Source organism: Rutidosis leptorrhynchoides, chromosome 4 (genome assembly GCF_046630445.1).
Source record: "Rutidosis leptorrhynchoides isolate AG116_Rl617_1_P2 chromosome 4, CSIRO_AGI_Rlap_v1, whole genome shotgun sequence".
NCBI lineage: Eukaryota > Viridiplantae > Streptophyta > Magnoliopsida > Asterales > Asteraceae > Rutidosis > Rutidosis leptorrhynchoides.
Genome location: NC_092336.1, coordinates 490,286,177 through 490,358,265, shown reverse-complemented (window position 1 = coordinate 490,358,265; position 72,089 = coordinate 490,286,177). Strand labels below are relative to the sequence as shown.

The 72,089-nt window shown below is 31.0% G+C and overlaps 2 protein-coding genes and 1 long non-coding RNA gene across 3 annotated transcripts in view; 2 read left to right on the top strand and 1 right to left on the bottom strand.

The window, feature by feature from the left end:
• The window catches only part of LOC139839516 (polygalacturonase At1g48100-like), a 4,313-nt gene extending 3,541 nt beyond the window's left edge, over positions 1–772 (top strand). The window contains exon 7 of the mRNA XM_071829597.1: positions 13–772. Within this exon, the coding sequence (XP_071685698.1) occupies positions 13–408 (396 nt within the window). The 3' untranslated portion in view covers positions 409–772. The remainder of the gene's footprint in view (positions 1–12) is intronic.
• The window catches only part of LOC139839517 (uncharacterized), a 3,498-nt gene extending 2,108 nt beyond the window's left edge, over positions 1–1,390 (bottom strand). Inside the window, exon 1 of the long non-coding RNA XR_011756975.1 lies at positions 1,192–1,390. This is a non-coding gene — a long non-coding RNA (uncharacterized lncRNA). The remainder of the gene's footprint in view (positions 1–1,191) is intronic.
• A 34,616-nt stretch (positions 1,391–36,006) lies between these two features.
• LOC139844659 (1,4-dihydroxy-2-naphthoyl-CoA synthase, peroxisomal) lies at positions 36,007–45,252 on the top strand. Its single transcript, XM_071834888.1, has 9 exons — positions 36,007–36,378; positions 43,019–43,141; positions 43,381–43,482; positions 43,965–44,003; positions 44,092–44,190; positions 44,319–44,366; positions 44,469–44,564; positions 44,728–44,850; positions 44,939–45,252. The coding sequence occupies exons 1-9, from the start codon at positions 36,112–36,114 to the stop codon at positions 45,053–45,055; spliced, it is 1,014 nt and encodes a 337-aa protein (XP_071690989.1). The 5' UTR covers positions 36,007–36,111; the 3' UTR covers positions 45,056–45,252.
• Positions 45,253–72,089: the final 26,837 nt, after the last annotated feature.

The following is a 72,089-nucleotide window of genomic DNA, read 5'->3' as shown; positions in this document are numbered from 1 at the left end:
GTTTTTGTGCAGGGAGGATCAGGGTCAGTACAAGGAGTATTATTCTCAAACATTCAAGTTTCTGAAGTGCAATTTCCAATCATGATTGATCAGTATTATTGTGACCACAGCAGCTGCACAAACCACACATCTGCTGTGGCGGTTTCTAATATAGCATACGAAAATATACGAGGAACATATTCAGTTAAACCAGTTCATGTCTCATGTAGCGACAGCACGCCTTGTATGGACGTAAGGTTGACTGACATCGAACTCAAACCAGTACCCAAAGGCTACCACATGTACGACCCGTTCTGCTGGCAAGCTTTTGGAGAACTGTACGCTCCCACAGTCCCAAATATCGATTGTCTACAACAGGGCACACCATCAAGCAGCTGGGACCCACATGAGACTGGATGTCCAGCATAAATGATAGATGATTTGGTGCATCAACTAGTGAGGTCGGTGTAATTGCTGGCCCCTTAGAGTTGCTTGAAGGTGATTATATGTATATAAATATAGGTAGTATTTTCTTATACTAAAAAGTTGGTTGTATTACAGGATTATTGATATTGATTTTTACTGTGGTGAGTCATACTCTAGAAGAAGTCGTGTCGTTGTAGTCTGTTTGTTTCCACTATGTATGCCGTATGGCAGTAGCATTTCATTGGGGTCTATGTAAGGATATGTGTGCTTATTTCTCTGCAATACAAAGTTATATTCCTCAATTGCGTTGTATATCGTTCTATTAGTCATTTTCTACCCTATTGGTGACAACATCACATTTCATATGAACTTTAACTAGTACAATTATAAATCCAAATCATCAATTATAACAGTGGCATCTAAACTGCTAGTATTTCCGTAGCACATTAATCGACGTGCACTAATAACTTAAGCTTGATTCGAACAAATTTTAGTAAGTTCAAATACTTTATTTTTGTAAATTTTTTATTTTTTGAAAGTAAAGTAAGTTCAAATAATGAACTAATTTTTCAAGCTCAAGTTTGTTCCTTTACGAACTCAAGCCCTAATAGTTCGATCTCTAGCTCACGTACGCTCATTTAATCATGTAACTTTAGGTAATGTTTAACCGATTGAACACAATGATAACATTAACAGCAATTTTATCATTGAAGATTGATTGATGGAATAAAGCATTATACTAGTAGTAGCAAACACTAAATAAAACACGAGTAAAGCTATCCGTACCTTTGAGCAAATACTCATCGCCATCAGATTCATGAATCGTAATAACCTTCGGTTTTGGTCTTTAAAGCATCCGGTATAAAAACTGGTGGTGTCGGTCTCGCCGTTGGAATCAGTTGACTAACCATTACGACGCTACCCGATCAGCTTCAGCCTCGGCGTCCCCCAATCCGGGTTGTGAAGCCAACGGTTGAAAAAGTCATATACTTTAATTTTTATTCTGATATACGCTATATATATATATATATATATATATATATATATATATATATATATATATATATTCAATGAAAATACTTGTATATACCGTAGATGAGATGAAAATATGAACATTTAATAAAGATAATTTGTGATAAATGTTTTTATTTTGGCGGGAAAACGCTCGAAGAAGTAATATATAACAATTATCGTATTTTTCGAACGTATGTTGAGGTTTTAGCTCTTAGGGTTTAGATATTAGGGTTTAGATATTAGGGTTTATAGGGTTTAGATATTAGGGTTTAGAAATTTAGGGTTTAGGGTTTAGATTTAGGATTTAGATTGAGTTTTTAACACGAACGGTTTAGAGTTTTGGGTTTAGGGTTTGGTGTTTTGGGTTTATGGAATAAACCCAAAACACCAAACCCTAAACCCTCCATAAACCCAAAACACTAAACCCTAAACTCTAAATCGGGCTAAATTTTACTTCACAAAACATGAAAAAAAAAAAAAAAAAAAAAAAAAAAAAAACCTTAACATTCTTCACGAACAATATTATCTTGAATGTTATTTTTGTCGATCATTTTCCCGCATAAATAATAACATTCATCACGAAGTGTCATTTCTAAATTATCATATTTTCGTGTGATCTTGATGCCAGAATTTTTTTTTCCAAAAAAACGAATTTTTTTTTTTTGCTTCCCCCGCTTCCCCCCGATTGGTTACTTCCCCATTGATCCTGATATATATATATATATATATATATATATATATATATATATATATATATATATATATATATATATATATATATATATATATATATATATACTTTCATGTTTGTTCTGATATAAGCAATGTACCTCAAAAAATTACTTATACGTCATAAACTTTCAAAATGTATGTTAATGTAAATAAAATATGACCGTTTATCTGTTGGATCGGTAAAACTTACCATTTTTTTAAGATTTTTTAAGGGTTAAAATTACAAATCAGTCATTTACTTTAATTTTTATTCTGATATACGCTATATATTCAATGAAAATACTTGTATATACTATAAACTTATTGTTTATTTGTCAAACTTATGTTACGATGACTTGGCACATATGTGATATTTTAGTGGAATTTTATTGTTGGAGAATGAGGTTAGTGACATTTTTTAAAATTAATTAAAAATAAGGTAAAAATAATTAAATAATATCAAAATTAATTAACAAAACAACCTCGCGTGTAACGACCCTACTTTTTCTGTTATCTTTTACCGTTAATTATTTAACGACCATTAACTGTTATTCGTGCCACATCATTTCTATGACCTATATTATTGTTTTTGTAATAATATATTAATTATTATGTGTTAAATGAATATTTGTATTCATATTTTAAATTGTACGTTTATACGAATCGTGGATTTCTATCCGGCGAATCTTTTCGGTTTTCAAACCAACGGTCGAGCTTTTGGGATTTTTAAATCCTAATTATTTTAAATGTGATATTTTAATGTCATATATTTATATATAGTGTTTATATATATTTTTCGTCGCGTAACTAATATCTCTCCGATTATTTATGTGACGATAGCTCTAAATCCACTTGGACGAACACGTCATTCATCGATTTCATTGCGAGGTATTTGACCTCTATATGATACGTTTTGTAAACATTGCATTCTTTTAAAAAGGCACACCATAAATGAATATTTAAATCAAAGGTTTTCGACATCTGATGATTTCTACATATAGACAATCACCGTAATATAATAATTTACAATAATACTTCCGTTGACAATGCAGTCAAAATAAGATACATGGTGATGATTTGGTGAATGCAACGTTTCCTTGAAAAATATGCCATGTATGACTCCATGCACATAGCTTGTCTAACATATAAGCAAACAGCGGAAGACTTCTAGGGAACCTGAGAATAAACATGCTAACAAGTGTCAACACAAAGGTTGTTGAGTTCATAGTTTTAATGTTGCGCATAATCTGTATATAAAGGTGGATCACAAGATTTCAGTTGTTCAATCCAGAAACGTTTATCAAAATATTCTACGAAATTGAGCACCCTAGTAACTAAACTTAACGTATATATAATTTGTACCCTTTGTATAATCATCTTAATAATACACGCAAACCAACGTGTACGCTTCTCAAATAGCATACGTCCGTTAAAAGGCTAGTACTCTAGCTCGGACGGGGATATCGAGCCCTATGGATCCATATATAACTACTCGCGCCCACCAGTTCTTATAACCAGCAGTTACTAGTTACCAAAGCTAAGGGATTTTCGGTTCAAACTCGGTGTAGAATTTAGTATGTACTTGTGTCCTTTGCGTTTAAAATAAAGTGCATGTATTCTCAGCCCAAAAATATATATTGCAAAAGCAATTAAAAAGGGAGCAAATGAAACTCACCTTAGCAGCATATAAAGTCATTCACCAAAATGTGATCGAAACTCGGATTACCAAATAACCGTAGATCTCAACATATCAATATTGAGATTCAATATTGTAGAAAAGTACGTAGACGTAACGGAGATGATAACACTAGGTTTGACTTGCAAATAATACTCATGAATATTACCCATAACCTCCATAGCTATAACCCATAATTTTCTTAGTTTTATCCCGCTCATAAAACCATTTTGAAAGTGATAGGCTCATGACCTCGTCGTAGTATTTTATGTATAATACTAATTAATAATATTACTACTAATAATATTAAGATTAATAATAATATTAATCTTAATAATAATAATAATAATAATAATAATAATAATAATAATAATAATAATAACAATAATAATAATAATAATAATAATAATAAATAATTACTTACGGAGTAATTTAAATCAAAACAGAGGCAGATATCTCGAGCTTTTATAGGTGTGGCCTGTCCAGGACTGTCATGCGATCGCATGGCTTCCTAGCCCATTTTCCATGCGATCGTATGGGGTGGGTTTCCAGCTCACATTGTTTTTGTAATCTAGCTTGTCGACATATTTATTTAATATATATATATATATAATATATTTAATTTATATAATTAATTATATATTATATTAAATTCACATGCATAGTTGACTTGTAATTTTCGTTCCGATGAGTCGTACGTCGTCACTCGACTTATGTCCTGGTTTCGGTTTTTCGAACGTCCTATCGTATACTGAGAAAACTTGTACTTTACGTTTCGTGAATCGTACCTTTGTCAAAATATAGTCTTAAATCATCCATAAACTCTACCACTCGAGGTATAACTTATACATTTGAGTGTTTTGGTCATTTACTTCTACAAATCATCGTCTCGCTATTTGTTAATATATATATATATATAATACATACATTTTCATTTTGAAATAGTATTTTACTGTAGCAATTCACTGTAGCAAAGTCAATTTCACTGTAGCAAATAGTGATTTTCGAAAACACTGTAGCATTTTGGGTACTGTAGCAATTTGAAAATACTGTAGCAAATTAGTGTTTTACTGGTTCATCTTAAACGCTTTAGTTAACTTATCTAAATATCAATCGAATCAATAAACGAATGTTACTATCGTTTACTAAATAACTTGAAATTATATATATGTATATATCTTTTTAATATACATAAATCAGTTTTTAAATACACATTGGAAGTTATTTATAAATAAATTTTAATAATAAATATTTCAACTTATCATATATATTCAAATAGATATTTAAACCAATAAGTTTAATGTACGGTATCAAACAATTAATACATTGTTACCTTTTCAAGTTATAGTATATATGTATCTATTTACATATAATTGTTCGCGAATCGTCGAAAACAACCGAAGGGTATTTAAATATATAAAAGTAGTTCAAAAATTTTGAGATTAAACTTCATAGACTTTGCTTATCGTGTCGGAAACGTTAAATCATTTAAAGATAAAGTTTAAATTTGGTCAAAAATTTCCGGGTTGTCACAATTTAATTGCGTAATCGTGTTTTCACGTTTCGGGTTTCGTTCGGGCATTCGGGCCACAAGGATTCTATCAAATTACAATTTGGGCCATGTGGGGCCCACCCCACTTCTAATTTCGGCCGAAGCCTCGTGGAGGAGGAGTATAGGCTCCTTGTTTTTCCATTTTGATTTTTTTCATCTTTAATTTATCTTTTATCACAAAACCTAATTTATTTTTTTTGCAAATCCTCTCTTCTCCTTCTTCCCTAGCCGTTTCCAACCACCATCAAAACCATCATCTTCTTCATTCAAACAAGCTTGAATCATCGAATCATTCACATAATCGTGTTGCTCTCGTTCTCCTCTACGCGCCTACACTCTTTGATTCTTGATTAGGGTATAAACCCTAACCCTAGCTTTTCAATTTTTCTTTAATTTTCTGTTTTTGTATGTTATTTTGATAGTATGATGCTTATATGTTATCGTATTGTTGATTGTATGCGTAGAAATGCTCTTTAATTCATGTTTTCGGTTTGATTAATTTGGGACAGCAGCTTGTTTGATATTTTCTGTAAACTTAACTGTTATAAAAGTGAAATTAAAGTGTTTAGATGAGTTCCTCTCATCAAGACATTAATTTTAGACTCCGAATTCATGTCATTTCGATTCCCGGAGCTCTAGATATGTTTAAAATGGTGTTTTGTTGAGATTAAAATGTAAAAACGAATTGAATCAGGTATGGTCTAACTTTGTGATCATTTTTAGGGTGTACTAGTTTGTTAGGATTGATGATGGGATAAACTTTCATGTTCGGGTCATCGAAATCCGAGCCACGGATCACCCGGTATGACTAGAACATGTTTTTGAACGGATTAAAGCTACAAGTTGTTTAATGGCTGATCATCACGACTTGTTTGTTGTTCTTGGGATGTTCTTGAGCACATTAATGTGTCGGGTGGGTTAGTTAGGCGAAGATATATATAAGACTCGCCGAAAACTGATTCCCGGGGCTCAAGTTATGACCCGATGAACTTTTAATTAAAACTTATGGTTATTATTTATGACTTATGATACAAATAATAAATTTCATTATTAATTAATTACTTATGATATAAAAAGTAATTATTTAATTTAAGACTTATGATATATATATTTATTATATCATTTATTAATTACTTATGATTTAATTAAACATTTAATTAAACTTATGATTAATAATACTTGTATTATTAATGAAAAATACTTATGGTAAATATTAAACTTATATTATGAGATTATTATAATAAGACTTATAATAAGGATTAATTAATCATTTAATTATTATAAGTCTTAGTTATTATTTAATTATAATTTAATTATTAAATACTTATAATTTAAAAATTATAATTAGAAACTTATGATATGATTAATAATTCATTATTACTTAATAATACTTATGATATGATTTAAAATCTATTATTAATTAATAATACTTATGTTATGACTAATATTTAATTAATTAATTAAATACTTATATTATATTAATTATATCATTTAAACTTATGTTAACTTTAATAATTCAATTTAATTTAATTAAAACTTATGTTATGACATAATTATACATATATGACTTTAATTAACGTTATAACCTATATTATTATTATAACTTATACTTTTAAAATTAACGTTGACTATGTTTGATCAAGGTTGACTTTTCAGTTAACTTTCGGTTGACTTTGACTTTCAGTTGACTTTTGTTGACTTTCTAATTAAGGAAACTTTCCTAATATAATAACTTTCTATAAATAGCAACTTTCTAAATATGAAAACTTTCTAAAAATAGAAACTTTCCAAAAATAGAAACATTCCTAAAATAGAAAGTTTCCTAAAATAGAAACTTTCCTAAAATAGAAACTTTCCAAAAATGGAAACCTGCTAAAAATATAAACTTTCTAAAAATAGAAAGTGTGTGTCCGTACGCTGTTCCGATCAAACCAATGCATGTTGAGTGTTGTTCTATGTCTACTTGCAACATGTACAATAGCTATCATACTAAGACTTGACCTAAGTTAGTTATTTATATCGACCTGCTTTATTTATAGGTCGGCGTTGTGATCATTTCTGATCACTTTACTTCATTTATTGTTCGCATTATTGTGTGGTTACTTCGTTTGCTATTAAGGTGAGTTATAGTCCCGTTTTTACATACTTTTCAAAGTATATTTTTGGGATGTGATTACATGCATTTTATTTTACGTTTAGACATAAGTGGTGTAGAGACCCGTCCTAATCCATCCGGACGAAGTCCATATCGATTATAAACGATTCACAACAGTTGATTACATCGCGAGGTACTTGACCTCTATATGATACATTTTACAAACATTGCATTCGTTTTTGAAAAGACAATCTTTCATTACATCGAAAGTTAACAGCATGCATACCATTTTATAATATATCTAACTATAATTAACTTAATTATAATAATCTTGATGAACTCAACGACTCGAATGCAACGTCTTTTGAAATATGTCATGAATGACTCCAAGCAATATCTGCATAGCGGAAGATTTCTTTCATACCTGAGAATAAACATGCTTTAAAGTGTTAACCAAAAGGTTGGTGAGTTCATTAGTTTATCATAAGCATTCATTTTCATCATTTTAATAGACCACAAGATTTTATATTTTCATAAACATCATTCTCATATCAGGCATTTCGCAAACTGCATAGAGATAAAAATCATTCATATGGATTGAACACCTGGTAACCGACGTTAACTTAATGCATAGAATATCCCCAAAACAGAACCTCTCATCTGTATAATAATCTCGAAGTACTAAAGCATTCGTACCCCGAATGGGACTTGTCAAGGTCCATAGATCTATCTTTAGGATTCGCGTCAATCAGGGGTCATTTCCCTAAATTCTTAGGTTACCAGACTTGAAGGGCGATATTCGGTTTAATAATCCAACCATATAATGTAGTTTTTGATCACTTGTGTCTATTTCGTAAAACATTTTTAAAAGCAGCGCATGTATTCTCAGTCCCAAAAATATATATAAAAAGGGAGTAATGAAACTCACCATAATGTATTTCGTAGTAAAAATACATATAACATCATTGAACAAGTGTAAGGTTGGCCTCGGATTCACGAACCTATATCATTGGTATATATATTAAAACACATTCTTGTGATCGAACACTTATATATATATTATTATTAGTGATATAATTTTTATATTAATAACTTATTTATCTACTTAAATATATTCATTTTATATATAACGATATTAATATAGATAAGTTATGTGTTTAAGTATATTTTTATATAATATCATTTGTTTGTTAAAATTAACGATAATACTAAAATAATGATAATAATATTATTAGTTAGATTTAATAATGAAGTTGAAAATAATTATGTGGATAATTTCGTTAGTCACTTTGTTAATAGTGATATTGATAATGATAATAGTAATAATAATAAAAATGTAAAATTTTATAACATGAAAATTTTTAGATTGATAGGTTTTTAATAAAACTGCTAATGATAATTTCTAATAAAATGTTACTTTTAATAACAATACTAATTATAATTAAAATTTTTATTAATAACAATAATCTTAATAATAATGATAATAATACAAAAATAATAATTTAATCATAATAGTATTATATTTTTAACCTTAATGGTAATACTAATAATAATAGTACTGATAATAATAATAATAATAATAATAATAATAATAATAATAATAATAATAATAATAATAATAATATTAATAATAATAATAATAATAATAATAAATTTACTACTAGTGATAGATATGATAATAGTATTAGTAATAACAATAATAATAATAATTATCACAATAATAATTATAATTATAATCATGATAATAATAATAACTAATAACTAAAACTTATCTTAGTAACAATAATAATAATTATAATACTAAATGATAATACTAATAACCACAATAATGATATTATTATTAATTAGATTAATGATAATAGTAATCATTTTATTATTGTTTGTACTAATAATAATTAAGATAATACAATAATTAATATCAATAATAATAATAATAATAATAATAATAATAATAATAATAATAATAATAATAATAATAATAATAATAACAAGATTACTACCTCACATGAAATAGGCTAAAAAAAATAGAACGCCATTGCCAAGGTTCAAACCCCGGACCTCTCGTTACCTCGAAACACCACCACACCATCCCTCAAATTCTGTTTATCTGATTATTTGTGAACTTCAATTTATATAACCCATTTATTTTCTGTTTCTATTTCTTCTTCCTCAAAACTATCGATCGAATATTCACTTAATCATAACATCTACTTAATGAATTGAATTTATATTATAGCTTGAAACAGAAACGACCCGAGATTAACAAAAGACAAAAATAAAAAAAAATAAAAAAAAAAAGACTGCAGCTGTTCGCGGTTTCAAAAAAAAAATGATTTTACAATTGAGGACGTTTTGGACAAAACTCATAACATGAATTGTGTTTCAAAACACTTATATAAACTTTATCAATCGTTAATTTAACTGAAAACATTGAAACAAATTCGAATTTTAATGAAGAACAATTGTTGACTTTTTCACTTTAAAACTTTGACTCAGAAATTGGAATTCGATATCAAAAATTGGAACTCGAAACTTTGCAGATAGTTTGAGCACGAGATTCCTAACATGACTGCATTTTTCATTTTTGAAATTGGATTCGAACTTGAGATTTGGCTATAAAGTTGAAGAACGGAGTTTATTCGAGCTATTTAAAAATTCTGTTTAATTTAATTGACCTGAATTGATAACTGTCGTTTATAATTGGTATTTGATAATAATGGTAGATTAATTGAATGGTACAACGATTGATTTATATCAAGAAAAGTGTCGACAGGATTATTCCTTCACGTACAGAAATATATTAAAAAAAGAAAAAAAAGATTGTGACAATAAACAGATTTTGTAATCATCTATAACTGGTCTCATTTTGCAACAGGTTATTAGACAGAAAACAAATTTAATCACAGTATTGACAGATATAGTTAACAACTAAGTACGATTTTATTGATTTTTATATATAATAATAATAATAATAATAATAATAATAATAAATAATAATAATACAGATCGTGATATATATTTGTATATATAGATATCTATTTATATTTATATATTTCCATATATGTAGACTCCTATATTTATATATTTATTTTTTTTATAGATTATAATTAATATTATTAATAAATATAACAATAATAATAATACTCTTAATATTATACATAATAATAATACAAATTTATAATAATATGATAGTAATAATAATGTCACTAATAATAATAATTTTAGTAATGTTTTTATATCTCTAAGTATGATAATGATAATAATAATAATTATAATGATATTCATAATACTAATTATAATAATACTGATTATAATAATATTATTATTATTAATGATAATAGTAATATTAATAATAATAATATAAAAATATACATATATATACATATATGTTAAATTTTATATTTATCCTAATGTTATTTATACCGATATTTATTTTAATAATAATAATGAAAGTAATAATATTATTATAACAACTATATTTAAATTTATTTTTATATATATATTATTACTTATGTAATATTTAATGATCATATAATACATTATATAATAACTTTTATTAAAGATTTATTATTTATACATTTTGTATAATATAAAATTATATAACCATACATATTTATATAAAGCTTCATTTTAAATTACACTTACTTATTTTATGCCTTATTTTACATTTTTAACTCAAATGTTTAAATTATAATTTATAATTTCAAATTAATATATACACTTGTATTTATATATATATTTATACATATTTATTTACAAACAATTGTTCGTGAATCCTCGGAAACAGTCAAAGGTAATTGAATCCATGTAAACAGTTCAAAAGTTTTTAAACTCAACGTTACAGACTTTGCTTATCGTGTCGGAATAATATAAAGATAAAGTTTAAATTTGTTCAGAAATTTCCGGGTTGTCACAGTACCTACCCGTTAAAGAAATTTCGTCCCCGAAATTTGATCGAGATCGTCATGGCTAACAGTAAGAATGTTTTCCTGACGAATATGAGCTGATAAATAGAACTTTATTACTGTTGAGTAATATGGATAAGATAATTCGATTATTCGAAGCGTACGAGTGAAGCTATCACAAAATAGTGAAACGAGTAAATGCAGGTTCGTCTTAACCGGTGACGTAGTCACGGTTGGTTTTAGAAAATAAGATGTGTCTTAACTTTTGACTAGTCATGGTTGAATTTAGAAAATAAGGTGCGTCTTAACTTTTGATGTTGTATTTGTTGAATTCCGGAATTCAAGGGATTTAAAGAAAATCTTCTAAATCTTAAAAGATTTGATTCTTCGGCGAATAAGAAAATTAAGATTCTCTAATTAAATGCGAAGATCTGCCTTGATTTTTCTATCAGATATTTCACTATAAATTAACTTCTTCCGTTCCATTATTCTCATCATTCCAATACTTTCTTTCTTAGTTCATACATCCAAAAGATTTTGAAAATACTTAATCCCGTTCTAATCCTTGATATTTTTTCTAATTATCATTTCTGTCATTCTTCTTTTCAATCTTCCATCAGAAAAATCTGTTTACTTCTACTATTACCTTGGGGTGATACTATTCTTAATTATACCGTGTCTTTATATTGCTATTCGTATTAATATCCACGGTTTGTAACCTCCGTGTTGTTATTGGGCTTTATATTTTCTCTTATATTTTGGAGCTCTTTGCCTTTTTATTTTCTTCTCGACCTCTAGTTAAGCGAGTATCGGTCCAGAATTCGTAAGTATGGAGTTTCGAATGAACTTAATGTTCTAAACAAGAAAGAACGTAATCGCACGATTTGAGTTGTCAAATTACCCGAATCACTGAGAATAGAACTATCAAGAATATACTTTCTTGATATGTTCAGAAGTTAAGCAGAATGACAGAGTTATGTAACATGGCACATGATGACGTTATGATCTGTGAATCATCATGTCCCATTAGAAACTCAGCATGACTTATTGTAATATAATCACGTTGATCAAGTGTCATTATATTATACTAACTCATGCATCAGTTCCCAACATTACTTCAATAACTTTCATATTTTAAGCTCGAAAGTTTACAGAATATAGAAACTAACAGTTTCTATATGATGTAACACTGATAGCACTAAGAGATTAATGATTTCAGATAAGAATAATTATGAAAATATCTTCAGAAATATGGAGGATATTTATAATGAAAGATACGATGATATCTTGGAATTTCTAATATCGAAGGATGGTGAAGAAAATTTATCCGCAAGAGTTTGGAGTCAGAAGCAAGGTATTTGCTAACGATTTCATCAGAAACAGAATCATCAGGTTCTTAATGTACAAGTGTAATCCTTGTGATTTGTTCAGAGACTCCTTCGTAGTTTGCTCAATCAGTTTTTTTTAGTTTCAAACTTTTTCTGAGCTTTGCCAACATACAATTCTTTATCATCAAATTTTGGCTGTTGAGGTCATTTACAGTTTTTGTTGCTTTATTCAACTTTTCAAAATTCAGAGTATTAATTCGCAGACTGGGTGCTTTTCAGAATTTCAGAATGGAAGATCATAGTTCTAAGAGATAAATGTTATATGGATACATATAACTGTTGGTGTGGAAACGTTGCGAGACTCACAATATAGATTTGCTGATTCCCGGTAATTGGTATGGCAATTCTTGTTACCAGATGCGGATAAGTACATGATAGGTTTTAACGATCAAATATAATGATTCTTCGGAGAACTTAAGTCGATGAGTAATGAAGTTGCTGATAAGTTTCTGTTAATGTGGTGAAATATAAACAGTTCCCCGTAACGATGACGAAAGGCAGGCTTATAAATCAAGTTATAATAAGTTTAATACGAACGAAAGTCAAAGTTGATTTGCTGGAGCTATGACAAAATTGGCTAATTGGGAAAGGAATTGTAAAGTTATTTTCGGTAGTAACAACGCCAAAGGAGCTAGCACAGATACGTGTTAAACGTTTACTCAGGTTCTGAGTGTTTTCAGGTACATAACTATATGCATCAATCTTTTCTTTCGTTGATGAAGTGCGGTTGGTTCATCCTCTCGATTGAGGTGTTTTCAAGAATCATGAAAGGTTTGAACGCATATTGTAATCGTCAAGATACAAATGAAGTTTAAAATGAAATCAAGTGGCAAACTTGAAGAATTGTTTAGTTTCATATGTTATAATCAATATTTTAATTCATTTTAATTGTCCAATGTTGATAGTCCACAGTTAGCAATTCAATAATTCATATATAATTATATATATAATATTCGAATTAATAAATACGTATCGTGACCCGTGTACATGTCTCAGACTCGATCACAACTCAAAGTATATATATTATTAAAGAATCAACCTCAACCCTGTATAGAGAACTCGATCATTACTGCATATAGAGTGTCTATGGTTATTCCAAATAATATATATATATATATATATGCGTCTATATGATATGTCAAAACCTTGTATACGTGTCCCGATATTTAAAGTGCGTAAAATAAATACAGAAATTAAATGACAACAAATAAAGTGCGTAAAGTAAATAACAGAAATTAAATGACGATAAATAAAATTGCGAGAATGTAAATTGCGATAATTAATTTGTGATAAATAAAATGTAATCAGTTAGCTAGGAACAATTAGCTAGGAGCAATTAGCGTGGATTCTTAGCAAAATTTCTCATAGTTAATTTGTTTGTTTCTAACAAATTTTATTTTGTCAAATGTTTTCTTCATTATGCCACTTGTTGGATTCTGATAAGTCAAAATTCAAATATGAAATTTAATGAAAATGGCTATTCTGTGTTGAACGGATTCGTATATCTGTGGATGTAAGTAGGATAGTAATTGACTGTTGAATCAGATTTGAAAGAATGTACAGTGTACTTATTAATGTGAAATCTAAATATTCCTCGGGTATTACCTACCCGTTAAAATATTTTCACCATTAACAGTTTGTACGAAAGAATTTTTAATTACAATCTTTATGAAAATATATATACATATATATTTTCTTCAGATGTAATTATGGATTTAATGAGTCAATATGATATTAAACTCATTTGATTTTCGGTTTGAGCTAAATTAAATAATCTCTAAAACTTTTAGAAATCACATATTCTTCGCAGAATATTTCTTCAATGAAGTTATGAATTAATACTTCATTGTTCACTGTTGTTGGTACTCCTTGGTATCCATGGTGCGTATGACGTTGATGTTCGCGTGACAGATTGTGAAGTGGAGGTTTGCGATGCGGTTGTTTTTGGTGGTAGTAATGGTACTATTGGCGTTGGTGATGGTGGTACCAGTTATGCTGCGGGTGCTGCTGCTGGTGTTCGTAACCTTCACACCATATTCTCCAAAGCCACTACCCGAGCGCGAAGCTCGTTGACTTCTTCTATTACACCGGGGTGATTTTCGGTTCGGACGAGCGGATAAATATGATCTAGAATTTGGAATAGTATATAATCGTGACGAGATACTCTGGAAATGAGAGAGAAAATGGTGTTTCGGACAGGTTCCCCGGTAAGTGCTTCAGGTTCTTCGCCAAGAGGGCAATGTGGTGGATGAAAAGGATCACCTTTTTCTTGTCTTCAATGATTGAGGAGATTATGAACCCAGCCCCAATTTATCCAGAATAGATGATGGCTGATTGGTTGGTCCATTCCGGTTATACTGCTTTCGGAGCTTGAGTGGGACTCTATGTCAGAATTCGAGGAATTCAAACTGGTTGAGGGATCCATCTCGTACAATCAGATGAAAGATTTTCGATATGAAATAGATTATAGGATGTAGATTAGTACCCTGCGATACATGATTTACATATGCATATATAATACTAAAATCCCATAAGTTACGGAGGAATCTATGGAAGCTGTCAGGAAAAGTCTACAGTAATAGATACGCTAAGATATGAATTTTGTATATACACTGTCGATGCATTAAATGCAGTAAGACGTGTCTAGACTTTAAGGATGATAAGCAGTTGATTTCCGGCTAGAAATGATAAGCAAAACTTTTGACATGCAGATACGGTCGAAGTCCAGACTCACTAATGCATCCTAACAACTATCAGTTAGACACACTAATGCAAGACCTGGTTCGCTAACACCATCGCTCTGATACCAACTGTAGAGACCCATCCTAATCCATTCGGATGAAGTCCATATCGATTATAAACGATTCACAACAGTTGATTACATCGCGAGGTACTTGACCTCTATATGATACATTTTACAAACATTGCATTCATTTTTGAAAAGACAATATTTCATTACATCGAAAGTTGACAGCATGCATACCATTTTATAATATATCTAACTATAATTGACTTAATTATAATAATCTTGATGAACTCAACGACTCGAATGCAACGTCTTTCGAAATATATCATGAATGACTCCAAGCAATATCTGTAGAGACCCGTCCTAATCCATCCGGACGAAGTCCATATCGATTATAAATGATTCACAACAATTGATTACATCGCGAGGTACTTGACCTCCATATGATACATTTTACAAACATTGCATTCATTTTTGAAAAGACAATCTTTCATTACATCAAAAGTTGACGGCAGGCATACCATTTCATAATATATCTAACTATAATTGACTTAATAATAATTCTGATGAACTTGACGACTCGAATGCAACGTCTTTTGAAATATGACAAGAATGACTCCAAGTAATATCTCTTAAATGAGCAAATGCACAGCGGAAGATTTATTTCATACCTGAGAATAAACATGCTTTCAAGTGTCAACCAAAAGGTTGGTGAGTTCATAGGTTTATCTTAAAACAATAAAATTCATCATTTTGATAGACCACAAAATTTAAATGCTGCATGGTACAAATGGGCCCGAATCCTATACCCACCTGTAATGTACATGCTATATCTTTTAAATACAGTACATCTTTCTCGTGTACGAAACCATTTTCATAAATCATAGTAACCGTACACATATCTTGTGCACAAAAATAACATACACATTACCCGTGTATAAAATCATTCTCTCGATATATATCATTCACATCAACTGGTGGCAATTATCATGTCCACATAATTCAATGGTGGCAATTATCATGTCTACATAATTCAATGGTGGCAATTATCATGTCCACATAATTCAATAATAATCCGCAGAACTTCTGTCTGCATAATAATTCATTCGAGGAAAGTTTTGCTTGTGTCTATCTCGTCAAACATTTATAAAAGCATTTCATATATTCGCAGTTCAAAACATATTTCAAGAGCATTTAATAAAGCAGTTGTAAAAACAGCGCATGTATTCTCAGTCCCAAAAATGTAAAGAGTAAAAGGGAATCAAATGAAACTCACCATACTGTATTTTGTAGTAAAAATACATATGACGATATTGAACAAGTGTAGGGTTAACCTCGGATTCACGAACCTATATCATTTATATATATATATTAATATATATCCCATTTAATCAACTAAATTTACTTATATTTTATAATTTATTAAAATGAGTATCTTTAAATATAATTATACTTATAATAAATATATGATATATAATTTAATTAAAGTTTTATCAATATAAATGGTAATATATTTGTTAAAAACATATTAGTATGTAATATTAGTTGTCTTGTAATATATTTTTATATAGGTAATATTTGTTTGTTAAAAATAATAATTGTAATAATACTAAAAAAAATATAATAGTAATGATAATAATAAAAATGATAATACTTTTAATAATAATGATAATACTAATAATAAAAGGATAAAAATGTTATATGTTAATAATGATAATAATAATAATAATGATTGTAATAATGAAAATAATTAAAATGAGTAAACTACCTTCAATAGCTTTTTCCTTAAAAAGAATGTCTTAGACAGGGCTTGAACCCAGGACCTCTCACTTACTCCACAACACCCCTAACCATTACTCAATCTGTTCCATTTTCAAAATATATCACAGATACATATTTATAACCCGAAATTAAATCTGTGATTTCTTCTTTAATTTTATTCCACCTCTTTTTCGGCCCAAATATAAAGCCCATCTAAATATTTGTTTCACGGCCCCACAACTAAGGAACTCGACCCAGATAATAAGTCCAATTTGCACGTTAAATTCGAGTTTTAATGACCCATTAGATTAAAGCCAGTTAGCATCAACAAATAATACGGCCCAACATTTGATTCATAGGATTCGGTTTTGAAATTGTAATAGAAAAGAAAAGACAGGTTGTATCACTCCCCATACAAAAACATAAAATAAAATCCCACTTTCCTAACATGTTTCCCACCCTTTCATTTCTTTATCTATATATTCCTTTTGATCATTTAATCATCTAGCTTTTATCATGACTACCACGTTGTTAAATAGAAACATTGTTCCGGTTTCAGTTTAATAGAAAAATATCGAGTAGTAACAACAATGAATACAGCAGAAACAATTGTGTAATAGCGATGGTGTTTTGATGTAGGTTTATTGGTTAAAAGGGTTAAATTTTGATGAAGGTTGTCGACTGTTTGTGGGTTAAATCGAATAGAAAGCATGGCAGTAGAAATGACAATAGGCTTGTTGTTTGTAAAGGATTTCGTATAGTAAAGAAAAACACAAAAGAGCAGTTGTGCAGCCAACACTACCTTGGTTTTGTTTTCGTTGAGTAATGTAAACAAGGATAGGAAGATGACTTTATTCGATCAAGAAGTGGAACAGGAAACAAAAATATTTTTACGAGTGATGGTGGGTGATTACACTAGAAAGCAGGAGGTTTCGATTAATGAGGAGACGGGTTTACTTGCTCATAGCTGTAGTAAAGTGGAAGTTGTGGTTCATGGTGTTGGTTGTCTTTGATGTGCTGTATCTAGCAATAGCAGAAGGGAAATTTCAGAAGGCGATGATTGGTGATGTTTGTTGATGGTTAAGTTGGTTTGAACCGGTGGTGATGGTGAGTTGTGGTGGTCACGACTAAAACATAAAATAATAAGCATGTAGTAATCTCTTGTAGTAACAGAAACATGGAATAGAAGAATTGAAGCAGCTACCGATCAACAACACACTTATGGTTATGTTTGGGTCTATATTGTAAACGTGGTAGTTGATACGGTTTGGTTCTCGAAACAGGAGCAGAAAAACAGAAGGTATGTTTCGACATTTAATCAGAAAAAGGTTTGGTTTATGAATTGATAAACGTGATTATGTTGGTTTCATGGTTTTTAATCAACAAAAACAGAAAATATGTGGGTTGAGGTGGCGGTTTAAGGGAGGTGTGGTGGTTATGTTGGGTGATAAATGGTGCTCCAATTAGTAATGTGAATCGAAAGCACACGTTGGTGTGTAAATCAAATCAACAAGAAGAACTACTAGGTATAGTGAACTTATGTAGTAGAAGAAGAATCGAGGGAGACTGTATTGAGTATATTATATGGTAGCTATAAATGATCAAGATTGTTATACTGTGGTTTGAGTTGACTTTTAACAACTTGGAGACAGGAATCAATCAAAAAGATCACACAGAAATAAAATAAATAAAGTCTGATTATTAAAGCTTACATAATTTGTTTGATAATGGAACAAATTGATATTCATTCGTACCAATTAACAGATGGAAACAAGAATTCATAAAGTTTGATAGTTATGGGAAACAGAATTGAATCCAAGAATTGTACGAATGGTTTATATATCTATATTAAAATTTTTTAATTATGATTATATTAATAATAATCTAAATACAAATAATAATAATAATATTAATAGTAAAGGTAATAATAATAATATTAATAATAATAATAATACTAATTATGTTAATATATATATTAATGATAATAATAATATTAAAAATCATATTTATATATATATATCAAATTTTATTTCTTTAAGTTACATATAATGGTATTAAAATATTAATTTTAATATTAATATTGAAAGTGATAATAATATTACTATAGTGAATATATTTTAATTTATAATTAAATTTAATATCTTTTTAATATAATATATTGTATAATAACATATACTGAATATTTAATATTTATATATATATATATATATATATATATATATATATATATATATATATATATATATATATATATATATATATATATATATATATATATATATATCAGTTTGCATATAATTTGTTCGTGAATCACCGGGCACAGTCAAAGGGTAATTGAATATATAAACATAGTTCCAAATTTTCTGAGACTCAATATTACAGACTTTGCTTATCGTGTCAAAACCATATAAAGATAAAGTTTAAATTTGGTCGAAAATTCTCGGGTCGTCACAGTACCTACCCGTTAAAGAAATTTCGTCCCAAAATTTGAGTGAGGTTGTCATGACTAACAATAAAAATGTTTTCATGACGAATATGAGTTGATAAATAGAGTTTTATCATCATTAAGTAATATGGATAAAATAATTCAATTATTCAAAAAGTACGAATGAAGCTATTACAAAAGATGGAGATAGAGATTTAACTTTTGATGTAGTCACAGTGGAATTCCGAAATTTTAGGAATTTAAAAGAAATTCTTTAGAAATCTATAAGATCTGATTCTTCGGCGAATAAGAAAATCAGGAGCTCTCTAATTAAATGTGGAGATCTGCCTTGATTACTCTGTCTGGCAGTTCCATTATAAATTAAACTCTTCCGTTCCATTATTCTCACAATTCCTATAATTTCTTTCTTAGTTCGTACATCCGAAATGTTTAGTCAAATTCTAATCCTTGATATTTTCCCAATTATCAATTCTGTCATCCTTCTTTTCAATCTTCCACCAGAAAATTTATTTACTTCTACTATTGCCTTGGGGTGATACTATTCCTAATTATACAGTGTCTTTATATTGCTATTCATATTAATGTACACGATTTGTGATTTCAGTGTTGTTGTCGAGTTTTATATCTTCCCTTATGTTTCGGAGCTCTTTGCCTTTTTCTTCTCTTCTCAACCTCTAGTAAAGCGAGTAACGGTCCAGAATTCGTAAGTATGGAGTTTCGAATGAACTTAATGTTTTAATCAAGAAAGAACGTAATAACACGATTTGATTTGCCAAATTATCACAATCACCGAGAATAGAACTATCAAGAATATATTTTCTTGATATATTTAGAAGTTAAGCAGAATGAAAGAGTTATATAACATGACACATGATGATGGTATGATCTACTGTGACCCATCATCATGTTTCATTAGAAACTCAACATGAATTACTGCAATATAATCACGTTGGCCAAACGTCATTATATTATACTAACTCATGCTTCAATTTCCAACACTTCTCCAAAAATCATTCATAATTCAAACTCAAATTTTATAGAAGTTTAGAAACTAATATAGTTTCTTTTATGATGTAACACAGATAGCACGAAGAGATAAATAATTTTAGACAAGAATATTTATGAAAATATCCTCAGAAATATCGAAGATATTTATGATGATATTTTCAGAATTTCTATGATCGAAGGTTGATGAAGAAATATTTTTCACAAGATTTAACATGGGTACGGAGCAAGATATTCTCTAAAGATTTCATCGGATCCAGATTTATCTGGGTTCTTTGAATATAGGGTTTGGTCCTTGTATTTGTCCTTGGTCTCCTTCCTGATTTGCTCAATCCGTTTTTCAGTACCAAATTTTCTATCGAGTTTTCCCAACACTCCATTCTTTTATCATCACTTTTGGCCATTAAGATCATTTACTACATGCTGCTTCGTCAGCATTTTCAAAGTTACCGGAACTGGATCATTGGTTATCAAACCGAGGGATTTTAAGAGAATTGTGTTTTTAGATGATTAAACGCTGATTTCTGGTAATTGGTATGGCAATTCTCGTTACAAGGTGCGGATGAGTTCATGATAAGACTTCAATAGATAAATATAGTGAGTTGTCGAAGAGATTTAAGCCAAGGAGCAACAAAGTTGCTGGTACGTCTGCTGGTGATGTGGTGGAATATAAAAGGTTCTCCGATAATAATAAAAGAGCACGCATATATATATCAAGGTTATAATAAGGTTGTTTCGAATGAAAAGTAGAAGTTGACTTGCTGGAGCTGTGATAAAATTGGCTAATTTGAAAAGGGATTGCAAAGTTATTTTTTTTTTATAATAACAACTACCAATGGGTTAGCACAGATACGTTTTAAACATTTACTCAGGTTCCGAGTGTTTTCAGGTGCATAACTATATGCATCAATCTTTTCTTCCGTATATGAAGTGCGGTTGGTTCATCCTCTCGATTGAAGTGTTTTCAAGAATTATGAAATGTTTGAACGCAGATTGGAATCGTCAAGATACAAATGAGGTTTAAGATGAAATCAAGTGGCAAACTTGAAGAATTGTTTAGTATCATATGTTATAATCAAAATTTTAATTCATTTTAATTGTCCAATCTTGGTAGTCCACAATTAGCAGTCTACAGTCACTAACTCAATAATTCATATATAGTTTAATATACAATATTCGAATTAATTAATACGTATCGTGACCCGTGTACATGTCTCAGACTCGATCACAACTCAAACTATATATATTATTGTAGAATCAACCCCAACCCTGTATAGAGAACTCGATCATTACTGCATATAGAGTGTCTATGGTGATTCCAAATAATATATATAGATGCGTCGATATGATATGTCAATACCTTGTATACGTGTCCTGATATTTAAAGTGCTTAAAATGAATAATAGAAAATAAATGACGATAAATAAAGTACGTAAAGTAAATAACAGAAATTAAATGACGATAAATAAAATTGCGAGAATATAAATTGCGATAATTAAATTGCGGTAAATAAAATGTAACCAGTTAGCTAGGAACAGTTAGCTAGGAACAGTTAGCATGGATTCTTAATAATATTTCAATTAGTTAATTCGTTTGTTTCTAACAAATTTTATTTTGTTCAATGTTTTCTTCATTATGCCACTTGTTGGATTCTGAGAGGTCAAAATCCAAATATGAAATTGAATGAAAATGGTTATTCTGTGGTGAACGGATTCGTATATCGATAGATGTAAGTAGGATAGTAAATGACTGTTGAATCAGATTCAAAGAATGTACAGTGTAACTTATTAATGTGAAATCTAAATATTCCTCGGGTATTACCTACCCGTTAAAATATTTTCACCATTAACAGTTTGTACAAAAGAATTTTTAATTACAATCCTTATGAAAACATATATACATATATATCTTCTTCAGATGTAGTCGGGGATTTTAATGAGTCAATATGATATTAGACTCATTTGATTTACCGTTAGAATAAGAATATATAATCTCTAAAACATTAGAGATTACATAATCGTCATGTCGAACGAAGATAAATGATGTAGCACGTCATGTAGAACGATGATTATACTCGAGGTACAGAATGAGATATTGAGGCATGTGATGTTGAAACTTGGGTTGTTTATGGTACTATTGGTACCGGTGATGTTGCTGAAACTGGTAAGTTTTGCACCATATTTTCCCAGGCTACAACTCGGTCGCGTAGTTCGTTGACTTATTACTCCGGGATGATTGTCTGTAAAAACTGGCGAATGAATAAGGTTTAGAATCTGAGTTATGATATAGTCGTGGCGAGATATTCGGGAAATGAGACTGAAAATGGTGTTTCAGATAGGTTCACCGGTAAGTGCTTCAGGTTCTTCGCCAAAAGGGCAATGTGGTGGATGGAAAGGATCACCTTCTTCTTGTCTCCAATAATTAAGTAGACTACGAACCCATCAGATGAATTGGGGATGGATGATTGGTTGTTTTATTCCTGTGACACTGCTTTCAGAGCTTAGGTGAATATCCATGTCGGAATAGCTGTCGGAATAACTATCGGAATAGCTATCGAAATCTGAGGGACTCGAACTAGTTGAGGGATTCATCTCGTACGATCAGATGAAGGATTTTCGATAAGAAATAGATTATAGGATGTAGATTAGTATCCTGCAATACATAATTTACATATGCATATATAATACTAAAATCCCATAAGTTACGGAGGAATCTACGGAAGCTGTCAGGCAAAGGTAACAATATCTATACACTGTCTATGCAATAGAGGCAGTAAGACGTGTCTAGACTGTAAGGATGATAACCAAATAATTTTTGACACTAAATGATAAGCAAACTTTTGACATGCAGACACGGTCGAAGTCCAGACCCACTAATGCATCTAAACAACTATCAGTTAGACAGACTAATGCAAGACCTGGTTCGCTAAGACCACCGCTCTGATACCAACTGTAGAGACCCATCCTAATCCATCCGGACGAAGTCCATATCGATTATAAACGATTCACAACAATTGATTACATCGCGAGGTACTTAACCTCTATATGATACATTTTACAAACATTGCATTCGTTTTTGAAAAGACAATCTTTCATTACATCAAAAGTTGATGGCATGCATACCATTTCATAATATATCTAACTATAATTGACTTAATAATAATTCTGACGAACTTGACGACTCGAATGCAACGTCTTTTGAAATATGACAAGAATGACTCCAAGTAATATCTCTAAAATGAGCAAATGCATAGCGGAAGATTTATTTCATACCTGAGAATAAACATGCTTTCAAGTGTCAACCAAAAGGTTGGTGAGTTCATAGGTTTATCTTAAAACAATAAAATTCATCATTTTGATAGACCACAAAATTTAAATGCTGCATGGTACAAATGGGCCCGAATCCTATACCCACCTGTAATGTACATGCTATATCTTTTAAATACAGTACATCTTTCTCGTGTACGAAAACATTTTCATAAATCATAGTAACCGTACACATATCTTGTGCACAAAAATAACATACACATAACCTGTGTATAAAATCATTCTCTCGATATATATCATTCACATCAACTGGTGGCAATTATCATGTCCACATAATTCAATGGTGGCAATTATCATATCCACATAATTCAATGGTGGCAATTATCATGTCCACATAATTCAATAATAATCCGCAGAACTTCTGTCTGCATAATAATTCATTCGAGGAAAGTTTTGCTTGTGTCTATCTCGTCAAACATTTATAAAAGCATTTCATGTATTCACAGCTCAAAACATATTTCTAGAGCATTTAATAAAGCAGTTGTAAAAACAGCGCATGTATTCTCAGTCCCAAAAATGTAAAGAGTAAAAGGGAATCAAATGAAACTCACCATATTGTATTTTGTAGTAAAAATACATATGACGATATTGAACAAGTGTAGGGTTGACCTCGGATTCACGAACCTATATTATTTATATATATATATATATATATATTAATACATATCCCATTTAATCAACTAAATTTACTTATATTTTATAATTTATTAAAATGAGTATCTTTAAATATAATTATACTTATAATAAATATATGATATATAATTTAATTAAAGTTTTATCAATATAAATGGTAATATATTTGTTAAAAACATATTAGTATGTAATATTAGTTGTCTTGTAATATATTTTTATATAGGTAATATTTGTTTGTTAAAAATAATAATTGTAATAATACTAAAAAAAATATAATAGTAATGATAATAATAAAAATGATAATACTTTTAATAATAATGATAATACTAATAATAAAAGGATAAAAATGTTATATGCTAATAATTATAATAATAATAATAATGATTGTAATAATGAAAATAATTAAAATGAGTAAACTACCTTCAATAGCTTTTTCCTTAAAAAGAATGTCTTAGACAGGGCTTGAACCCAGGACCTCTCACTTACTCCACAACACCCTTAACCATTACTCTATCTGTTCCATTTTCAAAATATATCACAGATACATATTTATAACCCGAAATTAAATTTGTGATTTCTTCTTCAATTTTATTCAACCTCTTTTTCGGCCCAACTATAAAGCCCATCTAAATATTTGTTTCACGGCCCAACAACTAAGGAACTCGACCCAGATAATAAGTCCAATTTGCACGTTAAATTCGAGTTTTAGTGACCCATTAGATTGAAGCCAGTTAGCATCAACAAATAATACGGCCCAACATTTGATTCGTAGGATTCGGTTTTTAAATTGTAATAGAAAAGAAAAGACAGGTTGTATCACTCCCCATACAAAAACATAAAATAAAATCCCACTTTCCTAACATGTTTCCCACCCTTTCATTTCTTTATCTATATATTCCTTTTGATCATTTAATCATCTAGCTTTTATCATGACTACCACGTTGTTAAATAGAAACATTGTTCCGGTTTCAGTTTAATAGAAAAATATCGAGTAGTAACAACAATGAATACAGCAGAAACAATCGTGTAATAGCGATGGTGTTTTGATGTAGGTTTATTGGTTAAAAGGGTTAAATTTTGATGAAGGTTGTCGACTGTTTGTGGGTTAAATCGAATAGAAAGCATGGCAGTAGAAATGACAATAGGCTTGTTGTTTGTAAAGGATTTCGTATAGTAAAGAAAAACACAAAAGAGCAGCTGTGCAGCCAACACTACCTTGGTTTTGTTTTCGTCGAGTAATGTAAACAAGGATAGGAAGATGACTTTATTCGATCAAGAAGTGGAACAGGAAACAAAAATATTTTTACGAGTGATGGTGGGTTATTACACTAGAAAGCATGAGGTTTCGATTAATGAGGAGACGGGTTTACTTGCTCATAGCTGTAGTAAAGTGGAAGTTGTGGTTCATGGTGTTGGTTGTCTTTGATGTGCTGTATCTAGCAATAGCAGAAGGGAAATTTCAGAAGGCGATGAGTGGTGATGTTTGTTGATGGTTAAGTTGGTTTGAACTTGTGGTGATGGTGAGTTGTGGTGGTCACGACTAAAACAAAAAATAATAAGCATGTAGTAATCTCTTGTAGTAACAGAAACATGGAATAGAAGAATTGAAGCAGCTAGCGATCAACAACACACTTATGGTTATGTTTGGGTCTATATTGTAAACGTGGTAGTTGTTATGGTTTGGTTCTCGAAACAGGAGCAGAAAAACAGAAGGTATGTTTCGACATTTAATCAGAAAAAGGTTTGGTTTATGAATTGATAAGCGTGATTATGTTGGCTTCATGGTTTTCAATCAACGAAAACAGAAAATATGTGGGTTGAGGTGGCGGTTTAAGGGAGGTGTGGTGGTTATGTTGGGTGATAGATGGTGCTCCAATTAGTAATGTGAATCGAAAGCACACGTTGGTGTGTAAATCAAATCAACAAGAAGAACTACTAGGTGTAGTGAACTTATGTAGTAGAAGAAGAATCGAGGGAGATGGTATTGAGTATATTATATGGTAGCTATAAATGATCAAGATTGTTATACTGTGGTTTGAGTTGACTTTTAACAACTTGGAGACAGGAATCAATCGAAAAGATCACATAGAAATAAAATAAATAAAGTCTGATTATTAAAGCTTACATAATTTGTTTGATAATGGAACAAATTGATATTCATTCGTACCAATTAACAGATGGAAACAAGAATTCATAAAGTTTGATATTTATGGGAAACAGAATTGAATCCAAGAATTGTACGAATGGTTTATATATCTATTATTAAATTTTTTTAATTATGATTATATTAATAATAATCTAAATACAAATAATAATAATAATATTAATAGTAAAGGTAATAATAATAATATTAATAATAATAATAATACTAATTATGTTAATATATATATTAATGATAATAATAATATTAAAAATCATATTTATATATATATCAAATTTTATTTCTTTAAGTTACATATAATGGTATTAAAATATTAATGTTAATATTAATATTGAAAGTGATAATAATATTACTATAGTGACTATATTTTAATTTATAATTAAATTTAATATCTTTGTAATATAATATATTGTATAATAACATATACTGAATATTTAATATATATATATATATATATATATATATATATATATATATATATATATATATATATATATATATATATATATATCAATTTGCATATAATTTGTTCGTGAATCACCGGGCACAGTCAAAGGGTAATTGAATATATAAACATAGTTCCAAATTTTCTGAGACTCAACATTACAGACTTTGCTTATCGTGTCGAAACCATATAAAGATAAAGTTTAAATTTGGTCGGAAATTCCCGAGTCGTCACAATATCTCTAAGATGAACAAATGCACAGCGGACGATTTCTTTCATACCTGAGAATAAACATGCTTTAAAGTGTCAACCAAAAGGTTGGTGAGTTCATTTGTTTATCATAAGCATTCATTTTCATCATTTTAATAGACCACAAGATTTTATATTTTCATAAACATCATTCTCATATCAGGCATTTCGCAAACTGCATAGAGATAAAAATCATTCATATGGATTGAACACCTGGTAACCAACGTTAACTTAATGCATAGAATATCCCCAAAACAGAACCTCTCGTCTGTATAATAATCTCGAAGTACTAAAGCATTCGTACCCCAAATGGGACTTGTCAGGGTCCATAGATCTATCTTTAGGATTCGCATCAATCAGGGGCCATTTCCCTAAATTCTTAGGTTACCAGACTTGAAGGGCGATATTCGGTTTAATAATCCAACCATATAATGTAGTTTTGATCACTTGTGTCTATTTCGTAAAACATTTATAAAAGCAGCGCATGTATTCTCAGTCCCAAAAATATATATAAAAAGGGAGTAATGAAACTCACCATACTGTATTTCGTAGTAAAAATACATATAACATCATTGAACAAGTGTAAGGTTGGTCTCAGATTCACGAACCTATATCATTGGTATATATATTAAAACACATTCTTGTGATCGAACACTTATATATATATTATTATTAGTGATATAATTTTTATATTAATAACTTATTTATCTACTTAAATATATTCATTTTATATATAACGATATTAATATAGATAAGTTATGTGTTTAAGTATATTTTTATATAATATCATTTGTTTGTTAAAATTAACGATAATAATAAAATAATGATAATAATATTATTAGTTAGATTTAATAATGAAGTTGAAAATAATTATGTGGATAATTTCGTTAGTCACTTTGTTAATAGTGATATTGATAATGATAATAGTAATAATAATAAAAATGTAAAATATTATAACATGAAAATTTTTAGATTGATAGGTTTTTAATAAAACTGCTAATGACAATTTCTAATAAAATGTTACTTTTAATAACAATACTAATTATAATTAAAATTTTTGTTAATAACAATAATATTAATAATTATGATAATAATACAAAAATAATAATTTAATCATAATAGTATTATATTTTTAACCTTAATGGTAATACTAATAATAATAGTACTGATAATAATAATAATAATAATAATAATAATAATAATAATAATACTAATAATAATAATAATAATAATAATAATAATAATAAATTTACTACTAGTGATATATATGACAATAGTATTAGTAATAACAATAATAATAATAATTATAATTATAATTATAATCATGATAATAATAATAACTAATAACTAAAACTTATCTTAGTAACAATAATAATAATTATAATACTAAATGATAATACTAATAACCACAATAATGATATTATTATTAATTAGATTAATGATAATAGTAATCATTTTATTATTGTTTGTACTAATAATAATTAACATAATACAATAATTAATATCAATAATAATAATAATAATAATAATAATAATAATAATAATAATAATAATAATAATAATAATAATAATAATAATAATAACAATAATAATAATAATAATAATAACAACAAGATTACTACCTCACATGAAATAGGCTAAAGAAAATAGAACGCCATTGCCAAGGTTCTAACCCCGGACCTCTCGTTAACTCGAAACACCACCACCACACCATCCCTCCAATTCTGTTTATCTGATTATTTGTGAACTTCAATTTATATAACCCATTTATTTTCTGTTTCTATTTCTTCTTCCTCAAAACTATCGATCGAATATTCACTTAATCATAACATCTACTTAATGAATTGAATTTATATTATAGCTTGAAACAGAAACGACCTGAGATTAACAGAAGACAAAAATAAAAAAAACAAAATAAAAAACAGACTGCAGCTGTTCGCGGTTTCAAAAAAAAAAAATGATTTTACAATTGAGGACGTTTTGGACAAAACTCATAACATGAATTGTGAAATGTCCCGTTCTTATTGATTAAAAACGTTCCATATTAATTGATTTCGTTGCGAGGTTTTGACCTCTATATGAGACGTTTTTCAAAGACTGCATTCATTTTTAAAAAACAAACCATAACCTTTATTTCATAAATAAAGGTTTAAAAAGCTTTACGTAGATTATCAAATAATGATAATCTAAAATATCCTGTTTACACACGACCATTACATAATGGTTTACAATACAAATATGTTACATCGAAATCAGTTTCTTGAATGCAGTTTTTACACAATATCATACAAACATGGACTCCAAATCTTGTCCTTATTTTAGTATGCAACAGCGGAAGCTCTTAGTATTCACCTGAGAATAAACATGCTTTAAACGTCAACAAAAATGTTGGTGAGTTATAGGTTTAACCTATATATATATCAAATCGTAACAATAGACCACAAGATTTCATATTTCAATACACATCCCATACATAGAGATAAAAATCATTCATATGGTGAACACCTGGTAACCGACATTAACAAGATGCATATATATAAGAATATCCCCATCATTCCGGGACACCCTTCGGATATGATATAAATTTCGAAGTACTAAAGCATCCGATACTTTGGATGGGGTTTGTTAGGCCCAATAGATCTATCTTTAGGATTCGCGTCAATTAGGGTGTATGTTCCCTAATTCTTAGATTACCAGACTTAATAAAAAGGGGCATATTCGATTTCGATAATTCAACCATAGAATGTAGTTTCACATACTTGTGTCTATTTTGTAAATCATTTATAAAACCTGCATGTATTCTCATCCCAAAAATATTAGATTTTAAAAGTGGGACTATAACTCACTTTCACAGATTTTTACTTCGTCGGGAAGTAAGACTTGGCCACTGGTTGATTCACGAACCTATAACAATATATACATATATATCAAAGTATGTTTAAAATATATTTACAACACTTTTAATATATTTTGATGTTTTAAGTTTATTAAGTCAGCTGTCCTCGTTAGTAACCTACAACTAGTTGTCCACAGTTAGATGTACAGAAATAAATCGATAAATATTATCTTGAATCAATCCACGACCCAGTGTATACGTATCTCAGTATTGATCACAACTCAAACTATATATATTTTGGAATCAACCTCAACCCTGTATAGCTAACTCCAACATTCACATATAGAGTGTCTATGGTTGTTCCGAAATATATATAGATGTGTCGACATGATAGGTCAAAATATTGTATACGTGTCTATGGTATCTCAAGATTACATAATATACAATACAAGTTGATTAAGTTATGGTTGGAATAGATTTGTTACCAATTTTCACGTAGCTAAAATGAGAAAAATTATCCAATCTTGTTTTACCCATAACTTCTTCATTTTAAATCCGTTTTGAGTGAATCAAATTGCTATGGTTTCATATTGAACTCTATTTTATGAATCTAAACAGAAAAAGTATAGGTTTATAGTCAGAAAAATAAGTTACAAGTCATTTTTGTAAAGGTAGTCATTTCAGTCGAAAGAACGACGTCTAGATGACCATTTTAGAAAACATACTTTCACTTTGAGTTTAACCATAATTTTTGGATATAGTTTCATGTTCATAATAAAAATCATTTTCTCAGAATAACAACTTTTAAATCAAAGTTTATCATAGTTTTTAATTAACTAACCCAAAACAGCCCGCGGTGTTACTACGACGGCGTAAATCCGGTTTTACGGTGTTTTTCGTGTTTTTAGGTTTTAAATCATTAAGTTAGCATATCATATAGATATAGAACATGTGTGTAGTTAATTTTAAAAGTCAAGTTAGAAGGATTAACTTTTGTTTGCGAACAAGTTTAGAATTAACTAAACTATGTTCTAGTGATTACGAGTTTAAACCTTCGAATAAGATAGTTTTATATATATGAATCGAATGATGTTATGAACATCATTACTACCTCAAGTTTAGTAGGTAAACCTACTTGAAGTGACAAGAAATGATCTAGCTTCAAAGGATCTTGGATGGCTTGAAAGTTCTTGAAGTAGGATCATGACACAAAAACAAGTTCAAGTAAGATTTTTACTCGAATTAAGATAGTTTATAGTTATAGAAATTGAATCATAGTTTGAATATGAATATTACCTTGAATAAGAAAGATAACCTACTGTATATAACAAAGGTTTCTTGATCTTAGATGATTACTTGGAATGGATTAGAAAGCTTGGAAGTAAATTAGTAAACTTGAAGGGATTTTTGAAGTGTTCTTGAAGTGTTCTTCCTATGATGATTATAGCTTGATTCTTGAAGTGATTTTTGATGAAGATGATGATTAACTACTGGAAAAATACGTTCATAATAGTGTGTGTGTGTTGAGAGAGGATTAGAAGTGAAATGGAGTGAATGATGAGGGGTAATTGGTGAGTGGTGAGTGGGGTTAAAAGGAGTTCTAGTTAGTTGACTAGCTCATGGTAGAAGTTAAAATTGATTAGTCATACATGACATAATCAAGAGTGGAATCCCATGCTAGTTCCTATTGGTATATACTCATAGTAAGTACATTTTGAAGCTGTGTATAATACGGGTAAGAATACGACTAGAATTCTTGATGAAAGAAAAGAATGAAAAAGTAACTGTAACCATTTTCGTTAAGTATGAGTGTTTTGATATATGTCTTGAAGTCTTCCAAAAGTATTTTAATACATCTAAATACACTACATGTATATACATTTTAACTGAGTCGTTAAGTCATCGTTAGTCGTTACATGTAAGTGTTGTTTTGAAACCTTTAAGTTAACGATCTCAATTAATGTTGTTAACCCATTATTTATTATATCTAATGAGATGTTAAATTATTATATTATCATGATATTATGATATATTAATATATCTTAATATGATATATATACATTTAAATATCGTTACAACGATAATCGTTACATATATGTCTCGTTTCGAAATCCTTAAGTTAGTAGTCTTGTTTATATGTATATAACTCATTGTTAATATACTTATGGAGATACTTACTTATCATAATCTCATGTTAACCATATGTATATCCATATATATATCGTCATGTCATTTTTACAAGTTTTAACGTTCGTGAATCGCCGTCAACTTGGGTGGTCAATTGTCTATATGAAACATATTTCAATTAATCAAGTCTTAACAAGTTTGATTGCTTAACATGTTGGAAACATTTAATCATGTAAATATCAATCTCAATTAATATATATAAATATGGAAAAGTTCGGGTCACTACAAATTGTGTTTCAAAATACTTATATAAACTTTATCAATCGTTAATTTAACTGAAAACATTGAAACAAATTCGAATTTTAATGAAGAACAATTGTTGAATTTTTCACTTTAAAACTTTGACTCAGAAATTGGAATTCGATATCAAAAATTGGAACTCGAAACTTTGCAGATAGGTTGAGCACGAGATTCCTAACATGACTGCATTTTTCGTTTTTGAAATTGGATTCGAACTTGAGATTTGGCTATAAAGTTGAAGAACAGAGTTTAGTCGAGCTATTTAAAAATTCTGTTTAATTTAATTGACATGAATTGATAACTGTCGTTTATAATTGGTATTTGATAATAATGGTAGATTAATTAAATGGTACAACGATTGATTTATATCAAGAAAAGTGTCGACAGGATTATTCCTTCACGTACAGAAATATATAAAAAAAAAGAAAAAAAAGATTGTGACAATAAACAGATTTTGTAATCATCTGTAACTGGTCTCGTTTTGCAACAGGTTATTAGACAGAAAACAAATTTAATCACAGTATTGACAGATATAGTTAACAACTTCGTACGATTTTATTAATTTTTATATATAATAATAATAATAATAATAATAATAATAATAATAATAAATAATACAGATCGTGATATATATTTGTATATATAGATATCTATTTGTATTTATATATTTCCATACATGTAGACTCCTATATTTATATTTTTTTTATAGATTATAATTAATATTATTAATAAATATAACAATAATAATAATACTCTTAATATTATACATAATAATAATACAAATTTATAATAATATGATAGTAATAATAATGTCACTAATAATAATAATTTTAGTAATGTTTTTATATCTCTAAGTATGATAATGATAATAATAATAATTATAATGATATTCATAATACTAATTATAATAATAATGATTATAATAATAGTATTATTATTAATGATAATAGTAATATTAATAATAATTATATAACAATATACATATATATACATATATTAAATTTTATATTTATCCTAATGTTATTTATACCGATATTTATTTTAATAATAATAATGAAAGTAATAATATTATTATAACAACTATATTTAAATTTGTTTTTATATATATATTATTACTTATGTAATATTTAATGATCATATAATACATTATATAATAAATTTTATTAAAGATTTATTATTTATACATTTTGTATAATATAAAATTATATAACCATACATATTTATATAAAGCTTCATTTTAAATTATACTTACTTATTTTATGTCTTATTTTACATTTTTAACTCAAATGTTTAAATTATAATTTATAATTTCAAATTAATATATACACTTGTATTTATATATATATTTATACATATTTATTTACAAACAATTGTTCGTGAATCCTCGAAAACAGTCAAAGGTAATTGAATCCATGTAAACAGTTCAAAAGTTTTTAAACTCAACGTTACAGACTTTGCTTATCGTGTCGGAATAATATAAAGATAAAGTTTAAATTTGTTCGGAAATTTCCGAGTCGTCACAAGTGGCAATTAAATTTAAATTATTCGTTATGAATTGAACAAAAATATTCCCTAGTCTGGTAACTGTAATCACTGGTTTCTACTGGTGAACGCGAATCCTATGGATAGATCTATCGGGTTTGACAACCCCATTTCGAGCTAGTCGCGCTAGCAATTTATAATCGGAATGTTTAGTACTTCGTATTTTGTTGTAGATACACTTGTTCAGTGTATATTATTTATTGTGTTTGGCAAGGGTAAATAAAGGGTTAAGTGGTTACCAGGTGGCTCATTGATAATGGAATACTCCCTCCGTCCCAATTTAATAGTCCACAGACAAAATGACACACAGTTTTAGGAAATCTCACTAACTTCATTTATCTACCAATGAAATATTTTCTCTCTCCAGATCCACCAATCAAATATCCTCCCTCCTTTCTATTTATGGAAGTGGACTATTAATTTGGGACATCCCAAAATGAAAAAACAGGACTATCTAATTGAGACGGAGGTAGTAATGTTTTATGTTTTCTAACATTTTAAATCTTGTGGTCTAAAGTTTATTCAATTATTTAAACCTATAATTCACTCAATATTTTTGTTGACAGTTTACTCGCATGTTTTCACAGGTACTTGAGTTTGTTTGATGTTTCCGCTGTGTTAGAAGAGTCTGCATGCATTTGGGCAGATTTTGTTAAACATTTATGAAACTTTGAACTTGCATTCTATTTTTGAATAATTTAATCTTGTGGGTTTTGTTGACAATGTTTTATGTCAACTTTGGTATTTAATATGTTGAGTTACTTAAACCACATATTTTTGGTATATTTCCTTTTTGGGAAACTTTTGAAATAAAAGAATGCAATGTCGTTTGTTAAATTCATTTAAGTTCGATCAAGCTGTGGGACCAAGTGACGGAGCCGTTAAGTGTTTTGACGGGGCCATCACATCGCGTAAATTTAAAAGAAAATGTTAAATTTTAACTTTAATTTTCTTTTTTATTTTATAAAAAAGTTATAACATTAATAAATTTTGATAATTGAATTAAAGAAAGAACATGTTTAGTTAAAATTTTAAATTTTAATTTCAAGTGGACAACAAAATTCATCAAGATACTACGTATATGTCAAGTCATTGTCATGTAAACTTGACAAAAATTCATCCGGTTAAAAGTTTATATATGTTGATAATGACACATAAACAACAAATTTATAGCATACATTAGTATATTTTAAAGTATATAACTTACATTAAAATAAAAATAAAAGTATTGGTTTAAAAAAAAAAAAAAAAGAAATAAAAAAGAAGACTATCTTTGAGCTGATTTTAATTAGAATAATTATAATTATAATATAATATAATTTGACACCTCATCAACTTTAAATCTTTAATATGATGTTAAATTGTTGACACGTTAGCAATCTAAAACGTTTTTTTTATCTATTTTTTTGAACAACAGTTTTTTAAATCAGTAAATTACTTATTTCAACCACACTCATCAACTTTAAACTTTTTTTTTTTTTTTTTTTTTTTTTTTTTTTTTTATCTATGATGATGAATTATTGATCATCGATGATGATTTGTAAATCAATAACCTCATAAACTTTATACACTAAATTACGATACCAAGTTATCAACACAGTATCAAACAATAGTGTCAAAATAGTTTTATTGACAGATTAATAGTGTCAAAATAAGCCCATATGACACCTTATCCGATAAGATAAAGAAATCTTTAACCACCATTTCCTAACTGTCATACACACTTTTTCCCTCCATTTCTTCCCAAATCTCAAACCGCCATCACCACTGCAACCAGAATCCGACAACCATGGCTGCCGGAAATCAAGAGAAGGACCTGATCACTGTCACAAGGAGAGTTTCAACCGTCACTAACCACCTCCTTCCTCCACCCTCCAATTCGATTCTCCCGAATATAAGTTCTTCGAACTGTAGCGCTTCGATGAACGACAGCTATCATCGAATTCACGGTGAAGTGTCAGATCATATACCTGTTTGGAAAACTGCCTGTGATGAATCTGGTAAGGAGTTCACTGACATTATATATGAGAAAGCTGAAGATGAAGCCATTGCGAAGGTTAGTAAGTTAGATAATGTTAATGTTAAAATTATTTTAGTTAATTACTCTATAAAAATATTATTTTAGTTAATTACTCTATAAAAATATTATATTAACATTATTGATTTCTCAGTTCATTATATCAAATTTGAACCTTACTCTTAGAGTATATATTTAGGTTAGTTGCCCAGTTTGGTTATGGGTTAGGTCCATTATGGTTATTTAGGGTTCTATTAGGGTTTTATTGAATCTTTGAATAATTACCAAATCAATAATGCTATATAACAAAGGTTTTGAATGGAGTTGCTTTTTAATGAAAATAATATGTTCGATAATCATTTTAAACGAGTAATGTAAATGATATAAAATTACCTTATTAACATTTGACATGAATAAAAACTACTACAATATAGTTGTTTAATAAGTGTTCTTGATATAACTTAAAGAGCATATATCATAAAACTTAGATACTTGATGGTTAGGAGATAGTTCCAACTCTGATTCAGCAACATCTGTAATTCAGAGGTCAGAAACAAATACACTGAATGCTGGTGCGTTTGTTTCTGACCTTTGAATTAAATGATTCAACATTCTGTTGGAAACTTCGACGAGCCCAACACACCCACTATAGAGGACCTAGGTTATACTCACTCACTAGACCAACACTTTGACGTTGGTTAGCCTTTAATTTTATAAATCCTTAGTGCACAATAATACTTAGGCGACAGTGTCGACCATATATCGTTCAGGCGGTATAACCGACCATATATCACTTAGGCGGCAAAGCCGACCATATAATAGATACAACACAAGTGCACTAAGAACTTAAACACAAACTGAGGCTTAACCGGGAAACTTAACAAAGAACCCTTTTATTAATACAAAGAAACAATTACAATATTATAGACTCAACTCACACTCTTACTTCTTCACAACTTCTACTTCTAACTATTTTTCACTTCTTACTTCTTCTCTACTTCACACTTCATTTACTCACACCTTACTCACAAATGAAATCAACACCCATATTTATACTACTCCATGGAAACTTCTACACACTAGATTTTTCCATAGATAAATATCTAGATATTTTTACCACATAAAAATATCTAGATTTTTTTCCTTTTAACATCTAGATTTTTCTTCATATATATATTAATATCTAGATATTTCTTTTACATTTTAATATCTAGATATTTATATACATTACTAATTCCATATTATCTAAATTTGCATTGTATTTTAACACTCCCCCTCAATGCAAATTTTCTTCTAACGATGTCTTGCAGACCATTCCAAGTGCTTCTCTGAATTTTTCAAACTTTGATTTACTTAGGCTCTTGGTGAATATATCAGCAACCTGTTCATCTGTCTTTGTTGGCACCATCTTGATTTTTCCTTCAAGGACCTTCTCACGAACATAGTGATAGTGCACTTCTATATGTTTTGTTCTTGCATGGAAGACTGGATTTTCTGCTAGTCGTATAGCTGATAGGTTATCGCAAAGAAGATTTACTTGATAATCTGTTGATTGATGAAGATCTTCCATTAGTTGTTTCAACCATGTAATTTCTTGTGTTGCTGATGATGCCGATCGATATTCTGCTTCAGTGCTTGATAAGGATACAGTTGGTTGTCTCTTGCTGCACCATGATATTACTCCCGATCCAAGACTAAACATGTATCCAGTTGTTGATCGTCGTGTATCATAGTCTCCAGCGTAATCAGCGTCACAATATCCAGTCACGTGACATTCTTTTGTTTTCTTGTACAAAATGCCAAAGTTAATAGTGCCTTTAACATACCTTAAGATGCATCGTACAACATCAAGGTGAGGCTTCTTCGGATTGCTCATGTATCGACTAACCACTCCAACTGAATAAGATATGTCTGGCCGACTTAATGTGAGATAAATAAGACTTCCGACCATCTTTCGATACATGGTAACATCTTGAAGACTTTTTCCTTCATCTGCTCGTAGTTTTGTATTCGGATCCATCGGAGTTGAGATAGGTTTGCAATTAAGCATTCCGTACTTTTGTAAAAGATCTCGCGCATATTTCTGTTGTCCCAGAAATAATCCTTCTCTTTTCTGCTCTATTTCGAGTCCAAGAAAATGTTTGAGTTCTCCAAGCTCCTTCATATGAAATCTGATAGACAGATTCTCTCTTGTTCTTTGGATCTCCTCATAGTGATCTCCCGTGATGATTAAGTCATCCACATATACTAGCACTATGGCTAGTTTTCCTTGATCTTGTTTCACAAATAAACTAGAATCTGAAGGAGCAACTGTGAAACCACTTTGTACTAAGAACTCACCAATTTTTCCGTACCAAGCTCTTGGAGCCTGCTTCAAGCCGTATAGTGCTTTCTTTAATTTGCAGACATGGTCGGGATGGGACTTGTTCTCAAAGCCTCTTGGTTGATCCATATAAATTTCTTTGTCAAGTTCTCCATGTAAGAAAGCGTTCTTGACATCCATCTGCCACAGCTTCCAAGATTTGCTAGCGGCTAAAGCTAGTAGAGCTCGAATTGTTGTGATCTTCGCCACTGGACTAAATGTTTCTTCATAATCCAGCCCATATTGTTGAGAAAAACCTCTAGCAACAAGTCGAGCTTTATACCTTTCAATGGATCCATCTGATCGAGTCTTCACCTTGTAAACCCATTTACAAGATATTGGTTTTACATCTTTTGGCTTTGGAACTAAACTCCATGTCTGGTTTTCTTTTAGTGCATTAATTTCTTCTTCCATCGCTTTCTGCCATTCTTGACTTTGTGCTGCTTCTTCATAAGTGGAAGGCTCAATAGGTATTGATTCATCCACATGAGCAGCATTAGCATACCTCGGATTAGGTTGCCTAGGCCTTGTTGATCTCCGTAATTCTTGCACATGCTCCTCGGCATCTATTTGGCTTGGACGAACCTTTTCGGATGTAGATTGATGTACCCCAGTTTTCCATGGACTCGTTTCCTTAGAGTACGATCCATCTCCTTCTTTAATTGGATCCGATATGTGCTCTTTATGTTCTTCTTTCTCTTCTGGACCTTCTTCTAATCCATGAGATTCTGGAAGCTCTATCTTTTGAGGTGACCACCATGAAGAAGCTTCATCAAATACCACATTTCTTGTAGTATGGCACTTTCCAGTATTTGGATCACAACATCTCCATCCTTTTCTTGATTCATCATAACCGACAAAAATGCATCGAATTGCCTTCTTATCAAATTTGCTTCGTAGATGATCTGGTACGAAGACGTAACATACACATCCAAAAACCTTGAGATGGTTGACGGTTGGCTTGATCTTCCATAATTTTTCATAAGGTGAAATATACCCCAACTTTGTTTGTAGGAGTCTGTTAATCACGTACGACGCCGTCCTCATACATTCGGCCCAAAATCTACCTGGTACATTCTTACCATGAAGCATACTTCGACAAGTTTCGGCAAGGTGGCGATTCTTGCGTTCCGCCACTCCATTCTGCTGTGGAGTATTGGGGCAAGTTAATTGCCTTCTGATCTTGTGCTTCTCAAGATAGATGTTGAACTCGGTTGATAAATATTCTCCTCCATTATCTGTGCGTAAGCATCGAATCTTAGTATTGAGCTCACTTTCTACCTTGTTCTTGAACTCTTTAAACTTCTGAAAAGTCTCTGACTTTTCCTTCATGAAGTAAACCCATACATACCTTGAGAAGTCATCAATGAATGTCACCATATACTTCATACCTCCAAGTGATGTTTGTTTCACTGGGCCGAAGACATCTGAGTGTATGAGCTCTAGTGGTGTCTTGGACTGATGCGCTGACTCCTTGAATGGCAATTGGTGAGCTTTGCCAAATTGACATCCAGCACATATTGTATCTGTTCGGATATCAATTTGAGGAAGCCCATTTACTATTCGTTTCACCATCATGTCCTTTAACTTATTGTATCCCACATGCCCAAGACGTTCATGCCACAGATCAGCCGTCTCATTCTTTCGAGTCTTATCCACATATGCTGTTTCAGCAGATAGTACATAAACCGACTCTATTCTTCTTCCTTGCATAATTGGATTGCCAACCACCTTCACTCTCTTGAATACGGACACATCTTCTGATCCAAAGAGCACATAATTCCCTTCTGCTGTCAATTGTGGTACTGACAGTAAATTCTTCTTTAGGCCAGGGACAAGATACACCTTCTCGAGTTGGAGCTTATGAGAGTCGCCTTCATTTGGAATTATTGTCTTTCCAATGTGAGAAATAGACAACCTTGAATTGTCGGCTGTCAACACAACTCTCTTTCCTTTGTAATCCTCCATTTCTTGCAGCTTCGTCTCATCATTGGTCATATGATTTGAGCACCCAGAATCAATGATCCAATCATCTTTGTAGTTTATTTTTGACTTTAAGGTTGCTGCAAGAGCTTGATCATCCATGTCAGCTTCAACGGAGAGTCCTGCTTCTGCATCCCATGTTTCCTCATTAATGGTTGCTTCGAATGTGACCTCTTTCTTCTCATCTCTTGCGGCGGCCACATTTTCTTCGAAAGTTCGCCTTCTGGGGAATCTACATTCTCGAGCAAAATGACCCTTCTTGCCACAATTGAAGCATTCACCATTCTTTCTCTTATCATTTTCCCCGTATTGTTGGTGATGATCTCTTCTTCCTTGTTGAGCTCCCCCTGAAGCGTTGCCTTTTGATTTTGGGTGACCCTTCCACCCATATGTCTTACTTTCTTTCATCGCCTCTTGTCTTCGAGATGTTGCTTTCTTTTTATTGGTGAAGAGTGCATCTTCTCCGTCTTTTACGGTTACTTCATTCATCTGCTTGGCTAATGCCTCTTGATTTGCCAATAGATTCTCCAGCTCTATTAATGATGGTTGAGTAGGCCATCCTCTCACAGCGGCTATAAATCCATTATACTCGGATCTTAAGCCATGGATGATAATTCTCTTCATCCTTGCATCACTCACTTTCTCTTCAGGAGCAAGCTGAGATATCTCACGGCAAATAGATTTCACCTTGGTGAAATACTGAGAAATAGATAGACTTCCTTGTGAGATACCTGCGAGCTCATTTTCCAAGAGCTGGAGTCGTGCTTCATTCTTCTTTGAAAATAATTTTTCAAAAGTTTCCCAAGCTGCCTTTGGTGTTTTCTCGTCACGGATGTGCTCCAATAGATCCTCCTCGATTGTAGTCTTCAATATAAATAAAGCCTTCCCGGCCTTGATGTTCCATTTTCTCAAGGCTTCGGCATTTTCTTTCGGTGGAGGCGTTGTGTCACTGCCAGCAACTATTTCCCATAAATCCTGTCCTTGTAGGTAGGATTCTATACAAGTCCGCCAATAACCATAGTTGTGGTTATTGAGACTCTTGATTCCACTGCTCGTACTTGCAAGATCTGCCATCATGACGTCCAACGTCCAATAAGCTTGATCCCAGACCGATGAGCTTTCACAGTTCCTAACTGTGCTCCGACAGAATCTCCCTTAGAGCCTTGGTGAAAACAAGTCAATGTAAACGTCCAACGTTTACCGATGAGTACCTCCACTAGCAATGGTCCCAAACGACCCGCTCTGATACCAATTGTTGGAAACTTCGACGAGCCCAACACACCCACTATAGAGGACCTAGGTTATACTCACTCACTAGACCAACACTTTGACGTTGGTTAGCCTTTAATTTTATAAATCCTTAGTGCACAATAATACTTAGGCGACAGTGTCGACCATATATCGTTCAGGCGGTATAACCGACCATATATCACTTAGGCGGCAAAGCCGACCATATAATAGATACAACACAAGTGCACTAAGAACTTAAACACAAACTGAGGCTTAACCGGGAAACTTAACAAAGAACCCTTTTATTAATACAAAGAAACAATTACAATATTATAGACTCAACTCACACTCTTACTTCTTCACAACTTCTACTTCTAACTATTTTTCACTTCTTACTTCTTCTCTACTTCACACTTCATTTACTCACACCTTACTCACAAATGAAATCAACACCCATATTTATACTACTCCATGGAAACTTCTACACACTAGATTTTTCCATGGATAAATATCTAGATATTTTTACCACATAAAAATATCTAGATTTTTTTCCTTTTAACATCTAGATTTTTCTTCATATATATATATTAATATCTAGATATTTTTTTTACATTTTAATATCTAGATATTTATATACATTACTAATTCCATATTATCTAAATTTGCATTGTATTTTAACACATTCAGTGTTGAACCATTAATTAAGATGTAAACAAATGCACCCTAAATTAACTCAGATATTTGATAAAAGTCTATAGAGCTTTGGAGAAAAGTTAATGAATTCCATCATTTGGGGCAAACAATACTAACAAATTCAGGTCAATGTGTGAATAAGCAAGGTGACATAGAAAACATAATTTTACAGTTAGAGGTGTGTAAAGAATTCTAGCTCCAACAAATGATTTTAGAAATCAAATATTGCATAAAATGGAATTTTTAATTTAAGGTTCAATATTTTACAAGGGAACAGGTCAAAATGACGGTATCGATGTGAACTTCTGGTAAATGTTCAAGAAATAAGTTGTTGGCTAGAGTTAATATTATATAGTACTACATCTTATTGCATATTTGACGAACTTTTATATTTATATACTTTTTTCACAGATAACAATAAACAGGCCTGAGAGGAGAAATGCATTCCGACCACATACAGTTAAGGAACTAATTCGTGCATTCAATGATGCCAGGGATGATAGTACTATAGGAGTCATCATTCTCACTGGAAAGGTAATCCATTTCCATTTAACGTTATTTATATGTCAAATAGCTTTGGATTACTTTCCATGAAAAGGTTTAATCTTTTGATTCGATTTAAAATGTAGCCACCCTAACCATTTTCATTCGTACTTAATGTGTTCGTAAAGTGTGCATTGTGTTGGCATGAGATGTATTTTGGGTAATAATTGACAGGTCTGTTTTATACAGTTGGTAGATGTATAACTAGTTTTAACATGTGTCTTGTTCAGGGAACCAAGGCTTTTTGTAGCGGTGGTGATCAGGCACTTAGAAGTAAAGATGGTTATGCTGATTTTGAGAATTTTGGCCGACTTAATGTTCTCGATTTACAAGTAAAGTATATTAGGTTATTCAGTTCATAGATCAGTTCAATATTTTGATATGGCAATTTTGACCCATTTATCTATAAATTGGTTGATTTGGGTTATCTTTTATCTCTAACTGGTCTGCAAAATCTATCAAAATAGAATCTAGATTATCTATAGTTAAAAATGACCCTACATGCTCTATTTGTGCGTACAATCTCTTTAATAGCTTTGGTAAGAAATGGACAAAAGTGTATTGTGGTTGAACAACCCGCCCGTTTAGCCACCTCTGCCTCTTTAATAACTGTGCAGAAAATCTGCAACATTATGGAAGAAAATAAATATAAATATTAAATATCAAGCATCATATACAATTCTCCAACAGTGTTGTTTGATTTTGTTCTTTTAATTATATGTGATTTAAATGTAAAATTTGTTCTCTTGCCACCTGGTTTAAACAATCAAAAAACAATAGTTGATTTACAGAGTGTAGTTTGATCTGATTGTAGGTGCAGATTCGTCGACTGCCTAAGCCTGTAATAGCAATGGTAACTTTCGTTTTCTCTACTTCCCAATTATGCTAATTTGTTAAATCGGCAAGCTACAAGTAAAGTCCTCTTTGTTGGTTATGAAAAGGTTGCAGGCTATGCTGTTGGTGGAGGGCATATATTGCATATGGTCTGTGATCTAACAATAGCTGCTGATAACGCTATTTTTGGCCAAACGGGTCCTAAGGTGAGAAGGTCAACAAACTTATATTTGACAAAGAATTTCTTCTTTGTTGATAATTGAATCTAAATATTATCTAGAGTTAATAGTCAACTAACATCACATACACTTTGTTTGATGTATGCGTTTAATAGGTGGGAAGCTTTGACGCTGGTTATGGGAGTTCGATAATGTCAAGATTGGTGAGCTTTAACTATTAGAGAAAGAATTTTGAATACTTACTAATAAGATTGGATTTACAGTCAAATTTTTGTATTGATTAAAAATCCTTTCGGGCTAAATAGGTGGGGCCTAAAAAAGCCCGTGAGATGTGGTTTTTAGCACGGTTCTACACTGCTCAGGAAGCTGAAAAAATGGGACTGATCAACACTGTAGTCCCTGTAAGTTCATTTTTTCGCTTAAATAGTCGCCAGTAAATAAAAACATGGTTCAAATCAACCCATTAATTAGTTCATTATTTTTTCAATGTCACTATTGATTGATATTGAGATGAATATTTATAACAGTTCCTTTGCTAATGAAAAGTTTTTAATCATATGTTAGCTAGAGAATCTAGAACGAGAAACAGTTAAATGGTGCAGAGAGATCATAAGAAACAGCCCAACTGCTATTCGGGTGCTAAAAGCATCTATCAATGCAGTTGATGACGGTCATGCAGGACACCAAGTATGCATGTTTCGTGTTCTTCAGATTTAGAATAATATATTTATATTTTTTCTGTTATAATTCGGTTGATGTGCATTAATTGGTTCAGGAACTAGGAGGAAATGCAACTCTGATTTTTTATGGAACTGAAGAAGGTAACGAGGGGAAGACAGCGTACATGGAACGTAGGCCTCCGAACTTTTCAAAGTTTCCTCGACGACCTTAAGTTCATTCGATTCTCTTGAATAATATAATATTTGTTGTAGCTTCATTGTTATATGATTCTTGTGTTATAATTAGCGAGAAGTTGTGTCTTGAAATACGGAGTAAGAGTTAAGATCAAATGTATTAAATAAATATCTGATGAAATGTACTTTTCTTTGTACAAGTCATTGTTTTGATTTTATCATTTCCATTGAAAGTTAACTATGGAATTATGAGACTAGTAGAAAATTTTGTACGAGCATTGTATGAAATGTACATATGTAGTTGTGACTAGTAGGGATGGCAATGGTCACCCGATCTGGTGGATATTCATCCGATCCACCCGCTTCATAATGGATATGGATGAACTTAAATGGATATGGATACGGATATGGATGAATCTAAATGGATATGGATATGGACATGGTTGAAAAGTTTCATTCATGGATATATCCATTACCACCTGAAATAGGTATACAAATACATAAATATAGATATATTCTTATATATATATATACTATTACAAGCTCATATACCGTTAGATTTACATTTTGCTTTCAAACCTATAACGATATAACTATAAAATATTACAATAAAACATGTATATCTAACAAAATAAACTTACACATTTCATATTTAATTTTTATAATCTATGTCTTATATTAAATCTAACAAATTTTGTTATATTTTCGACAAAGATTACACATTTTTATGGATAGAATTAAATAACGTCATGTTATATTTATTTTTGCTATACTACGTTTTCGTTTTAATCGTATATTAGAAAATATTATAACATTTTTTAAATATCCATTGGACATCCATTAACCCGCTTAATCCACTGGATATGGATACGGACGAATGACCTGAAACTAAATGGATATGGATATGGATGTGGATGAACAAAAACTAAATGGATATGGATATGGATATAGTGTCACCCGGCCCATATCCGATCCATTGCCATCCCTAGTTGTGACTGTATTAGGTCATGAGTCACTTCATGATTAACGGGAACCAACTTGATCTGGGCCAATTGGGTCCATGTTTATTTTTAACTTAAATAGAAAAGAAAGAAAAAACCAAACTTATCTAATACCACAACAACAGTAACAAAATTCAATAACACATAAGTGGTGTATGAGGGAGGTGAGATGTAGACAATCCTTTCCTATCCGAGAATAAAGACAAGTCATTTCTCCACAAAGAGTGAAAACACTCTCAAAAGTAGAGAAAGTCATCCCTCTCTCTATTCGACGGATAGAGAGATTGCTTCCGAGTGGACCTCCGACCAATAAGTAGGGAAAAAAATTTAAAAATAAAATAAAAATAAAATTGAAACGTCATGAAAATGGTAAAATCAAATTTTCATGGGTTTTAAATTCTGCATGAAATTTAATTTAGGCTCTAAGAGTCAATCAAGTCGCCAAAAAATCGACGCTTGCTGTCGACTCAATAACTAGAGCCTTTAAATTAATGTCGACTCAATCGACGCTTATCTAATACATCCTGTTAAATTAATGTTTACAAACCTATTCTATCTTATAAAAGGGAGTTGATGCTGAGGTCATCACCTACTTTTAGGTTGTAATATGTGCTTCAAGAGTTGTAACATGCTAATACACGGAGCTTTAAATGTTGTAATATGTGCTTCAAGAGTTGTAACATGCTATTAATATTAAGATATAGAAAATTACTTAAATAAATAATTCTTATTCTCTCTCTCTTTAAAATTCTCTAAAATACACGGAGCTTTAAATGTTATACTTTATATTTTATGTACAAGCTTGCAATGCATGGTACAAGCTGATAAAGCATAAAAAAAACTCACAGTTTATTTTTACGAAGATGGTAAGTTAACTTTTGAGTTTGACTTTGAAAAGTGCTTTAATATATATATATATATATATATATATATATATATATATATATATATATATATATATATATATATATATATGACATGTACATAGTGTTTTGAGAATTGTAAATTACAACCAAGAAAACACTATATTTATAACAAAATAATACTCCGTAAGTGTTATGTTAAGTCAGCTATCAAAGTAATATATATACTTTTATGTGCAAAACCAATTTCTAAAGTAATTATAGTTCTAAGATATCAAATAATCAGGTTTCTAAAATAAACCCGTGTTTTCACGGGTCAATTAACTAGTACAACATATATTTGTAACCTCTTAAAGATACTTTTATTTATATTTTCAGTATCAGCAGATATTTAATACACGAGTTTGTTTAAACGACACAGTTTAATAATATGTTTTAGGTATTAAGTGGATGTAATACTAATGTCATTTAGTTTAATAAACCGTGGAACCAAGGATTCCGACTAATTACTACTAAAAAATCTGAAATTACCGACGGAAAAATCTGTCCCAAATCCGTCCCAAAAGACGTTTAGCGACGGATTTTCGACGGATTGGGGCGGACCCTAAAATCGCCCTCGGTAATATTTACCGACAGATTTTGGGATGGACCTAAGTTTTAGCGACGGATTTACGATGGAAATATTTGCGACGGATTTCCTTCGGATTTACGTTGGGGTTTTCCGACGGATTTGGGACGGCATAGTTAGTGAAGGACATTTTAACGATGGATTTGAGACGACCAATTTACCGACGGACACATGTACCGACGAATTTCCATCGGATATTTGGGACGGATTTGCGACAATCTCGTTAACGACGGATTTGCGACAACAATTACCGACGGATTAACAGCGAATGTTAGCGACAAAATAACAATGGCCTACCAGCAATGTTTCCGACGGAATTTCAGTTTCAAATCCGACGCTAATTTAATACTTAAAAAAAGATTCTTAAAAATTTCAGCTTTTCTGCCCAGATTTAGAATCTGCTAATTGAATCAAAAATTACTAAAAACAACTTTCATTACAATTTCTAGATATCCAAATAATTCACGGTAATTGTTCAAAATCAAAGCACTAGCCAATAAGCTTTTGTAAATTTGGCAACAGCTCTAGTCCATTAAAATTCAGAATTACATACATACAAAAACAAATCTAAAAACTACCATTTCATTACTAAACTTTTGAATTGCAAATTAACCACCGCTGCCAATTCAAACGAACATCAATTATTGACAAACCCTAAAAACCCAAATTTAAACTTTCGTAAATTTGGCAACAACTTTAGTCCGCTCACCGGACTCCCCATGGCTATGCTTAAAATTCCGATCTCAGGGTGCATGATGTTTCGCGAGGTGTATATAAAATACTATTAAATTTTACAAGGAAATACTTATTAAATACGATACAATTTTACACAAGATATTTATTTATTTATAGAATGGATATACTTAAACCTTGCTACAACACTTATAGGCAGTGTACCTAATCGTAAAGTAGTGTAGTTTTTAGTAAGTCCGGTTCGTTCCACAGGGAAATCTTTAAACAAAGCTTAACGCTATATTAGTTTACTTTTATAAAAATACAAATATATATATAAGTAATATTATTATTATAAAGGGGGGGGGGGGGGTTTACCGTTTAATGACCGGTTTGTCGATTTTAAAACTTTAGTCGCAGTTAAAACCAAATGTAAAATATTAAAAATAAATACAAGATTTAAATTAAAGCGTAAAGTAAATAACGATAATGAAATTGCAAATAATAAAAATGCGATAAAATAAACTTGCGATAATTAAAAAGTACGATAATTAAAAGTGCAATTAACTACAATAATAATAAAAATGTGATAATTAGAAGTGCAATTAAATATAAAATAAAGGAAATTAAATATGAAATAAAAGAATTATGCTTATTTAAACTTCCGTAATCATGATGTTTGACGTGTTGATTTTAGTTTTATGCCCATGGGTTAATTGTCCTTTGTCCTGGATTATTTAATATGTCCGTCTGATTTTTGTCCATAACAGTCCATCAGTCATAAATATAAAGTGCGAGTGTCCTCGTCAAATTATCCTTATACCCGAAGTTAAATATTCCAACTAATTGGGGACTTAAACTGTAACAAGATTTTAATACTTTGTTTAATAATTACACCAGGATGTCGACTGAGTGTAACCCAAGGTTTTAATATTTTGTTATCAATTATACCAAGTGTCCTTGTACATAATTTCACCCCTGTTTTAATTATTCTAGTGGCTATTAATCCATTCCCGTGTCCGGTTAAATGAACGATTATTCGTACATATAAATACCCCGCCCATCGTGTCCGATCGAGTATATATGGTAATATATAAATACGTCGAATTATAAGTTTGTATATTAAATTAACAAGGTATTGTTTAGTTAATATAAAACCCATTAATAACCTATAGTCTAATTTCCATAAGTGTCGTTCTTTTATCCAAACCCAAATTATGGTACAAAGCCCAATTACCCAATTTTAGTAATTAGCCCAACATCATGATTACTTCGGATTAAATAAGCATAATAATAACTTAGCTACGAGACATTAATATAAAAAGGTTGAACATAACTTACAATGATTAAAAATAGCGTAGCGTTACACGGACAGAATTTCGACTTACACCCTTACAACATTCGCTAACATACCCTTATTATTAGAATTATAATTAAAATTAAAATATAAATTATAAATATATATATATATATTTTACGATATAGATAGAGAGATGGATGGATATATGATGATTAAAATGCTCAGAATTCGGTTGGCTTTATAGGGAGTTTCAAAACTTGGGGCTCCGCGACTCGCGGCCCTTTTGGCCTTCAAACTCCGCGAGTCGCGGAGATTGAAATTACAGCTCAGTCCCTTTTGGAGTCTTTCTTGCCGACGGTTTTAAATATAAATATAATATATTAAATAATTATAAGAATTATTTAAATATTATATTATATTTATGTGCATAGTTGACTTGTAATTTTTAGTCCGTTGCGTCGAGCGTTGAGAGTTGACTCTGGTCCCGGTTCCGAATTTTCGAACGTCCTTGCGTACAATTTAATATCTTGTACTTTGCGTTTTGAATCTTGTACTCTTGTAATTTCGAGACGTTTCTTATCAATAATTGGAACCTCTTTGATTGTCTTTTGTACTTTTGAGCTTTTTGGTCGTTTGCGTCTTCAATTCGTCGAATCTGTCTTTTGTCTTCACCTTTTATTATTTAAACGAATATCACTTGTAAATAGAACAATTGCAACTAAAAGCTTGTCTTTCTTGAGGAATAATGCTATGAAATATATGTTCGTTTTTAGCATTATCAAATATTCCCACACTTGAGCGTTGCTTGTCCTCAAGCAATATCGTCTTGAAATACAAGAATCACTTCTTTATTCTTCACACTTTGTACATCAGTGATTTCTATACGGTGGTATAAACAATGGTAGTAACGATATGGTTTACAGTCCCACATGACTATAAAAATTTAGATCCATTAAGGAAATTGGATCTTTATGAAAACATTTGATCTTTTGAAAATTAAATCTAGTTTTTACCCTAGATAAGTTTTCCGGAATAACCCTTTACCGGTGTTTGCAAAATATTTTTGTGGGTTTGGTGGGTTTCAGATTTGAAAATTTTAGCTCAAAACTTGCTTTTTTGTGTCACCCACTTGCTAACCTTGTATTTGGGAAGCAACACGTCCAGTTTACTTGCTCCGTATAATACCTTTCGGTAAACTACCGTCCGGTTGTAAAGGAAAGCGTTGAACAAGCAACTGTTAAGGCAATGTCTAATGACATGTATTTGATTATGGTCTATAACGTGTCGGACGCAATTACTATCCTTGGTAGGAGCAATAGTAAAGCTCACCCTTATAATTTTTCGGTCTGGCACAAGGTCTTGTCTTTGACCATGCTATGAAACCACCGTTCTTATGGTTGACACCCGATTTGGTTCAGGTGACCTAATGAATTCCAGGTGAATTCCTAAGATTTTACGTTCAATGGTAATGAACGCTTTGAAAATAGGGTTTTCAGAAAACAAATCGGTTTGTAATTTTGATCAAAATATTTTCTCGTTCAAGCTCGAGTTTAGATATCATTGAATTCCATGAGTTTGAATTCTCAATCTTTAAGGTCAATCTCTAGGATTGAGTAATATCAGGCTTAAAAGCTGATTTTTAATCTTTAAGGAGATTATCCTTTCTGGGGATCTGATTCATTAGTCTTATCCAGCTAATTTGCATGGTGCCCCCCCATTTTACGAGATAAATCCTTCTCATGGTTAGGATAAATCTGACCACTTGGCGACCCTGTTTAATGCTGAGGTCCGTGGATTTCCTGCTGATTTTAGTGATGACTTTTCTAGATTTTTTGTCAACCTACAGCTGGTCTGGACGACAACTTCATGACCTAAATCAAGAAGCGCGTTTCTTTTTTCGGAAGACTTTACTTCCTTTTAATGATGGAACTGATTCATCGTGTAGATCCATCTTTCTTTTCTTTCATCGGGTAAAATAGTTTAGTTTAGTCCAAAGCAAAAGTATTTTCAGTTATTTGTTACAGATATATGTGACATATGTTTAAGATAACTTGGTAAATTTTCCCACACTTGACTTTTATTTTCCTTTTTATCGTCCTCTATTCCATTTTAAATGAATTTTAACATTTTGGTTTGTTTCTCAATTTATGTCCTTTCCGAGGTAACAATAATTTCGGTGTTAAAACCTAGTTTTATCGTTCATAAAATATGTATAAACATGATTTTGAGTTCATTTAATTGAAAATTTTTTTTAAAAATTTTACTAGAATTGGGTAGTCAGTATATAAGACTAGGGCTGTTCTTTATTATCAGAGAGCACTAGATTCTAATACAACTACTGCTTTACTAGTATTTTTAATGGTAACCAAGTGTTTAAGATAAAAATTTTAAAATCCGAAAGAATTTAATCCCTTCCCACACTTAAGAACTTGCAATGCCCTCATTTGCAAGAAATTAGTAACAATTTAAATTATTGAGGGTGATTTTTGTGAAAATGATTAAATTTTTACCAAAGTTTCCAAATATATTGGCGTTTGTTTGCTGAATAATAAATGGTGCACATCATTTGTTCATTCCGTCTTGTTGTTATTTCACATATATTTTGCATCTTGTCGTCAAAATTAGTTGCTTTTACTGAACTTAATGCCAGTCTTTGAAAATGCGTTGTTTTACCCTGTTGTGTACATAAGATAAACTGCAAACATATATACATATTTTTGAAGTTTGGTATATTACCCCACATTCAAAAATTATTAAAATCTAAGAATAAAAGTTAGACAATTATAAAAACTATTACAATATTAACAAAAGTATTAAACGTATCAATCATTACAAATTACAAAATAAAAAAAAAAATAAGTAGACTAGGGATGATATTGATACCAATAGGGGTTCCAGGCATAACCATAGGTGCTATAAAATGCTTCGGCAGGGTTATACGTAGGATATGGTGGCTGCATCTCTATAGACCAGGGAGGGAAGATGGGTTTCGGTGTAGGAATATAGTTTCTACCTATATGTTGGCAATGAGCTATGATTTGGTTCTGATGAACTTGCCAATCTTCAAATGCTCTCTGTCTAGCATTTTCGTACTCCTGAGAAGCTATAAACCTTTGCATTTCTTGCATCTCATTTCCCCCTCCTACATTACCTTGCTGTTGGTTTCTCTCAACCTGTGGATGTCTACCATGGTATTGTACTGCGGCGTTATTTCGTATAACAACCCTCACTTTTTGACTTCTGAAATTACTGAAATGACCCTAGGGTTTACTGTCTGACTATACGTATTAATTATTTAAGGGTTGTTATATACACAATCAATTTAACGTTGACCAAATAATAAACTTTTATTCGACACTCACTGCTAATTAAAATTTATGCATTTCAATAATATTATTTATAACTATTAATCTATAAGTAATGAATAAAAAGTGACATTTATATAAATAATAAAACAATTGGGAACTAAATAAAAATAAATACAAGTCATGAATTAGTAAAAAGAAAATAATACTTATCATGTAGTAAATGTAAAAATAATAATAAACATAATAATAATAATAATAATAATAATAATAATAATAGTAATAATAATGAGACTAAAGAATTTTAAACAATTACATCCTTATGTTGACTAAAAATAAAGTATAAACTAGTACATCCTTATGTTGACTAATTATAAACTAGTACCACCTTTTGTTGACTAAAAATTATAAAACAAAATAAAATCATTAATTAGAACATCCTTATGTTGACTAACACTTTAATACTTGCACTATATAAACACTCCTAGACTCCTAGTTTCTCATTCACAAATCACACCAAAATCCTCTCTCAAAAACAATCTCTCCCTCTCCCTCTCTTGTGGTATTCGGATCTTCAAGCTTGTTCTTCGTGTTCTTCAAGAATCTTCAAGGAGTTCTTCAAGATTTTTAAGGCTTTGATCTTCCATCTTCATCTTGTTCATCTTTTCTTTGTTAATTATCTTGAATCTTCAAAGGTATAACATAAACCCTAAACTATTTACATAAACTTTAATCTTTGTTAATTCATATTCATATTATAAACTTGTTATTCATAAGTATATACATAAACACTCATAGATTTATATATACATATATACATGTAAAAAAAAAAATTATGTATATATACGAATTATATATACATATACATATTAAAACCTTAAACCCTAATACTACTTATACTATTACTTAACATGTATACACTATTACTATTACTAGCACCTATAACCTACTACTTATATTGTAGCACAAAAACATTTTGGGATATGTATTAGAGATGTATAGATCTTCGAACTTTCTTGACGAATGGTTTCTACGAGATTCTAGGCAGAGGGTTTGGATTTCCGATTTAAAGGGTCCTATGGCTCAAGCCCCTAGATCTAAATTAGCCATTCGAAGGGAAAGGGGTGATTGGAAGCTTATCTAATACGGCAAGTATCCTAAAATGAAAAACACTCATAAAAGTAGAAACTCTCTAGTCATAGAAACTTAGTAAAATAAGAAACTTTCTAAAAATGGAAACTTTATAAAAATAGTAACTTACTAGGAATAGAAACTTAGTAAAACAAACTATACTTAAACACATACTTAAACTTAAACATGGGCAAAACACTTAACTACTCTTAAATGTCAATAGGTTGACTTTCCTGCTCACTCGTTCAACTCTTTATTCCGAGGAATAACTCTCTCTTTACTTACTAAGGTGACTTTCATAGCCCCACTCTTATTGCTATAGCACTTTTTATACTTACTGGGGTGAGACACATGCTGCTTTTATACTTTAAACAACTTAGACACAAGTACGAACCTAAACTGTACTATGACTAGCTTATGCTACTAAGACCCCACAGTGATATTTTTTAATTGCTTTCAGGATAAGGCATTCTTAATTATTGGGGGTAGGCCTATCGGGAGTAACGTCCCCGATACATTTGACCGTGATGTCTTTGTATTACTTAATAATGATTTAAACATGGTGATAAGGTACTGCCAACTTATCATCGGGACAACAAAACAAACGTTTAGTCTAAAATATCACGAATCAGTACTACTTTTGGATCTGCGAGATCTACTTTTTAATCCTGCGGGAGATCAACTTTACAACTAAATCTTGTGGTCTAAAAACAACGATAACTACTTTTGTTAAACCTATGAACTTCACTCAACCTTTTTGGTTGACACTTTAGCATGTTTTGTCTCGGGTGTTGTTTGATTCAAGCTTTCTTATCTACTACTTATGTGATGCTACTTGGACTTAGGATCAAGAGATATCGCATTTATTACTTCTGCATATGAACAATTACTTTATCGTTATTTCCATTATTGTAACGACATTTCATTTTCCGCTGCGTACTCAATAAAGTTAAATTTTCTCATTTAGTATTGTTCTCGTATTATAATATGTTGGTTTATTTGATATTAGTAACGTTTCTTCCAGACCCTATTGGGAGGACGTTACAGATTGGTATCAGAGCATAACCAGGCTGTTATAGAGAACCAGGATTGCATTTTTATGTGTGCCTTACTTGCTAGCTAGGGTGCCTTAGCAATCTAGGAAACTATAACCTTTCCTGCCTTAGACTTAAAGCATTTAGAATTGCCTTATAATCTTAACAATCATGCTTTACCAAACTTGACTTAAAGATTCTAATCAAAGTCTCTTTCCTAATGTAGGACTACAACTTTCCTTGACCATAGTGCCTTTAATTGTTGCCTTTAACTGTTAAATACTACACTATACTTTAGAAACTTTACTTATCTTAGAATGCCGATCTAATCTAAGAACTCTGATCACTTTCCTGAGTACTATCCAATTACACCACCGCATCTAAATGCGACACAATGATTTCAGAAATTCTTGACATTCATAAGTCATCTATCATGGTTATGTGTATTACATATGTATTACATGAAATATTATCCATGATTTTGAAATTCTTATAATTGTTACTACTCACACTCAAACGTATATAACTCTCTGTTATATCACGTACCTATATGCCTTATGCCTTTATGCATCTGTTTGCGAATTGAAAAATGTCATTGGGTTATCACAGTATACGAATTGAAAGTCTTTAATCAAAAGATTATTAGATTACATACTTATCACTTTATGATCTCGACACGTCATACTGCCATTATTAAAGTAAAGACACATCATATCTTATTATATCTTATCGTATCTATCCTAATAGATTTTGTCTAACACTTTTCCTAAATTCCCTCCATAAATTACGGAAATCTTTTTGCTATATACACGTATTCGAGGAGACGAATATATCATCCAGTATTCAAAACTAATCTCATATCAAAAACCCTAATTCCAAACACATAATATGGATTCCTCGAACTCTTCGAGCTCCAATGGCAGCGTAACCGGAATGAACCAACCAATCAGCCATCATCTATTTTGGATGAATTGGGGATGGGTTCGTAGTAAACTTAATCAATGGAGACAAGAAGAAGGTGATCCCTTCCACCAACCGAATTCACCTCTTGGTGAAGAACCTGAAGCACTTACTGGCGAACCCGTTCGGAACACTATTTTCACCCTCATTTCCAGGATATCCAGTCACGAATATATAATATCTAAAATTTTAGATCTTATTCATCCACTTGTCCGAACCGCCAATCATCCCGGAATAATAGAAGAAGTCAACGAGCTTCGCGCTCGAGTAGTGGCTCCGGAGAATATGGTGCGAAACCTACGAACACCAGCAGCAGCACCAGCAGCATAACCAGTACCACCAGTACCATCAGCATCACCACCAACATCACCAGCTTCACCAACGAAAACATCCGCATTCCACGCCTCAACATCACACTCAGTACCTCAAACATCAACATCATACGCCCCATAGATACCAAGGAATATTAGTAATAATGAGTTAAGATGTATTGACTCATTCTTCCTGAAGAATTACATATGTATACTTTATATATATGGATTGGAACAATAATAAATCTTTTCATACTAAGCTATTACGTGTGAATCTTAACTAGTATGTACTACTTGATTAATTCATATCATTAATATGCTATGATTACATCCTTCATTAATGACTTAACAATCGTTAATCACTGCTTCAACACAATAAACTCCATTTCATAATAAACCAAGTGTATTACTCAAATACATGATTGATTGTATACTTTCATTTTTGATGTACTCGAAACTTTCTAGAAAACATCATTCGTGCCTTATGAATTTCACAAGAATTCCACGAGCACCAACATCATATACTGAGGTATATCAATAACAATGAACGATGAAGTATTGATTCATAATTTCATTAGCGAAATATTTCGCGACAATTATGAAATCTCTAAGGTTTTGGAGATTATTTATTCTCGTTTCAACCGCAAATCAAATGAGTTTAATATTATATTAACTCATTAAATCTATATTATATCTGAAGAATACATATATGAACCTATATCTTCTCTTTTGTACAAACTGTTAATTGTGAAAATATTTTAATGGGTAGGTAATACCCGAGAAATATTTATATCTCACATTAATATGTTACATTGTACATTCTTCAAATTCTGATTCAATAATCAGTAACTATACTACTTACATCCACATATGTATCCGCGCACCAAAGAACAACCATTTTCATTCAAATCAAATTACATATTCTGAATTTGACATATCAGAATTCAAGTAAAGCTATAGCAGATGTTATCTTCCTAAAAATCACTACATTCATGAATTATATTCATTCGTATTCTATGATGAATTATCACATCAAACCACCAAAATTATCATTCATTACTTTTGAAATCAACAACGCCTATTCGTCAACCATTAGATCCATTGACGATTACAATCAGCGTTTAATCATCTAAAAATAAAATTTCTTGAAACCATCTCGGGTTGTCAATCAATGATTCAGATTCGTTAACCTTGAGAATGCTGACGAAGCAGCAAATGCTATAGATGTTCTTAAGGGCTAACAGTTTGATAATAAAGAATGGTACGTTGGAAAAGCCCAAAAGAAAATTTGGAACTGAAAAACGGATTGAGCTAACCATGGAGGAGACCAAGGACAAACAAAAGGGCCAAACCCTATATTCAAAGAATCCAGGAAATTCTGAATCCGGTGAAATCTTTAGAGAATATCTTGCTCCAAAGTCATGTTAAAAGCTTGCGGAAAATTTTTCTTCATCAACTTTCGAACTTAGAAATTCCAAAATATCATCATAAATATCCTCTATATTTCGGAAGATATCTTCATAACGATTCATGTCCGTAATTAAGTATCTCTTTGCGATATCTTTATAAAGGAAACTGTTTTAGTTTCTATATTCTGTAAAATTCGAGTTTAAATTATAAATGCTTTGAAGAAGTGATTGGGAATTGAAGCATGAGTTAATATAATATAATGATGTCAGGCCAACGTGATTATATTACAGTAAGTCATGCTCAGTTTTTAATGGAAGATGATGATTCATAGATTTTATAATCATCATTTGCCATGTTACACGACTCTTACATTCTATTTAACCTCTAAACATATCAAGAAAATATTTTTCTTGATGATTCGGTCTTTTTCGGATATTCTGGTAATATGACAAATCAAATCGTGCTATTACCTTTCCTTTCTATTTTATATATTATGATCATTCAAAACTTCATACCTATGAATTCTGGACCATTACTCGCTTGACTTGAAGTCGGGAAGAAGAAACAAAAACATAAAGCTCCGACATATAAGAGAAAATATAAAGCCCGATAACGACTCCGAAATTACAAACCGTGTATATCAATGCGTATAGCAATATAAAGACACGGGATAATTAAAAACACTATAACCCCAAGAGCATAGAAGAAGTAAACAGATTCCTCTGGCGGTAAAAGAAAAAGAAGAATGACTGCATAGATGGTCAATATAATAACCAGGATCAGAACTGGATTTAGCATTTTCTTAATCTTTTGGAAGTTTGAATTGAGAAAGAAAGTATAGAAGTGGTGAAGATAATGAAACGGAAGAAGCTAATTTATAGCAAAATTCCAAACACATCAATCGAGGCAAATCACCGCATTTAATCAAACAAATCTCAAAATTTCATAAATACCGGAGAATCAAATCTTATAGATTACGAAGATTTCCTTTAATTCCTTGAATTCCGGAAATCAATCGTGACTACGTCAAAAGTTAAGGCGAACATTTAATTTTCTCATTTCACTCTTTTATGATAGCTTCGTTTATACTCTTCCTATAAACGAATCGTTTTATCCATATTATTCAATAGTGATAAAACTTTATTTTTCAACTTATATTCATCATTAAAATATTCTTGTTGTAAACAATGAAGATCTCTATCAAATTTCATGACTGTGATTTTCACGAACTCCTCTCTGTTTGTCTGCCCTAATATTGTGGCATAAAATGCTCAAGGTTTTAAATGAGCTCAATACCATTTATAACATATTTCATGTATCCAATTTACTGAAATGACTTGTATAACATCATCATTTTGAATGATCTTCGCATTAATGATAAAATGCACTTCGTTGAAGAACCTATAGAAATCATGGAAGGAGAGGTCAAACAAACACGTAAAAGCAACATACCTATCATTAAAGTCTGTTGGAATTCGCGTAGAGGCCCCGAATATACCTGGGAACGCAAAGACCATATGAAACGGAAATATCCCCATCTCTTCTCAACTGCTGATGCATCCGAGAAGTCTACCTAAAACTTCGGGACGAAGTTTTTATTAACGGGGAGGTACTATAACAACCCTCACTTTTTGACTTCTGAAATTACTGAAATGACCCTAGGGTTTACTGTCTGACTATACGTATTAATTATTTAAGGGTTGTTATATACACAATCAATTTAACGTTGACCAAATAATAAACTTTTATTCGACACTCACTGCTAATTAAAATTTATGCATTTCAATAATATTATTTATAACTATTAATCTATAAGTAATGAATAAAAAGTGACATTTATATAAATAATAAAACAATTGGGAACTAAATAAAAATAAATACAAGTCATGAATTAGTAAAAAGAAAATAATACTTATCATGTAGTAAATGTAAAAATAATAATAAACATAATAATAATAATAATAATAATAGTAATAATAATGAGACTAAAGAATTTTAAACAATTACATCCTTATGTTGACTAAAAATAAAGTATAAACTAGTACATCCTTATGTTGACTAATTATAAACTAGTACCACCTTTTGTTGACTAAAAATTATAAAACAAAATAAAATCATTAATTAGAACATCCTTATGTTGACTAACACTTTAATACTTGCACTATATAAACACTCCTAGACTCCTAGTTTCTCATTCACAAATCACACCAAAATCCTCTCTCAAAAACAATCTCTCCCTCTCCCTCTCTTGTGGTATTCGGATCTTCAAGCTTGTTCTTCGTGTTCTTCAAGAATCTTCAAGGAGTTCTTCAAGATTTTTAAGGCTTTGATCTTCCATCTTCATCTTGTTCATCTTTTCTTTGTTAATTATCTTGAATCTTCAAAGGTATAACATAAACCCTAAACTATTTACATAAACTTTAATCTTTGTTAATTCATATTCATATTATAAACTTGTTATTCATAAGTATATACATAAACACTCCTAGATTTATATATACATATATACATGTAAAAAAAAAAAATTTATGTATATATACGAATTATATATACATATACATATTAAAACCTTAAACCCTAATACTACTTATACTATTACTTAACATGTATACACTATTACTATTACTAGCACCTATAACCTACTACTTATATTGTAGCACAAAAACATTTTGGGATATGTATTAGAGATGTATAGATCTTCGAACTTTCTTGACGAATGGTTTCTACGAGATTCTAGGCAGAGGGTTTGGATTTCCGATTTAAAGGGTCCTATGGCTCAAGCCCCTAGATCTAAATTAGCCATTCGAAGGGAAAGGGGTGATTGGAAGCTTATCTAATACGGCAAGTATCCTAAAATGAAAAACACTCATAAAAGTAGAAACTCTCTAGTCATAGAAACTTAGTAAAATAAGAAACTTTCTAAAAATGGAAACTTTATAAAAATAGTAACTTACTAGGAATAGAAACTTAGTAAAACAAACTATACTTAAACACATACTTAAACTTAAACATGGGCAAAACACTTAACTACTCTTAAATGTCAATAGGTTGACTTTCCTGCTCACTCGTTCAACTCTTTATTCCGAGGAATAACTCTCTCTCTACTTACTAAGGTGACTTTCATAGCCCCACTCTTATTGCTATAGCACTTTTTATACTTACTGGGTTGAGACACATGCTGCTTTTATACTTTAAACAACTTAGACACAAGTACGAACCTAAACTGTACTATGACTAGCTTATGCTACTAAGACCCCACAGTGATATTTTTTAATTGCTTTCAGGATAAGGCATTCTTAATTATTGGGGGTAGGCCTATCGGGAGTAACGTCCCCGATACATTTGACCGTGATGTCTTTGTATTACTTAATAATGATTTAAACATGGTGATAAGGTACTGCCAACTTATCATCGGGGCAACAAAACAAACGTTTAGTCTAAAATATCACGAATCAGTACTACTTTTGGATCTGCGAGATCTACTTTTTAATCCTGCGGGAGATCAACTTTACAACTAAATCTTGTGGTCTAAAAACAACGATAACTACTTTTGTTAAACCTATGAACTTCACTCAACCTTTTTGGTTGACACTTTAGCATGTTTTGTCTCGGGTGTTGTTTGATTCAAGCTTTCTTATCTACTACTTATGTGATGCTACTTGGACTTAGGATCAAGAGATATCGCATTTATTACTTCTGCATATGAACAATTACTTTATCGTTATTTCCATTATTGTAACGACATTTCATTTTCCGCTGCGTACTCAATAAAGTTAAATTTTCTCATTTAGTATTGTTCTCGTATTATAATATGTTGGTTTATTTGATATTAGTAACGTTTCTTCCAGACCCTATTGGGAGGACGTTACATTTCGCCTCTTCAAAACTTTCGCACCATGGTATACATTTAAACCTATAGTATCACGGGGTTCTGGTTCTTCTACTAATAATCCCCCCCGACTTATATCCACACCGATATATTCACCAATCAAAGTAATAAAAATACCACCTCCTATTATGCTATGCGGTCTCATCCCCCGAACCATAGCTGATAAATAATAACCCACACAATACGGTATACTTACAGCGCTTTGTGGGTCTCGAATACACATATGGTAAAACAAATCCTGTTCATTTACTTTTTCCTTGTTCTTACCCCTTTGTGTAATCGAATTAGCTAAAAACCTATGAATTACTCTTAATTCAGCTCTATCTATATCCAAATAAGAGTAATTTCCCCCTTTGAAACGGTGATGGCTTGTCATTTGACTCCACACACCGTGTGTATCAAAATTTTCATCTATCTTTCTACCATTTAGTATCAACCCTCTACAATCGGCAGATGCTAACTCCTCAGGCGTATATATACGTAAAGCCTGAGCCATATCTAGTAAAGACATGTGGCGCATCGAACCGCCTAACAAAAATCTAATAAAAGAACGATCGGTTAAACTAGCTACCCGATCATTCAACTCTATACTACACAACAATTCTTCACACCATACTTTATATACAGGTCTACGCATGGTGAATAAACGTACCCAGTCATTAAAAGTAGAATTACCATACCTCTGTACAAGTAATTCTCTAATTGGCCCGGCCAATTCTACAGCTTCTAAGGGTCCCCATTCTATGACCCTCGGTACCTCAACAACCTTAGAATGAAGAGTATGCAAACCCTTTTGATATTTTGGATAATCTATCCAAAGTCTGTCAAATCTCAGGTTCGGGTGCAACTCTTCCAAGTGCATATCAGAAAAGGTCATGACTGGATGAGGTATATCCTGCTTGTAGTAGTTATCCACCTCCTGTTGTTCCGCATTCTCAGCAGGAGCATTACGAGCTTGGGATGAAGATTCACCCCTTTCAGTCTGCAAAACACATCAAACACAATTTTTGTGCATCCAAATATGCATTAGTGTCAGCAAAATCATCAATCAAAATAATTACAATGACATGATCAATTTATATCAAACTTAAGCTCATTTTCATATTTTCATCAAATCTACACTTTTTCAAAATAGCATATACGAAAATGTTTGCCAAGTTCATAAGCATTCAACTCAAACAACATGTCAAAATAATCATTACTAGCAATTAAACAAGTTTCAAATGGCATTATCTCTTAAAAATCAAGTTCATGAATTTTAGACTTGAAAAAGTCCACTTTAATTCTCAAAATCATGTTTAGGCTCAAAGTTTGTATCATTTAACTACCTAGACATGTTACACTACTTAATTTAGCAACAATTCATGACAAAAATCGGCCATAACCTGTTTATATCAAAAAGCCCCAAATTTGCTCAAGAACACAAACCCTAGATTACTCAAAATTTGAAGTTTAAGGCTTCTAATCATGTTAAACAGCATCAATCTAGGTTATACAAGCATAATACATAAACAATTTAATCATAATTACACTAAAAAGCATTAAAATCAAATTGGGGAAAAAATTGCTCAAGAACACCAAATTTTGAATTAAATGGTGTTTAGGTGTAGAAATTTACCGTTTTTCTTGAGTAATTCCTAGATAGCATCCTTCTCAACATGATTTTAGTAAAAAATTTGGTGATTAACGGTTAAAAATTGTGATTTTGGGGTGTATTTTTTGGGTTTTTGCGTGTTTATGTTCGCAGTATTTGTGTATTTTGTGGGTTGGGACAGATCTGTTCCCGCTCTTTATTTTTTTCTGATTTTCGGTCCTCCCGCGACTCGCGGCATTTAAGCCTTCAGACTCCGCGAGTCGCGGAGTTTGGTATATATATATATATATTTTTTTTTTATAATCTTTAACTTATAAAACAATTAAGTAAATAATTTTTAAAATTTTGTTTCCCTTATTATTGAGGACGAGGTCGTTTCGGATCGATGTCCTAGTCTGTCCCTCGACAAAATTTTAAAATTTGTCTTTTTGTAGCGATTGTTTTAAAAGCTAAGATTTTTGGTTTTTTTAATGTTTTTGGCATACTTTAATTCAATAAGATTAAAAATAATGATAATAAAAGTTCTCGTCCCTCCCTTGGGTAAAGCAATTTCGGTTCAAAGACCTAGTCTTCAACTTACGACGAATTTTAAAAATCATATTTTTAACTTAATGAGATAAAGTAAATTTTTTTGTTTTTAAATTCACACAATTTAATTATAAAATTCAAAATTAATATTAAAAATTCACACCAAACTTACAATTTAAAATGCATAAAATTAAAAATTCATATTTTTAAAAATTAAAAATTCATATTAAAAATTCACACCAAACTTACAATTTAAAATGCATAAAATTAAAAATTCATATTTTAAAAATTAAAAATTCATATTAAAAATTCACACCAAACTTACAATTTAAAATGCATAAAATTAAAAATTCATATTTTAAAAATTAAAAATTCATATTAAAAATTCACACCAAACTTATTTTAATTTTTCAAATATTTACAATTTTAAAAATATTGATTTTACAAAGTTTACAATATTTATAAAGGGTTCAAATATTAATTTTAAAAACATGGTAAAAACAAAATTAAAAATCTTTTTGGCTTTTTATCCCACTTTAAACAATCAAATATTATCAAAAATATGTGCCCCTCTTTTCGGTAAAGTAATTTCGGTTCCAAAACCCAATTTAACTCATGACGAATTTTTGAAATATTTTGGGTTGATTGATTAAAGATATTTATACCTTAAGAATAAACGTTAAATTTCGCAGTGATGTAATAAATTTTTGAATGATATCAATAATTTCGGTCGCCAAACCTAATTTTATTCAATACCAATTTAATACTTTTTAGCGAACAAATTAGCGTTTATTATCAAAAGGTTAAAAATAAAATAAAAAAATAAAATAAAAACTGTACAGACTTACCTGTGAAATAGATTTCTTAGTTATATGATCTATCCCATTCATAAGATAGTCGGTTTAATTGGTTTTCCATAGCTACATAGGCGTAACCTCGAGCATTCAGTGTCTTTTCTTCTAAACATATGAATGGTCCGTCTCTGCATAAAGTAACAAATTCGGTGTTTGAATAGGTTTGATTATTTGAACATTTACCTCCATGTGACCATTTTCCGCATTTGTGACATCTTTCTAGGTGTCGCGCTCTTCTTTTCGCTGCGGATTTTGATTTTCCTTTACCAAATTGTAACTTATTATCTTCGCATCTGGATTCTTTTCTAACTCCGTCCATTCTTTCTCTGATTACTGATACTAGTTCACTCGGTAGTATGTCATTATTACGTTTAGTGATCAAAGCGTGTAGCATTAGACCATGGTTTAGTTCACAGGCAGTCTTCATTTTGTAAAAACCTAAAAAAATAAAAATTCAGAATGGGGGGAGAAGACTAGTTCTTTAGGGTCTGCTAGGGAAAGACCATTCGGGTTTCATTTTCGAGAACTACACGAAAATAGACAATCTAACTCTAACAGAAATACATATTATCCTTTAAAGACTTGATTCTCCCCACACTTAGTTAGCTGTGGTGTCGAAATTATGATTAACTTCGTTGTCAACTTCCATCGGACCATGTATGTAATGTTTAACTCTGTGACCATTAACTTTAAATTCAATCCCATTTGAATTTATTAATTCTATCGTTCCGTATGGAAAAACTCTTTTGACTATGAATGGTCCAGACCATCTTGATTTCAATTTTCCAGGAAATAGCTTGAATCGTGAATTGAAAAGAAGAACTCTGTCTCCTTCTTTAAATTCTTTTGAACTTCTGATTCTTTTATCATGCCATTTCTTCGTTCTTTCCTTATAGATTAACGAATTTTCGTATGCTTCATGTCTTAATTCTTCTAATTCGTTTAGTTGACTTAATCGTAGACATCCAGCTTCATGTAAATCAAGATTACATGTCTTCAAAGCCCAAAATGCTTTGTGTTCAATTTCTACTGGAAGATGACATGCTTTTCCATAAACAAGTCTAAAAGGTGTGGTTCCAATTGGAGTTTTGTAGGCTGTTCTAAAAGCCCAGAGTGCATCCTCCAATTTAATGGACCATTCCTTCGGATTTGATCCTACGGTTTTCTCTAGAATACGTTTTAAAGCTCGGTTGGTATTTTCAACTTGTCCACTTGTTTGTGGATGATATGCGGTGGAGATTTTATGAGTTACTCCATATCTTTTAAGAACTTTCTCAAGTTGATTATTACAGAAATGAGTACCCCGATCACTTATTAAAGCTTTCGGTGTTCCAAACCTTGTAAAAAGACGTTTTAAAAAGTTGACTACAACTCGTACATCGTTAGTTGGGAGAGCTTGTGCTTCCGCCCATTTAGATACATAATCAATGGCTACGAGTATATATAGATTATTATGAGATTTTGGAAATGGACCCATAAAGTCAATACCCCAAATGTCAAATACTTCACATACTTGGATGACATTTTGTGGCATTTCATCACGTTGACTTATTTTTCCGGCTCTTTGACATGCATCACAGGATTTGCAAAGAAGGTGTGCGTCTTTGTAAATTGTAGGCCAATAGAATCCAGCTTCATAAACTTTTCTTGCTGTTAGTTGAGGCCCATAATACCCTCCTGTTGGTCCTGTGTGACAATGGTTTAATATTTTACTGGCTTCATCTCCAAATACACATCGGCGTATTATTCCATCGGGACAACTTTTAAACAGATGAGGATCTTCCTAGAAATAGTGTTTTATATCACTGAAGAATTTCTTTCGTTTTTGGTACGATAATCCTTTTTCAAGGAATCCACAAACTAAGTAGTTTGCATAGTCTGCAAACCATGGAATTTCTTTATAATCTATCTTCAATAGATATTCATCAGGAAAGTTGTCTTGTATGGCCGATTCATTCAGAACTTCTAATTCGGGATTTTCAAGACGAGAAAGATGATCAGCGGCGAGATTTTCTGCTCCTCTTTTATCTCGGATTTCAATATCAAACTCTTGTAAGAGTAAGATCCAACGGATTAATCTTGGTTTAGCATCTTGTTTTGAAAATAGGTATCTAAGAGCAGAATGGTCGGTATAGACCACCGTTTTTGCTAGAACGAGATATGATCGAAATTTGTCAAAAGCAAAGACAATAGCAAGGAGTTCTTTTTCAGTAGTTGTATAGTTCGTTTGTGCTCCTTGTAACGTCTTACTAGCATAATATATAGGTTGAAATCATTTTTCAATCCTTTGTCCTAAAACGGCTCCCATTGCAAAATCACTTGCATCGCACATTAGTTCAAATGGTAGATTCCAATTTGGTGTTATCATTGTAGTGACCCGAACTTTTCCATGTTTATATATATTAATTGAGATTGATATTTACATGATTAAATGTTTCCAACATGTTAAGCAATCAAACTTGTTAAGACTTGATTAATTGAAATATGTTTCATATAGACAATTGACCACCCAAGTTGACCGGTGATTCACGAACGTTAAAACTTGTAAAAACTATATGATGACATATATATGGATATATATAGTTAACATGATACTATGATAAGTAAACATATCATTAAGTATATTAACAATGAACTACATATGTAAAAACAAGACTACTAACTTAATGATTTTTAAACGAGACATATATGTAACGATTATCGTTGTAAAGACATTTAATGTATATATATCATATTAAGAGATATTCATACATGATAATATCATGATAATATAATAATTTAAAATCTCATTTGATATTATAAACATTGGTTTAATAACATTTAACAAGATCGTTAACCTAAAGGTTTCAAAACAACACTTACATGTAACGACTAACGATGACTTAACGACTCAGTTAAAATGTATATACATGTAGTGATTTAATATGTATTTATACACTTTTGAAAGACTTCAATACACTTATCAAAATACTTCTACTTAACAAAAATACTTACAATTACATCCTCGTTCAGTTTCATCAACAATTCTACTCGTATGCACCCGTATTCGTACTCGTACAATACACAGCTTTTAGATGTATGTACTATTGGTATATACACTCCAATGATCAGCTCTTAGCAGCCCATGTGAGTCACCTAATACATGTGGGAACCATCATTTGGCAACTAGCATGAAATATCTCATAAAATTACAAAAATATGAGTAATCATTCATGACTTATTTACATGAAAACAAAATTACATATCCTTTATATCTAATCCATACACCAACGACCAAAAACACCTACAAACACTTTCATTCTTCAATTTTCTTCATCTAATTAATCTCTCTCAAGTTCTATCTTCAAGTTCTAAGTGTTCTTCATATATTCTACAAGTTCTAGTTACATAAAATCAAGAATACTTTCAAGTTTGCTAGCTCACTTCCAATCTTGTAAGGTGATCATCCAACCTCAAGAAATCTTTGTTTCTTACAGTAGGTTATCATTATAATACAAGGTAATAATCATATTCAAACTTTGGTTCAATTTCTATAACTATAACAATCTTATTTCAAGTGATGATCTTACTTGAACTTGTTTTCGTGTCATGATTCTGCTTCAAGAACTTCGAGCCATCCAAGGATCCGTTGAAGCTAGATCCATTTTTCTCTTTTCCAGTAGGTTTATCCAAGGAACTTAAGGTAGTAATGATGTTCATAACATCATTCGATTCATACATATAAAGCTATCTTATTCGAAGGTTTAAACTTGTAATCACTAGAACATAGTTTAGTTAATTCTAAACTTGTTCGCAAACAAAAGTTAATCCTTCTAACTTGACTTTTAAAATCAACTAAACACATGTTCTATATCTATATGATATGCTAACTTAATGATTTAAAACCTGAAAACACGAAAAACACCGTAAAACCGGATTTATGCCGTCGTAGTAACACCGCAGGCTGTTTTGAGTTACTTAATTAAAAACTATGATAAACTTTGATTTAAAAGTTGTTATTCTGAGAAAATGATTTTTATTATGAACATGAAACTATATCCAAAAATTATGGTTAAACTCAAAGTGGAAGTATGTTTTCTAAAATGGTAATCTAGACGTCGTTCTTTCGACTGAAATGACTACCTTTACAAAAACGACTTGTAACTTATTTTTCCGATTATAAACCTATACTTTTTCTGTTTAGATTCATAAAATAGAGTTCATTATGAAACCATAGCAATTTGATTCACTTAAAACGGATTTAAAATGAAGAAGTTATGGGTAAAACAAGATTGGATAATTTTTCTCATTTTAGCTACGTGAAAATTGGTAACAAATCTATTCCAACCATAACTTAATCAACTTGTATTGTATATTATGTAATCTTGAGATACCATAGACACGTATACAATGTTTCGACCTATCATGTCGACACATCTATATATATTTCGGAACAACCATAGACACTCTATATGTGAATGTTGGAGTTAGCTATACAGGGTTGAGGTTGATTCCAAAATATATATAGTTTGAGTTGTGATCAATACTGAGATACGTATACACTGGGTCGTGGATTGATTCAAGATAATATTTATCGATTTATTTCTGTACATCTAACTGTGGACAACTAGTTGTAGGTTACTAACGAGGACAGCTGACTTAATAAACTTAAAACATCAAAATATATTAAAAGTGTTGTAAATATATTTTGAACATACTTTGATATATATGTATATATTGTTATAGGTTCGTGAATCAACCAGTGGCCAAGTCTTACTTCCCGACGAAGTAAAAATCTGTGAAAGTGAGTTATAGTCCCACTTTTAAAATCTAATATTTTTGGGATGAGAATACATGCAGGTTTTATAAATGATTTACAAAATAGACACAAGTACGTGAAACTACATTCTATGGTTGAATTATCGAAATCGAATATGCCCCTTTTTATTAAGTCTGGTAATCTAAGAATTAGGGAACAGACACCCTAATTGACGCGAATCCTAAAGATAGATCTATTGGGCCTAACAAACCCCATCCAAAGTACCGGATGCTTTAGTACTTCGAAATTTATATCATATCCGAAGGGTGTCCCGGAATAATGGGGATATTCTTAAATATGCATCTTGTTAATGTCGGTTACCAGGTGTTCACCATATGAATGATTTTTATCTCTATGTATGGGATGTGTATTGAAATATGAAATCTTGTGGTCTATTGTTACGATTTGATATATATAGGTTAAACCTATAACTCACCAACATTTTTGTTGACGTTTTAAGCATGTTTATTCTCAGGTGATTATTAAGAGCTTCCGCTGTCGCATACTTAAATAAGGACGAGATTTGGAGTCCATGCTTGTATGATATTGTGTAAAAACTGCATTCAAGAAACTTATTTTGTTGTAACATATTTGTATTGTAAACCATTATGTAATGGTCGTATGTAAACAGGATATTTTAGATTATCATTATTTGATAATCTACGTAAAGCTTTTTAAACCTTTATTGATGAAATAAAGGTTATGGTTGGTTTTAAAATGAATGCAGTCTTTGAAAAACGTCTCATATAGAGGTCAAAACCTCGCAACGAAATCAATTAATATGGAACGTTTTTAATTAATAAGAACGGGACATTTCAGTTGGTATCCGAGCGTTGGTCTTAGAGAACCAGAATTTTGCATTAGTGTGTCTTATCTAGTTTGTTAGGATGCATTAGTGAGTCTGGACTTCGACCGTGTTTACTTGAAAAATGATTGCTTAACAAATTTTGTTGGAAACTATATATTTTTAACATGTGAATATTATGTGATATATTAATCTCTTAACGCGTTTGATATAGATGTCTACCTCTAGAACAAGTTCCATTGACTCACCTAATAATAATGAAGAGTCAAATGTAAATTGGAATGATTCGTGGACTGATTCACAAGTTCCCGAAGAGGAACCGGAAGAAGAGTCGGAACCGGAAGAAGAATCGGAACCGGAAGAAGAATCGGAACCGGATGAAGAAATAGAACCGGTGGGGGAAATAATAAAACGGTTAAGTAAAAGAAAATCCTCAACCAACCGACCAAGGTTAATTATGGTCAATGGTGTTTCCGCCAAGGAAGCAAAATATTGGGAGGATTACCAATTCTCCGATGAATCGGATTCCGACGAGAATTCCGATGATGTTATAGAAATTACCCCAACTGAATTTAAAAAGGCAAAAGAAAATAATAAGGGAAAGGGCATAAAAATAGAGAAATCTAATTCCAACCCCGATGAACTTTATATGTATCGTCAACCCCCGAAGTCCTTAAGTTGTAACAATGACCCGTGAACCTCTAAACCACCAGGTTTTTCTAAACCAATGTGGATAACGACGGCTCGTATTAGGGGAACATCATATATCCCTAGAAACTTGGCAAAACGAACCAAAATCGAAGAAGAAGAAACAAGCGAGTCGGAATAAGATAGTTGTATTCGTGTGGTGTAATATAAGTAATATAGTGTGCTTATGCTTTATGATATATGTAAAAATTGCTTGTATTAATAAGTATTTTTTTTTATGAATCTAACTCTTGTCTATTTTACAGTATAAAAACACAAAATGGATAGACAACCCAATATTTTAAGAGACCTACCCGGAGACATGATTGATGAAATCTTGTCTAGAGTCGGTCAGAATTCTTCGACACAACTATTTAAGGCGAGATCAGTTTGTAAGACATTCGAAGAACGTTCCAAGAATGCCTTGGTTTATAAAAGGCTTTCGTTCAAAAGATGGGGGATATCACATTGGGAAATCCATAAGTTACGACGTGTTTACTTTGACGCATATATTGCGGGGAACCCAAATGCTATTTTACGCAATGGGTTAAGAAATTATTTTGACTCAATATATCCGAATATTGGACTTCGTGATTTAGAAAAAATGGCTAACATGCAACATAAAGAAGCATGTTATGCTTACGGATTAGTAATGTTCGCTTCTCACCAAAGTGAGAACAAGAACATCGGGCTACAACTATTAAACAAAACGTTCCCACAAGTGACGGAGTCGGTAATTGGGGTAAGAAATGAGGTTTTTAGATTGTTACGGGACTGTTGGACATTACGTAACCCTCGTCCCTTTGACGACGTTACAACACGCTGTCTTATCAACGGCCATAACGGTTATGTTCCACAAGACCAAGGATGGGAAGTAATCCTAGTAAAACCAGAATGCATGACTTGTTTCTGGACGTATGAATTACGTGTCTTTATTACCTTTGCTGAACGACTTGTGTACTAGCTAGAATTATCTTCACAACCATCTTGTATCAAATTTATTGTGTGCTATATTTCATGCTATATGTAAAATAAGCGGTATTGTAAGTTTGTAAAATATTGTGTAAAAGTTTGAACGCGAAATATTATTATAATCAGTTTTTCATATAGAATTGTAGTAGTTGAATTGTATATTAGCTACTAAGTATGAACTTAACGGGTAGGTACTACCCGAATTTAAACTTATAAAACGCTAATATGAAGAAAAAGCTTTTATAAATGAGTTCATATTATGCTACGAAATACTATTAACTACTCTTAATATTCTGTATGATTAACTTGTTCCATTTGATTATTTTGAAG

What these genes read in the sequence shown, in the direction of transcription:
- LOC139844659 (XM_071834888.1), top strand. Translation starts at nt 36,112, where the DNA reads ATGGCTGCCGGAAATCAAGAGAAGGACCTGATCACTGTCACAAGGAGA. An exon ending in TTAATGTTCTCGATTTACAA is followed by an intron (nt 43,483 to 43,964) that starts GTAAAGTATATT and finishes ATCTGATTGTAG; the next exon opens with GTGCAGATTCGTCGACTGCC. An exon ending in CTAAGCCTGTAATAGCAATG is followed by an intron (nt 44,004 to 44,091) that starts GTAACTTTCGTT and finishes GGTTATGAAAAG; the next exon opens with GTTGCAGGCTATGCTGTTGG.